Below are 72,089 nucleotides of genomic sequence, written 5' to 3'. Positions count from 1 at the left end.
AAACTTGAACTAACCAAGGCTTAACACTTAAAAATCTTGCCAACTAATCCTCATAAGCCTTTTTATTAATGAGGCCTCTAATTTATTTTCCATTATTTTCCTTCATTTTCCTTCTCACATGCAACCTGTGACCTTTCACCTTAATTTTCTCCTAATTTCATTTATTTTAATAAATAAATGTTCCAAAAATGCCTTTTTTCCTTTTAATTCCTTTGCCTTAGCTTTGCCAATTTTCCTTAGCCAAAACACAAATCCAGTGATGCCCACTAGGATATCTTTGCCCAACATTCAGTTTGGAATACGTGTCCCTTACCCATGGTCTTATTTTGCCTTTATAGCTTTTATTGAATGAACTTTTAACCAAGGTTGTTACAGTGTTGGTCACTATGTTCTTAAAGAAATTCAAGGCATCCAATTGTTAGAAATTTTCTGTGAAAATGCTTGATGACATCTCCAAGTTGTCCATTTCATTTGTAGGACCAAAGACAAAAGTGTTAATGCTTGTTAATCATATCTTGATCATGAAATTCATGGGACGTGGCCAAGCTTCAAAACCCTTGAATAATGTAATAAAAAACAATGGAGTCATTGTATAGAGGGAAAAAATAATTCTACATTTGCAATAAGGGGAATTTTGGCTTTAATTTTCAATTTAAGGAATATTGTGATTTAATTTTATGGAGTGAACCCTAATTTCTAACATTTAGTAGGTTTCATTTAAATATAATATCCTTGGAAATTGATCCATATGAGGAGTTTTTCTCAATCATTTTGGTCTTGGTCCTACCCACCCTTGTCCCTAATAATCTCTAGGATAATGAAACTTTCAAAATAATCAATAACAAGCACAATAAAATTCTAGAAAATATGTGACCTAGGTTGGGGGATGTTGTATGCTCACATATATGTAGAGGTAAAACTAGAAGAAGGCTTCGTTGAGGCCTTAGAAATACTAATGGATTATTAGACCCATGTGAGCAGTAGGATTATGAACAACTTCCTTTTAATTACAATTATTTCCATGCATACGATGACTTTAATAAAAACTATCAAAAAAATTCTAAAATATCTTCCTCTCTAAGCTTCCCAACCCTCTTCTTTGCCACAAGATAAAGAAAAATACTAGTTTGAGTAAAATAATTTTTTTTGCTTTGGAATTAGCTCTATATGGGTGTGTTTTGTCCTTAAATAAAAAATTTCAATCTCCCCCACAAAGAATAAAGGAGAGAGTTATTCTCCTAGACAACATTAAGAGGAAGGGAGAAGTGACAATTTTGTCCCAACCAACTTTTGGACAACACAAAACATGAGAAACACTTATAAATGATCCAAGATTATTAGGGAAGCCATGTAATCCTCACCTCCCAAGCTCCAACCTTATTCCTTAAAAGAAAAATTTAGATATCTAAGAAGCTCTAAAATACTTCAATTATATATTCTTTTTAGGATTCTAGGAATCCCCTAAATGAAAGGAGCTATGTGACATCCCCAGGATAATTTCCCTTCATTATAAATAACTAATATACTTTGATTGAGATATGGGACATAGATTTTAGAGCTTAGGGAGGAGGTTGTTGTTGGGAAAAGTATCCAATACGGAATGACCCTATCCCACTCTAAGGGTGATAGTACCTCAGCAACAATCGAAGCAAAGCTATCTAAGATTTCTTCTTTATGAAAGTAAAATAGGAGAGAAAGAGATCCACTAACCGATGCCTTTCACTAATGGTTGATCCAATCTTCTCTCCTTGCTGCTTGCTCCCAGCTCCTTACACTTTTACTGGCCCAGCTACACCAAGATCCTGCAAAATGGCAAGAGAGGAAAACTACAAGAAGCATACATTCATAATTGATTCAAGGATTAAAATAAACCAAATACACAAGTATGAAAATACATCATTGAGACACATGCATATAGAAGAACCTCAAATGCTTTATTAATGGAAGAAGTAAAGTTCAGGAAGTGATACAAACATAAGAGGCCGAATCCAGCATCACCTTCCCAGCAGAAAGAAATCTCCTCTTCACCTCCTTCAAAGCAAATCACCCAATAGCTCTAAACTCAAACCAACAGCACTTCCTTACATCCACAAGATTCCAGCCTCCTTAGACCTCATGAGAGAGCTCTATATATAGGATTTTTGGAGAAAGGATGAGTCAGCTTGAGAGCTGAGTAGTGTCCTCTCTCACTTCAGTTATTCTTCAGTTCTTGAGTCCACTTGGAGGTTCTTGCTTCCACTTGGAGATCTAGACCCTCTTACTCATCACCAGTCGAATTCCTTGATCCAAGTGTCATTTAGGAAGCTTCTTGGGCATTGACACCTTGAGGAATGACTGTGCCACATGTCCCAACTCGCCCAGCGCAGGTAGCCTTCTTTGCAGTTGACATTCAGCGCAGGTAGACAGTGGAGCAGTTGACATTCAGCGCAGATGCTCAGTGGAGCAGTTGACATGATCCAGAATTGCCTTGTTTTTGAGTGTTTTCAGGTGGAGAACTGTTATTCAGTGCTGTGGTTTGCTGACCTTGTTCCTCTAGGGGTAGGAACAACATGTTTAGGGACTTTGGATCCCTTAGATTATCGACATTTCATGCTTCATGCTGTAAGGCACAAAAATGTCTATAACAGTTGCCCCCTAAAGTATGAGGTCGTTTATCGGGTGAAATGCTTTATCAGGAGGATCTGAAGTTCATTCAATCGCTGAGAGATGACCTGTAATAAAATACAATACAATACATTATTTTTCATTCTGCTTTCATGATCTAGCTGAGGCGGGCATTCCCATGCTTAGCTTTATAAATTCATTTTGGTACATAGAACAGACGATCGTTTGATGGTAGACTGATAATTCTCCGCTGAAATTATCATCCTTTGAGTAGGATGATCATCTGCTGCAATGATGTACATGTCAAATGTCTTTATATTTCCTGAATATATATCGCAGCCCGGATGGATGAAACTAGATCCGGGGTCTTCAAACTCGTTCGATCTTCACTCTAAGTACAAGTCGATCCATGTGAGAATTGCGCTGAAGTCGAACATGGAAAGACATCGCTTGATTACTGGTCAATGATGTAAACCGTTAACAAGCGCGAGAGGAATCACCGATAATGATAATGACCCTCAAGGTACTGCAGTACAATTCACGTGGTGTGAATAAAGGACTTAGCGTCGAACACCACGTAAAATCTTTCGGTCGAAGGTCATTGATGTATACCTGTCGTCGGAAGTGAGAAACTTGCCATTGAGGCATGCAAGCTTCAAAGTACTGGGGGTTTTGTTCCTAGATCAACTCCTTGGATAATGAGCTGAAGTCAACAAGAAGCGATCCGTCAAAGGAGGGCCTTAATGAATCCCACATCAGTGACACGGAATGGAGCTAATGATTTTAGTGGAGGTGAAAACAATCTGTGACATATGATTCAGGGAGGCGGTCATGGATGGATGAAGGATAATGTATGGCAGTGGATGGGACACGGTTGACTCTTTCTGAACAACATCTCTTGAACATATAACGACACTGATGCGATGGATCGGTAGCATTACCCCAAATGGATGGTTTGGCGAGACCATGGTGATGAGACCGGTGAATGAAACAACCCAACCCGATGTGGTACGGAGGAAAAGTGTCATGTTCAAGAGCGACTTGCTACCATTAAAGCTTTGAAGTTCTCCCAATTTTTCCCCAGTCATTTCTGACCAGTACCTCTTTATTTTTGTCAAGCTTGAGGAGGATAACATATGCTTGTTCTATATCTTGCCCTTCGGGCAAGCCCATCGCTATGTTTTAACGAGCCTAGCGATAGGGAAACTCGTTCTCGTCTAAAGACAAGTTTGTCGCTATTTAATCATTTTAACGAGTCTAACGACAAGGAAAACTCGGTCCTTTTCATTTTTAGAGAGTCTGAAAAGGTACATAAAGTTAACTCCAAAATTCTTTTTTTGTCATCTAATCCCTTAAGTCCGAAAAAGTGTAAAACAATACAGAAGGGATGAGTTTTCGATAACTTTAACGAGCCGAATAAAACAAGCGCTTGACCTTTTTGTGCAATAATCCCTCAGGTCCAAAAAGATTAAAATCTAGAGGAGGGATAGCTCTTCCGGTCACTTTAATGAGCTGGAAGGCCAAAACTCGGCAAACTTTTCATATTTTACGAGTCAGATGAAAAGAGATCAAAGAAGACTCGTCTTTTGAGGAACGAGTGATAAACAAGAATAACAACTGATTCGAGGTACAGGTTGGAATTTTCCAATCATAGCAGTGTCACAAGGATGGCTAGGTGAAATCACTCTTCGCAGCTGTTCCTCAAAATGGGTAAACAATCATATGGAGGTGAACGATCGGCCAAATGACGGTGGAGGTGGCAGGTGCAAACACGACCAAGGCTTTTTATGGCTGATGAATTTACGATCACAGAGGTTATTTACCGGAATAGGTTCATTTTTTATTTAAAAATGAGCTTAAACTCTGGGGGAAACATTGCTCACTGCTTTTATTTATTTTTTAACGAGCATGAAGACCACGTTAAAACTGCTCGGATCTTGGGTTTATTTTTTAACGAGCATGAACTTTATGCTAAAACTGCTCGATATACCAGTCATAAGATAAGAATGTCTCCTAAAAGATTCCATTTTTTATAGAGCTTGCGCCTTACCAAAGCTATGCTCCCTCTCATCCTTTCTTTATGCAAGTTCGGAAACGGCTAATCCTACGAGTTTAAAGGGTTAGACCTACAGGTTTAAAGGGAAGGACCTAAAAATTTAAAAAATAAATAGTCGTCCCTTGCAAGCACTCCAAAAGATTGCATGCCCCCAGGCATAAAGTACGATTTGAAGGTTACCCCTCAATTTGCAGGTAAAACAATTGTTCTACCAGGAAAGGTCTACCTCTTTCAGGTTACCCAAAGATTGTTTCGTTCGCGGCTACGAATAAAACATTTCTCCGGAAATGTCTACCGAAATAGACAAAGGTGAGCGAAAAGCAGATTATTTCACTCACATAACTTTGACAAAAGAATCTTATTCTAGAACAAACCCTCTTCCATCCATGGACGGGGTACGGACTAGTCATATTCTCCCGCGGAAACCTACCCTATACCCAAAGTTTTCTCTGCCTAAAGCAGACCAGGACGCATGCCCCCTGGGTTCCAGTCCCATCTTTCCGAATCACTCGCACTCATCGGGAAGGAGGACTGGGGGTGGAGACATTTCTTGATTGAATAGACCATTCAGGGTTGCTATGTGACTATTTGCGATGCGTGATCCCGGAAATGAAAGTTGGTCTACGAGCTTGACCATTCTTCCTTCGTGTGGAAAACACATTACTCTAAGGAGTGAGGAGACTATTGCTCTCATGCAATATATATAGTCTCTTCCAAGGAGTAGGTTATAATCCAAGGGTCCTTGAATGACCATCACGTTCATTTGAACGGTCTTCCCTTTCAATGTTATAGGCACATTGGGGAGGATCCCTAATGGTCGACTGGTTCCTTTATCGAAACCCGAGAGATTTCTTATCTCAGGAAAAAGCGTCGGGGAACCCAGTGCTTTCCAAGCAATAGAGGAAAGGATACTCACAGATGCCCCTTCATCAATGATAGTGCCAGCCATTACCATTCTGTATATTTGGACTATGATTCTGAATGGTATACTGGCTGGCAACCGGGGTCTGCCTAGTTGATTCCAATCAAAGGATACAACCAGGTTGCTCGGTGGTGGGACCGAATATACGGCCGGATATGACCCTGACGATGTTCCTTCCTGCGATAAAGGACTGGGCGCATTGCCCTGATGCTCATCAGAGTCTGTGTTTATGAAAATAATCTGGATGGTGTCATCCTTATTCTCTTCAGTGAGGGTGTCATTTGAAGATGAATCTTCAGTGACGGTGTCATTTGAAGATGAAACTTCTGAAGGGAGAACCAGGTCAACTATCGTTTCGACCTTTGGACTTTCGTTCGGTCTGGATTCAGTAGGTTCATTTTCAACGACTGACGCTTCAGCCGACCACTTGAGCGGGCCAGCTATTTTCTCAACCAACGAAGGACTTGGCACGAGTTTTTTGTATCCAGGAGGAAGTTTCAACGGTGAAACCGGACGATCTTCCGAAACTCTCTTCGCTTCGTCTAAGAAGGGACAATGGTGGATGGCGTGATCGCCTTCACACAGTCTGCAGGGGGGTCTTACTCCCCCTCTTTGTCTTGAACCTTCACTTTCGCTGGTTGACGGTAAGCATTCAACATGGCTATCAGAGGTTGATGCTCCCGAATCGTGCAAACGAGGGGACCAGTCCCTTAGTATCCGGGGAATATAGGGACAATCTCTATGGAATTGGTCTCCTCTACATATGACACATGGTGATTTAGGCCCGGTCTGTGTTGTGTGTGGATTTTTGTCAGATGTCTTTTGCTTGCCCCCAGTCGCCTTAGGCTCCTTCTTCTTCTTCTCTCTCTTCTTCTTCTCCTTCTTCTCCATGGGAGCTTGGCTTTTTTCGGCTCTACCTTGCGAAGACGAGGGATTGGAGGAAGAGTTATAGGAAGTAGAAGGCTGGTGGGCAGCTCTAGACTGATCTAACTGTTGACTCGACTGTTCAGGAACCATGGTGTTCTGAACTACATTGGTTGAGAATAGCCAAATTGGCAGGCCAATTGTCAGTCCTGGAAGCGACAATGTGGCCATGTGGGGCGCACCAACTTCTCCCCAAAGGAGAAAGGACTAGGATTTCCATCATGGGGAATTCCTTGGTTGGGGCGTTCCATGTTCTCAACCTACAGATCAACGCAGGAATAGGAGGTGATTATGTTCTGTTTAAAATAAATTTTATAACGACGCTTTAGACATGACTTGCTTTTTCACTTTTTAAGAGTCGAGAAAAAGCTAAAGATGACTCTAGTCTCCTTCGATGTTTTAACGAGCCCGAAGTGACAAATGCTCGGATGGACTTTTTCAGTTATAGAGTTTGAAAAAGGCCAAAAGAAAGGCAGAGGGTGTGCCAAACCTTTCGCAAAACCACAGAATATGTTTTACGGTACGGGTGGTCGATCTTCGTGAATGTTGTGTTCACTGCATTGCGATCAGTAGGGCGGCCGACACGGCTTCCTATGGATAAAGGCTTTGTTCCTATAGGGGTCTCCCAATATATACGCGATGGTACGTGGGAGCACAAGTCCGTATTGATACTTATCGCTTCACCGTGGAGGAATCACCCAACCACTCAACGCTAAGATATCACGTTTAACGACGCCGGAACACGTCTCTAGCTTAGACCTCTATGTGTTTGCGTTATGTTTCAAAGCGTTGTTATGTAAATTCAATTCATTTTAAGTTGATCTTGTTTAGCAGTTTTCCTTTATGGATCACCACGAGATGTATAATACAACTTCCTAAATGAAGTCTAAGATGATAAGCAAGCTTTTCAATCTTTCAAATTTGAAAATCTTAACTACTGAGGGAAAAGAAAGACATCATATTTTCACACAGATCATAGAGCACACACTAATGCACTTTTCCCTAAATCAACATACAAGTTGTCAAAATGCACATGCACAATGCAGGTATTTCTTTTCTCTTTCTTAATGTTGATGTATTACAAAAAGAAAGCTGTTGTATAACTTTGAATTCAATTTCAAGTGAAAGCAAACAAGCTTTGTCCAAAATCAAAAGACACCTTAAGATTTACTTGTTTCGACACTAGAAATACATAAATTCAAACCCTATGACGAAAGCAAAATCTCAATCAGCTATGAACAGCAAACAAACTAACTCTTAAGATCAATACGACACTTATCACAGGTCTAGATCTAAGAGGCCACAGCAAGACTAGTTCACTTTTCGTTATGGGAAACTGCAAATGATGTAAGAAATACACAAAGAACAAACACAGTTTCTTTACACAACCGAGGCAGAATAGTGGCAAGGAAAAGTGGTTTCAGATAGGTACATTGACTGATAACAGGCTGCAAAAACAAGGATGAAAACAGGGCAATAAACAGCAGGGAACCCCAGTTGCACAAGGCAAAACTGGTTCAGCGCAGGTAGTACATTGTCAGTTTGACATTCAACGCAGGTAGCCCCTTCGAGACCTGCGATGAAATGCAGACTGCCTTCAAAGTGCCTGCAATGAAGAGAGAAACTATCGTTTCTCTTGGTTTTCGGGTCACAGATTGCTCAAAAATTCACAGTTTTTGGCCAAATCGAAGGCTATCAATCAAGTACACACTAAAGGGTAATTAGGAGGATGAAAAGCTATCACTAAGAGCTGTTCAGAGTCCTTTTGGATCAGCTCTTCAAATCATAAACATGCCCAGAAACTGAGCTAGAGTAGCTGCCCTCTACTTTGCATTTGAAAGATCCAAATGCAGTTCGATTCGGTACTCCCTGTGTTTAGGAAATGAATAGCAAAAACACAAAAAACCAACAAGATACGATCCCCAGTGGAGTCGCCAATTTGTTGTTGGGAAAAGTATCCAATAAGGAATGACCCTATCCCACTCTAAGGGTGATAGTACCTCAGCAACAATCGAAGCAAAGCTATCTAAGATTTCTTCTTTATGAAAGTAAAATAGGAGAGAAAGAGATCCACTAACCGATGCCTTTCGCTAATCGTTGATCCAATCTTCTCTCCTTGTTGCTTGCTCCTAGCTCCTTACTCTTTTACTGGCCCAGCTACACCAAGATCCTGCAAAATGGCAAGAGAGGAAAACTACAAGAAGCATACATTCATAATTGATTCAAGGATTAGAATAAACCAAATACACAAGTATGACAATACATCATTGAGACACATGCATATAGAAGAACCTCAAATGATTTATTAATGGAAGAAGTAAAGTTCAGGAAGTGATACAACCATAAGAGGCCCAATCCAGCATCACCTTCCCAACAGAAAGAAATCTCCTCTTCACCTCCTTCAAAGCAAATCACCCAATAGCTCTAAACTCAAACCAATAGCACTTCCTTACATCCACAAGATTCCAGCCTCCTTAGACCTCATGAGAGAGCTCTATATATAGGAGTTTTGGAGAAAAGATGAGTCAGCTTGAGAGCTGACTAGTGTCCTCTCTCACTTTAGTTATTCTTCAGTTCTTGAGTCCACTTGGAGGTTCTTGCTTCCACTTGGAGATCTAGACCCTCTTACTCATCACCAGTCGAATTCCTTGATCCAAGTGTCATTTTGGAAGCTTCTTGGGCATTGACACCTTGAGGAATGACTGTGCCACATGTCCCAACTCGCCCAGCGCAGGTAGTCTTCTTTGCAGTTGACATTCAGCGCACGTAGACAGTGGAGCAGTTGACATTCAGCGCAGATGCTCAGTGGAGCAGCTGACATGATCCAGAATTGTCTTGTTTTTGAGTGTTTTCAAGTGGAGAACTGTTATTTAGTGCTGTGGTTTGATGACCTTGTTCCTCTAGGGGTAGGAACAACATGTTTAGGGACTTTGGATCCCTTAGATTATGGACATTTCATGCTTCATGCTGTAAGGCACAAAAATGTCTATAACAGAGGTTACTAGGGAAGTTAGAGATGTGGTTATTAATATCAGTAATGGCCTAATTGGTTGCCTTAATAGATCTAATCGTACTATTAAATGTAGCTAAAAATTAAGAAGATGGCATGTCCGTGCTGGAAAAAAACTACAAGAAAAGAAAAGGACAAAAATTAAATGGAAAAGGAGGGGTTACATCAGCCGAAAGGAGAGAACCACAGTGGCTGAGATTAGGAGGAGGCAATAGGGAATGTACGTCTAGGAAACCATAAAAAATTGCAACAATAGTAGTGGGAGGAATTATGGGAGACTATTATTCGACACAGACGGGGACTCTCGTAGTCAGTTAGAACCATGGGAAGTGGATATCAAGGGAGGTTCTCAATGGTTTGGGAATTATTGGAATAAAATAATTACTCAGGAAAATTAGAGAAGACACTAAATGAAGAGCACATGAAAAGCTGTGACTTGCAACAATGGTTGAGGAGAGAGAGATTTCTCAATATCATCTCCAAGAATAAATAGCAGGAGGAAGTGGAGGGACACAAAAGAGCCCTCGTAGGGTATTGAAGACCTTGGATAAAGAAAGAGGAAGAAGCCAAGTGCAAGAGTTGAGCGCAAGGAAGCCATACTCTTCTAGGGAGATAAGAAGTGAACAATGTAATTTGGTTGAGCATTGGAGGGCACAAAGGACACACCTCTCAGGTGAGGAGTAGTAGTATTTGGATTCCCTAATAGGATGGAGGGTGCAGATAGGTTAATCTATAGATTTCCTTGACAACTGGGTGGAGGCCTGCTTCTTGGGTTCCTAGTGAGAAGTGCTATAAAGTCTCCCTTTTCTTGTTTCTATGTTAATCACAGTGTGATCTGGACTCCTCAGATTAGGTGGAACTACTCTGCACTATCTCTTCGAGGGTGGAGGTGAAAATTCCCGAATTCATTTGTTTTGGTTGAGGGTGGAGGTAGTTTAAACTATGGACTCCCTTATTTGGACTCCAGTGGTGTGAAAGTGTGAGAATTCCCTTGAAGCTCCCTTTCTTAAGCTCTGAAATTTGGCTAGGGGGTGATAGTTGCAAGTAAAAATTAGTTTCAACTTGTCTAAGTGTTATAGGGTATTTCATCACATCTAGTCAATAGGCATTCAATTGGATCAATCAACATCCTTTGGACCCTTTTCATCATCCTAACAAAAATCCCTAAGAATGAATCATTCTAAACCTTGAGCTTATGCCTGAAAACACCTTATTTTAGCCATTTTAAGGACCAACGCACCCTGGCCACTTACTGGCCAGCGTTGACTACCAGGTTGCCTTACTTTGAAGGTTTCTTAGTGTTGGGGGTGTGTTGATTCTAGAAATTCGTGAAAACAAAAAAACATTGATTCAAGAAATTTGAGAAAACATAAAAGAATCCTAAAGCTTTTGCTTCCAGAAGCTTCCAGGATCTGTTGTAACCATTTACCTTGGATAAAAATATTGAATCCTATCCTATTCTAACATGGAGTTTTCATGCCTTATCCCTTGAGATTATCCTCCCATCAAGAGTGGATCACAAGCACAAATTGGTAAAAGGATAAGAATTCATGAACTACCTCCTTCATCTATATATCTACTGACATCCATAGGAAATGGGTTTATTGAAAATGAAATTAACTCAAACAGATTATAGAAAAACACACATAAAAATCAGACACAAAATATTGGCGGAAAAACGCTGAAGCCTCATGCTTCTCTCTCACATTTTCACTCATAAAATAATTGAATATAGTGTTACAAATAAATAGATTAGAGATAGTGTTCTCAAGATAGTGCGTGCTATCTTAGAAACTTTTGGTTGAGATAATTTCTCCTTTGGTTGAGATAATTTCTCACCAGACACAAACCAATATAGGAGTTACCTAAACTAACTCCTATCTTAGAGGAACAACCCAAGAGTTAGGCACAAATTCCTAACTTGGAATATTTAATTATTTAATTTATTTTTGGATTCATTATTGTTTTGTGAGAGAGGCTAACATTCCCCCCATCAATGATTAATCCAAAATAAGAACGAGGAACCATCTTCCAAGTTCTCATGTTGATCCTCAAAAATATTGCCTAAAAAAAACGCCAAATCTGGATGCTGAACAAACTGAAATATGAAGAGACTGAGTCAGCTGCATGACTGATTCATCTCATAAGGACGCTTGACAACTCCATCATGTGCCAAGATGCAAAAGGATCCAACAGTCCTTTTCTTGAAAATAGCATCCGGTGTCCACTGACACAATTTTATGAACGCCCACTGGCGTATTTGCTGATGATGATCGCCCACTGGCTCAAGATGTCGAAAAACAACTCGATGTTGCTTTTGCTATGATGAAAGCTGCTCACTACTGCTTTGGCTATCGATCGCCCACTGGCGAATTTGTTGATGCTCACTGCTGATGACAAATGCCCACTGGCTGATGAAGATGCCCACTGGCTGATGAAGATGCCCACTGGATGCTTCGTTGATGTTGTCGAGACTTTTAGTCTGACAACCACTTGTCAATTTCATTGACATTTTCCCCCCTTTGTCAGCTAAAAGGAGAGACAATCTTCTCCTAAATATATGTGAACTCCCCCCCTTCAGGTGTAGGAGAGTTTCACTGTTGTACTCCCTCGTTAAACTACATGAGAGTACCATCATCGATTCATTGCTGGCTGCACTATGTGTGATTGTAGTCGGTTGTAGAACTGAGACAACTGTTTGACTGTGGATGACCATTCCCAAGGATCGATCCATTCATTATGTATCTTCAATCTGGCTGATTTTTGTTGGTTGCGACATCTTTCTGAGGAATGATTCTGCTTGCCACAATGGTGACAAGGATGGAGATCAAAACACTGATCTTCCATATGACCGATTCTTTGACAATGAGAACACTGCGGTTGGACTTCAACTTCAGGTTGCGTGCAATTCTGTTTGACTGCAGCTTTCTTAGAACCTACTGAGGTGAGTTGTTCAAGAAATCGTGCACTCACAAACTTAATTGGCTTGGAATAATCTGTGATATGTAAGTTGGTGTCATCGGTGACATATCCTAAGCCTCGTCGATTCTTGTTATTTTGAATTTCTTCCCAGAGCTTGATGATTGGTTTGGAAGAAATTTGAATTTGATCATGAACAAATTCGACACTTGAAGTTGTTTGGATGAGTGATTTGGAATCAATATCTTTATCTTCATCTGTATGGGTGAATGACTTGGAAGAAGCACTTTTCTGTTGCAGCTCATATATTTGTAGTTGCGACTCTAGTTGAAGATACTTAATGGTTTCATGTGTTTGTTGTAGATGCCGTGAAAGATTATCAAGAGTTTCTTTGCGGATGTGCACCATGTCTTCATCACTGGAGATTATCAAACTATGAAGAATGTTTAACCACTGAATATGTTGCTCCATCTGAACTTGCTCACTTGAAGTCAGGCTCTCTTGTCGGAGATGTCATGCTTTGAATTGTTTCACTTGATTTTGTTACTTGAATGACATGCTCGCTTGCTATGGGACTTGAATGGCACACTCGCTTGATTTTTTGCTTATTGTACTTGCTGAGAACACTTGCTAGAGTTGTAGAACTTTCTTGCTTAAACTCTGGAATTCATGCTCGCTTGATGACGATTGTGTTTGTGTGAATGCTCACTTGCCTTACTTGATGAATTCACGCTCACTTGAAGGAATAGCTACGCTCACTTGATGTCGATCTCAACTTGCTTGATTGGTGTTAGAGTTGAACTTGTTTGGTTGCTTTGATGGTTGTTGCAATGATCTTCACTCTGGCTCACTTGAAGGTTTGAACCTTGTATAGTTTTGACACAAATTGCTTGAATGAATACTCACGCTCGCTTGCAGGAGATGTGAACTTGTTGCTTGTTTGCGTTAGAGTTAAAATCCGTGCATTCACTTGATTCTGCTTAAAGGAAGGGTGTCGAACACTGTCGAAAATGCACCCAAAAAACACTTAATGATTTTAATGACTCACTACAATGAATTCAATTTGACTCAATTCAAGATTTGGGTGCCGGTTTCAACCGAGAATGCACCCTTACAATTCAATGTAATTTGAGTTTTATTACAAGTTCAATAATGTTGATGTAGACTGTGCGCTGAAACGTTGAAGTTTACAGATTCATTAACTTGATTGTAGTGATGTAGACTTTGCTTTGAAATGCTGAAGTTTGCAGATTCATGAACTTGATTGTATTTGAGAGAATTTGTTTGTTGAGGTAGAATGCCGATGTTGAAAACTTTGAATATTTGTTGTAGTGACGCAAATGCATGTGTTGAGATTAATTATCCTTCCTTCATGCTATTTTGTTACAAATGTTGTGCTTGCTTGCATTGAACTTTATGTGTGTTAAATGAGATCATTTATGTGTCAAACTAGACACAAATCAAAAACAACAACATGAAGCATGCACCATCATCAACACACTCTTCGTGTACCTAAGATCCCCTTATTCAATTTCGGGTGGATCTAGGACACAATCACCACAAATAATATGTCTTTATTAAATTTTGGAGTACATAAGCGCTCAACTTCACAACATCTTCATGGAATCGGAGTTCTAGAATTTTTTGAAAGAAAAAAATGTCTTCAAAAAACTACCTTCACTCACTCACTCTCAAAATCTCTCTCAAAATAAAATATTACTTCGGATTACAAAAAAGAATTTCTCTCAAAGAATTACACTTATCACTTTGAATACAAAATCACTTCTTACTTCAAAAAAAACTTTATCACTCCAAAGTATTATTATCACATACCACTCTTATTCCTCCAAGAACTTTACTTCAATATCACTTTATAAAAAAGTGAAAACATCACTTCAAACATTGTGTTCAAACATGCACCATACGGCTCGTTTTATTGTAATGGAATAATAAAATATTCCATAAAGTGTTATGCATGTGAAGACAACCATATACCTTTCATAAAAATCCACATGACTCAGTTTAAGAAGTTACTTTTTTACTTTCTTGAAATTATCGACGTGAGCCTTATTCCTGAAAAGAATGAGTGGAAAACTCGTATGGAAAATTATTTGCATGTGAAAATAAAATACTTGCAAGCACAACATAAGCTCAAACTTACCTTTGAACAAAGTAGAGCCTTGCAGATTCGAATCAATGATTTTTGGTTGGAATAACTAGTATCAATGGGAAAATCACACCTTTCACTCCAATTTCTTCTTGATGTTCATGTGGCAGAAACTCCTTCAGCGCAGCAATGTGAAGAGCCACGCAGGGATCATTCAACTGAAATATTCATGCTGTCACGATTTTCACCTTCAATCACAAGAAACCAGAATCTGTAGCCTTGGTCTCTACCAGATCCATCCAGTCTCTGCTTTCATTTTCAATCAAATGCGCAAAGCTATATATCAGATACGAGGAAGGAAATTCAATGTGGAATTTAAATATGGGTAGTGAAATTTATTGCACAACAGTCTGCCACCCTTCGAATCTCGTTGCTAGACAAATTCAGTGGTGGTGATGAAGAAATCAATTTATTGGACCGTATTTCAGGTGACACAATGATTTTTTTATCTCGCAATCGCAGAATTGGGGCATCTGAAATTTTATAATTGACACGCTGATAGTTCACTCCGGCCCTTGAAACAACTTGCCCTTGAGGTCTTTCTAAACTTGGAGCTGGAAGCAAAGCTGGCTTTTTTTTCTCACTCTAAAATTTCAAATCTAAAAATTTAACTTTGGAAATTATCTCTGAATTTCGTCATCTGTGTGAAAATACCAATTTAAGTTTTTACTCTGTCAAGGGCTCTCCATTTGCTTCCAAATATGCGCCTTCAACAATGGATCCATCAGTATTCAACTAACCCCAATGCAGATTATGTTTTGAATCATTCCAAGTGCAACACCTCAGAAGGAAAACCATCAACTACCATCCAACTGGCGATCTCACTTCTTTATTTATTATGGTGGGCACAATTCTCTACCGAATGCATCTTCAAAGCTCTTCTTTCAAGCGATTTACCTTCACATGCAGATCATGTGGCCCTAATTTGATTTGGAAATGATGGAATCTTAGGCATGTTACCGATGTTCTATTACAGCTATAAACAAACTGTAACCCAGCAGCAAATCTTTAACTGTCATAAATCTCGAACGCAGTATCAAACCAGGCCGAAAAGAGAGAAAAATTCACCATCCCGCGGCTTTAAAATACTGAACACATATTTAAAGCAATTCAATAAAACAATTCGAGAAGAACTTCAATTGTTGACCTTGTTCTATTTGTGCTATGATCCAAGCTCTAATTCCTTCACGCAGGTTACCATGATTGAAGCTTCTTCGACGCACGCAGCTATTCATGCAATTGACCAATGATGGTGAATCTAGACCAGTGCTCAAGCAATAAGAAAATACACTGATCTAATCTTTGGTGGCTCCGATACCACATATTGAAAATGAAATTAACTCAAACATATTACGGAAAAACACACATAAAAATCAAACACAAAATATTGGTGGAAAAACGCTGAAGCCTCATGCTTCTCTCTCACATTTTCATTCATTAAATAATTGAATATAGTGTTACAAATAAATGGATGAGAGATAGTGTTCTCAAGATAGTTCGTGCTATCATAGATACTTTTGGTTGAGATAATTTCTCACCAGACACGCACCAATATAGGAGTTACCTAAACTAACTCCTATCTTAGAGGAACAACCCAAGAGTTAGGCACAAATTCCTAACTTGGAATATTTAATTTATTTATTTATTTTTGGATTCATTATTGTTTTGTGAGAGAGGCTAACAGGGTTGGATTTTTTAGAATGATTCTACCCTTATGATGCTAATGTGAGAGATATCATTCCACGCATTAGGGTGATTAGAGGTGAACTTTGTGACAAGAAAAGGACAAGTCAACTTGGAGGAGCTCATATACAAGATCAACACCTATTATTGGTTGTAACTCACTCCATTTATATTAATGTAAAAAGTCCTTTGTTTTCCTATATATGATATTATGGTTTCATATATTTCAATACCATGTTTATATATTGAATAAAGGTATTAGATGATGATGCATAGATTTTGTGGATCATTGGCTTGTGTTATCTAACAATGTCAGTTCTAATTATAGCAATCAAATCTAGGATTGGAACATTCAATCCAATCAAGGAGTGAAGCATAGGGTAGATTCCAGTTGGCTTCATCTTGTTTCCTATTTACTTTAAGGAAAACATTAGTCCCTTTTCCTTTCTGTTGTTCTAGGTTAGTCCACTAGGCCTAAGGAATATAGTCATGTCCGCAATCATAGATTCTACATAACAAATTGGTGACCATACTAGGGAGTGGTGTATTCCCTTAGTGGTTTCTTTGTCCATTGTGCTTTTTTTACCTCTTCTTCGTACCTTTACTATCTTATTTAGTCAAGAACATACCTAGGAAGACCTTTCATTGAGTCTCAATTGCAATCCTTCTATCGGAAATTTGCAACCCTAGACCAACGCAACCTCTGGTATTTTGACAGAGTGTTGCACCCTAGCTAAGCCTTCTCTATGCCTGTGTTGCATAGTACTAGTGCCTCATTTTCACCTACGTTGGCCCCTGTTCATGCACAAGTTTGCTTTTGTCTTGATTTTCTCTTTGATCATTCTTGTTCCAGCTGCTCTTGCTTGAGTCTTTGAGTTTCTCGTGGTCTCTTTGAAGCCTCCATTTGGTTTCCTTTCATTCTAGTACCTTTGGTAAGGATTTGTTTAAATATTTTCCTTTGTTCTTATCACTAGGTCATTTGCAAATTGATTTTGTTTGATCATTTAATGCTTAGATGAATTGGTGTTCTAGTCATCATTTTGAAAATCTTGTTTAAATTAGTGATTAGACTTTGCATCTTAAATTTCTTCATTTTCAAAAATTAAGTGACTTGAAAAGAAAAATCTTTGCATTAACATTTAGGGTTTTGTGTGTGCATCAAAATTGGAACAATTGCATATAAAAAGGAATTGCATTTTACACATTCTTTGTTGCATATTGTTTATTGCATACTCTTTGTCTCTTCCCTTACTTAGATAGATTTTCATTGAATAAGTAAGATTTTATTTCCTCGTGCTATTTTTAATTTCAAGATATTTAGGTGACATTCACGGTGAGCCCCAAAATTGAAACTTAATTGAAGATAAACATTAAAAAAATTGAATCAACCTAAGAAGAATTTGTAACATTAACATGAAAATTTACAGGTATAAGCTAGATACGTGATCTAAATTGGATCATTATATTATTTTTCATCCATATCAATGAATTTGAAGTGGAAAAAGTGGAGGAATCATTTCACGGGACTGTTTCTACCAGTGGGACCCAATTTGGTGAAACGGGGTTTGAAACCTTCCAGGAGCATTTTGAGGCATGAAATGATGTTTTTTGGGGGGTAAAACATTGTTTCTCTAGTCCAATACTCATTCATGCTATTCTACACACAAATATCTTTCCAATGGCGCAAGAATCGTGTCAATCAAATTCTGTATGCAAAAGTTATGCCACTCAAAAGTTGATCTTTTTGTTTTCACACCTATAGTTTGGGAGGATGTCACGTCAACCCCCATTATTCATGGAAAAGGAGCTAGGCACGTACTTTTGATGTAAAAGACTCTAGAAGATTCTATTTTGTAACTCTAGTTAAGGGTTGATGTAGTCAAACTTAACCACTAGTAGGTTATTGGGTTGTGTTATAATTTGACCACTAAGAGGAAGAGGTATTCCATTATTTCGATAGTATTTTGTTCCATAGCTGAGAAAAGATAACTAGGAGAGATAGGAGGGCAGAGCACATAGAGTGTTTGTGGACTATAGTAGCCCACGTGCCACAAATATTACTTCTTTGTACTTTCTGCCATATTTTCAGATAAAGAAAGAGAGTGAAGCGACCTCATCTTCCAGATGGGTTTTCTCCCGAAACAATTTACTAGAGAGCATATCTCGTGTCTTGTGTGTGTGTATGTTCTTATTTTATCGTTCTCTACTTTTCTGCATAATTTTCATTGGCATGCATGCACTAATTATAGTTAAATCCATAGGTATTAAATTTTAATAAACTCTAATAGTGTAGAATTTACAGATTCTTAATATAGTATTATTAGATCTGTTGTGACGAATTGTCCAGTGGAATATCGATGACAGTTTATGGATCAAGATGTGTTCCGACATTGTTAAATGTAGGAGTTGTCTTCATTTTCCAACATTTTATCCCAGGGGTGAAATATTATTCCACGTACATGAGTGTATAAGATCATTCTCCATGTACCTTTAGGTATATTGGACAACGCTCCACACATGTAAAGTATATGGGAATGCTCTCATCAAACGGTTACTACTTCTGGTCCACCTCCTGAATTTGATCAACTAGAATCATCTTTCCCTTTGAGTATTGATCCCGAGATCACCTCTACTCTTGCTGGTGAATATGACACAATTGAAATAGAAGTCCCTAAAACCTTATTGCTTGAGGTTACCAAACCTAAATTTCCTAAGTCAAAAACTTTACTTCCTAAGTTTTTTGAACCTGAGGAACCTCATCCATCCTCACCTTTTGCTTCAGGACCTTCCCCTTCTCTTCCTTTGTCTCAAATAGATCCTCCAAGCATATATATTAGACCCGATGATGAACCTCTTCCATACAAACTTGTGATTATTGAAGAGATCCTGTAAGAAGAGCCTCATCCTTCTACTCTCATTCATTGGATTGGACTCAATTTTTTATCAGATTGATCCTCTTCCTCCTCTTTAGACTCCAACACAAACTACTTTACCTCATTCTTTTGACTCACCCGTGGATTTCTAATGGTAATCTTCATTAGGATTGTTAACCATGACTGGATCTGATTTGACCTCCCTACCGGTGTCCGCTACTATGGCTGAGACATCAAATGTTGCTTCCTCATCCATTTTTGAAACATCACTAGAGGCACATATGTATGGTGGCCCATATGTCCCACCTGGATATTAGTATTTATCTGGTACCTTCTCTAGTGTAGCTTCTAGTCCTTAGGCCTCTCCCATGTCATCCATTTTGAGAATTCCATATGGAACTTCTCTTATGAATGCTACTCAGCTTTCTCCTTCTCCTCCGCTTACACCTACAGTTGAACAATAGGTTGCCCCTTATGTTAATGGACAAGGGTATCTTCAACAACCTAACTCTCCTTATGTTGGGTGCCCTCCATCTAGGTTGGAGTTTCCTCCATCATTCCCTCCTCCTATGTTAGGGGGGAAACCTATTGTTGGTATGCCTCAAATTGGTAATCAATGTTATTATAATCATCCTTATCCTAGGATGGCTTCCAATGTTTGGAAACTTGATTTTCCCGTCCAACCTTATTCATTTTGGGACTAATTGTTGAATCCTCAACCTGTGTCGTTTTCATCTCAAATTCCTACCCATCAATTTATACCTCAGCAAGCTCAAATACATGTAAGTAAACATTTACAGGCTATTATTGCATCGCAACCTATTTCATGAGTATCTGGTATCCCTTGGCTTCCACTTACCTAACCTTTACAAGGCACCTTACAGTCTCAATCGCTTGGGCAAGGTATTCCTAAAATTCCAGTAGGATAGACCGTGTATAGCATGGCACAGCCCCAATTGAACCCACCTTATGCCAGGATGATGCAAAATCTTGTGGGGCAACAGTATTAGGGTGTTCCTCAAGTGCCTTTTCAAGGCCAACATATCCAAACCCAACCATTCTAGCCTTTACAGGGTTATCTTGGAGCTAGTCAACAAGGTTATGTGTATGTTGGTCACTAGAATCCTCCTTATTCTATTGTTGAGGTTCCTCTTTATCAAAACCCTCCTTATCCCGGAACGTAAGTACTTGTTGCTCAAGCTATTACTTTGTATCTAGGCTATCCTCCACCAAATTTTAATAGACTATTACCTTTTGTGGCGACTCTCAAATTGCCAGACTTGACTTAGCTCACTAAGGATCCTGTCGCTCATTCCTTGGTGGTTGATAATTCCTACCAAATTTCTTTCTAATATCCTAAAGTTCAATGGGAATCTTGGAGAAGACCTGTCAACCCATATCATGACATATCATCTATGTTATTCTTCGAATTCCATTAATGATGATTCCATACGATTACGTCTTTTCCAACGTACTCTTACAGGTACCATGGTTATATGGTACATTGAGTTACCTAGAGATTAATTTCATGATTTCAACTCCTTGGATACCACCTTCCTCACGCATTTACAGTTACCCATCTGGTATTAAAATGGAATAGAAATCTTGACGAACTTTATACAAACTAAAGCCACTCACATTTCAGATCAGATTCTTGAGTGGCGGCATCACCAGTTGGTTAAGGCTTATGTTCCAAATGAATTTTTAGCGGAATGGTCCATTAAATCCATGTTGCCATCTATCACATAGGATGTAGCTAAAGCCAGGGTCGTGACTGAAGAGAAAGTAATTACTCATGCTCAATATTTTGACCTCATATATACCCAAACTCACACGCTTTATGAAAAAATACTAGATTCTCCAAGACCTTCAAATGTTGTTCCTCCAACTCCTGGTAAAGAATCTCATGCTGTTATTGCATCACTGTTCTCCCAATTCACAGACGGTGACCAAACCATCTAGTGTTTCGCTCATTGCTTCTACCCAAAACTCTTCACCCAATCCTCTCGTGGCTTATTCTTCCGAGATAAATGTCACTTCATCTGATAAAGGAAAATCTCAACAGCAACCATGAATCAAGAAGAAAGGAAAAGGAAAAAAGAAGAAATATTCTTCATCACAGGATAAATGAACAAATCAACCCTCTGATGAGAAACAAAATCCTTGTTACCCATGCTTTATTTGCAATGAGGAGCGCTTTACTCGTTGTTTTCGTCACTGCATGGAAGTGAATTTTTTTTGAAATCCTTCGCTTCTCCCATTGTGTTGACTGACTTGTTTCCTAATTATGAATTTTGTTTCTATTCACAAGTTGATTTTGAAAAGAATATCTAGAATATCCAAGAAACGATACCTCTTGATATCTCTGTTAAACCAGGTATTGTCCAAAATCTACACATTGGTGCATCTTTCTCTCCATCCGAGATTGAGACCTATAAAGCCCTATTTCAGGAGTTTAGTGATGTCTTTGCTTGGACCTATGAGGAAATGTTATGTATTAACCCAAATATAGTGGTGAATGAGATTAAAATGTATTCTGCTACTAAACTAGTCCAAAGAAGGTTGTCGTGGTAAAGAGTGAAGTTGAAAAAATCCTTCATGTTGGTTCCATCTACCTCATTCCTCTAACTGATTGGGTGTCAGATATTATCCCTGTCATGAAGAAAAATGGGATAATCTGTGTATACATCAATTATCGGGATGTGAATCACACTTGTCCAAAAGATAATTACCTAACCCCATTCATCGATCCGATTAATGACGACTATGCCGACTCCAAAATTTATTCATTTATGGATGGTTTCTCCGAGTATAATCAAATCAACATTCTTCCAATGGATCAACCTAAAAATGAATTTATTTGTCCCTGGGGTACTTTTTCCTACAAAAAAACCCATTTGGTCTAAAGAATGTTGGGACCTTTCAACAGGAAATGGATTACGCTTTTTGTGATATTAAACACATCGTGCAACCTTATTTGGAGGATCTCCCTATTCATTATAAGTATCAGTTGACCACCTAATGCATCTTATGGCCATTTTCTAACAGTGTATACATTATAATATTCGACTTAATCCACACAAATGTGTGTTCTTAGTCATTTTTGGTCGAATTCTTGGTTTTTTATTTCAAAACATGGAATTCATATTGATCCTATGAAAGTACAAACAATCATCAACCTACCTCTGCCTTCTTCACTCGTTCATCTTCAACAACTTCAAGGGAAATCTAATTTCCTGCAAAGGTTCGTCCCTAATTTTATTGAGTTGACCAAAGGATTCATTCACCTGCTTAAGAAAGGGGTTCCCTTCCATTGGGACAACATTGCTCATAAAGTGTTTAATGCCCTGAAAGATGTATTGGTTCATGCATCTCTATTATATCCCCCTAATTACTAGTGGGACTATTTCTTGTATCTTGCTTCTGCCATTTCTACTATAGAAATGGTATTGGTATAGTAAGACGATGTAGGGAAAGAACATCCCATATATTATTTGAGTGAGAATCTCAATGATACTGAAATCAGGTATACCCACATAGAAAAGTTGGTTTTGGTGGTCGTTCAAGCCGTTTAAAGGTTCTGACATTACAACTTTCTCTCGAAAACTATGGTTGCTTCAGATTGCAATGATATGACATACATTTTGACACATCAATTATTGGAGGGGAAATACTCTAAATGGTTCATCATTCTATAAGACTTTGACCTATAATTCATCAAATCCAATTCAAAGAAATCCTTGGTTTTCACTGAGCTTATGTGTGACCTTCCTTCCCCTGATTCTGAATCAACATCTAACGATTCTATCCCCGATGAGTCATCATTTTTTATCTCATCATCTGACCATGGTATGGAGACATTATGATATATCTCCAGACCCAGAATTTTTAGTTTGATACCTCTCGCTTTGAGCAACGACGTATTCCATACCAATCCAAGAATTACATCATTATTGCTGACACCCTTTATCGATGTGGTATTGATACGATTTTACGAAGGTGCCTCATGCATGAGGAGGTTGGAAAAGTGCTAATGCCACTCGAGGGAATGTGGTGTTCATTTTTCTGGTTATGCTACTCATATAAAATATTATGTGCTAGTTACTTTTGGCCTACCATTTTTTGAGATTGTATTCTTGTTGTTCGGAAGTGTCATTCATGCAAAATTCATGTCATAAGACCTGTGCTCCGCATGATCCATTGCATCCCATTATCATTGTCAGAAATTTTTCAAAATGGGGTGTCGACTTTATGACATGTAACCCTCACTCAATCGGGGGGCATGGTTATATCATTGTTGCAGTAGATTATTTTACTAAATTGGCTGAGGCAATGTATACATTGAGCAACAATAGTAAAACAACTGCATATTTATTTTTCAATCACTTTATCACATGGTTTTGTGTTCCACAAGACATAATTACATATCACCGAAAGCAATTCCAGAATCATATGATGACAGAACTAACTGCTAAGCTGGGAATTTCCCATGGAAGTTCCACTCCTTACTATACTTAGGCTAATGGACAGGTTGAGGCTATTAATAAAGTTCTCAAAACTATGCTTCAACATATGGTAGGGGTCCATAAATCATACTGGAATTTACTTATTTAAGCTATGTTGTGGGCATACTGAACCTCAATAAGGACTGCTATCAGATTTACACCCTTTCAGTTGGTTTGTGGTCTCAAAGAAATCCTTCCAATCGAATGTAAGATTATGTCACTTAAACTACTTGTAGAACTTTTTCCTACCACTTCTGTAGAAGATGAGTTCCTTTTACATCTGGCTCAATTAGATGAGATACAATGTGATGCTTCTATGGCTAATGAAGCTCATAAAAGATGTATCAAGGTAAAATACGACACAAATTTCAAGCCTCATTTCTTCTTAGAAGGAGACCTTGTTCTTTTATATGTCCAAGAATCTGATAAGTTAGGATCAAGAAAGTTCCAACCTATGTGGTCAGATCAATATATGGTCAAGTGTGTTCTTGCAAAAGGGGCCTACAAGTTAGTCGATTTGATGGAATTCCTCAGGCATAACCTAGAAATGTGTTGTACCTAAATAAATACTATGCTTGATCTCATGTAGTAACACTGTGTATAGGCATGTTCAGTGTGTTCGTGGTGTGTCTCTTTAGAGTTTCCTAAGGTTTCTGTTGATCCTTTTTACTTTTGGTTTGCAGATGTCGATATAGCTTGAGCCATATTTTGGTTATGCTGATGGTTCTTGTTGCAGTACTCGGAACCTATCCTCTGCAGTGTGAACTATCTTTGCTCCAAACAATGAGTTAGTGAGTCTACAAGGAATTTATCTTGGTTTCTCTACCAACAACATCATTGAGTATAACGCAATTTTCGAGCTATTTTCTGATGCTATTAATTTCACACAGTATCTATCATTTAGTCATCAGACTTGACTCACAATTCATGGTACTACAAGTTGGTAATGCTTATTCAATCATAAGTCCTACCATCTTGCATATGTTTTTAAGGGTTCACCTTCTAGAAATACATTTTTATTTCATAGAATATGAACACATTTCTAGAAATCTAAACACATTGACAAATGCGCTTGTTAATCGTGTTTTAGATAGACATTTGCAATGAATGTAAATAAGTTTTAATACACATCACATCTATTGAAAGCATAATAGGATCACAAAAACATTGAATATATATATATATATATATATATATATATATATATATATATATATATATATATATATATATATATATATATATATTATACATTTGTTTTACGAAATTTGCGCCCGAGACACATATGGCCACACGGCACATATAAAAAGATACATGCAAATATCTAAGTACACTAATCAAAGTTCTCATGATAACAAGCCACTACACGAGCCATCTTGCATTGTAGCCAACCAATACGGCTAGGCACTCTGATATTGTGTTGTTGAAGTCGCATCAAAATCTGGCCAATCGCAGTCTCATCTATCCTGTGTGTCAGCCCCTCCATGTGACGCTCTATCTCTATTAGGATCTCAACTACATTAATATCTTGTAGTGCATACCATCCTAATGCAACAACTTGTATTTGTTCTACTACGCTTGTGGATGTTCTCCTACACAATGGAGATATGAAGCACCTATCGGTCGAGCAAGCCCAATGTTTGCATGGAAAAATCAATAGTTTAAGTCTCGGAAAGATAAAAAACACAAAAAATGTAAAACATTCAAAAATTCAAATGGTCAAAATATCTTACATATAACACCCCATCACTCACCCTCAAGAAGCACAAGCTCAGGGTCATCATGGAAATCCATCCCTGTGTATGAATAATAAATGATCATTATGCATTGTGTCTGCAATCATCCAATGAAGACTGGTGATAAATTGATCGTTGATGAACTTGCATGTTAGGACATATGATTTATCCACCTTCTCATCCGTGGAACCCTCAGATCAATGGTCTCAAGTGTAATCTGCTAAGGTTGTATAAATGGAACCCTATCTAGGGAAAAAGAGATGAAGATGGAACTAGATCTAAAAATTTTCAACTTTCCCTCTCTTTCTTTAGACAATTGTTCTTTCATATTGACCAACACTTCCTCACTCGAGTTGAATATTGTTGGCTTCAAACACTCCACACCATACTGCATGTATGATATGCTAGCTACATGAAGTGTTGAGCTACCCTCAAATCTTGCAATGATGAATAATATCATTCTTAACGGAAAATGGATTACAGCTTTGATCCAGGTGGATCTTTAAACACTAGTGGCATGGAAAAGGCTCAAAATTCAAAGTGACGGAAAGATGATGAAATTGAAATCAGATCGAAGTGCTTGTCACCCTGATTCAAATGATGTGAAAGACACTACAATCTGAGTCCGGATAAAGGAGATAGAGGCAGTCAAAGTTGGGTTGATTTTTTTATGACTGGGTAGGATTAATGAAGGCACTACTTGGACTTTTTTGGCAGATGGAATCCAGCCAACTCTGGCCAGATTCTGGGCGAAATTTTCACTTGGTTAAAACGAATCCTTCGGTCAAAATTCAAATTTTTAAAAATGCGTGGTTGGTTTATTTTAAACAGAAAATATTAAAAAAAGGGGCAATCGAAACCCATATATGTAACAATATTATATATTAGGTGGAGGGGCAGGCCATGACCCTTGGCCCCTCCCACGGAACCAACAAAAACAAATGGAGTGGGTGGCCATGACTGTGCCACCCCACAACCCACACCATCGCTCCACATAAAAACAAATGACAATGCGGAGTTTTGGTGGGCCGGCCCTTAGGGCACGAACCCAACCCGAAACAGGCCAACCACCACCATACACTGGACCAGTCAGAGCCGGAGGTGAGTACGGTGGGTGGGCCACCCAAGGCAGGCCCAACCTAACCAATATTTTAACTAAAAGGGATTTTTTATGTAAAAAAGGAGGAGGTGGGGTTTGACCGCCGGACCTTCCCATATTAACTAGATCCTTAACTAACTCATTCAACCGTCAAATTTGGAAAATATTCCAGCGAATTTCTATTTAAATTCAGTTTGCCATTGTGCCCAAAGGGAGGAGGCAATGCATGCAGTTCAAGGTAGAATTTTATAGAAGGGCCGAATTTTCACTTTGTCAGATTTTGACGAATTTTATATGGTTTCAGCATTTCTCGATGCCACAAATGCAATGGCACTATCTATTTCTCCATCATAGTTCTGCATTTTTCAGCCATTTTTTAGTATAGAGGTATAAAACTCCTTTTTTTGTAACTGATGCTTGTACTCTTCTTTCTTATGCCACTTAATGAATGAAGGCCTCCCCATTGATCGAGCAGGGCCCAGAGACGTAGTCCAAGGCAAACGAACTTGATTATCAAGTCTTGTTGTCTTCTTTCATGCTTTATGTGTTTCTCCTCTTCTCTCATGTGCACATTAAGTTTTCTATGTTAAGCTACAATTTATGCATGTCATTACTTAAACATATCTATAAGCAAAAGATCTTGGATCAAGTGGTATCAAAGTAGGTCCTTTTAGATGTGAATTGCATGTTTGTATGCTAACAAGAAACAGGCTCCGAAGAGGCGAAGGGAAACTACAGTATTTCGATCCCAACGTGGGGCGTGCACATCGAAGGAGAAACATGGCAGATAAAGAGGCTTGTTATGAAGAGGAGCTCAATTTCCACAAAACCCTCTTTACAATGGTAGAAAATGTTGGTCAGTTGCTTTCAAGGCTGGAGGAAGCAGAAGGGAAAAAGGCAGAAGAACAAGGTTTAGTGCACGGGAATGGTGAAGAAGAACCCCCTCCTTCTCCTTCCATGAGTGAAATCTCTTCTTCTTCTCATCATCATCATAATATAAATTCAAGGGGTACATCTAAGAAACCTTTCTTTAAATTAGATGTCAAATTTGATCTTCCCATGTATAACGGTTAAAGTAATGCAGAAAAGCTTGATAACTGGATTAGGCAGATTGAGATCTATTGCAGGATTCAGCAGATCGAAGAGGATGAAGCAAAGATTCAATTGGTCTCTCTTCGACTGAGTGGAACCCCTCTCGTCTCGTAGGAGAGAAAATTGCGAAGTAGTAACAGTGTGGGTAATCTTATTTCCTCATGGCCTAGTTCCATTTCTACATTAAAGGAACAACTTTATCCCTTTGGTTATAAGCAAAAAGCTTTAATGGATTGGAAATACTTAAGGCAAGGCAGAGGTTAGGATGTTCAAAGCTTTATCGAGGAGTTTAGAAAACAAGCACTTAATTTGGGCATTGCACTTGATTCAATTGAAGTAATAACTAAGTATATTGGGTCATTACATAGTTACATTAGACATTCATTATTATTGTTTGAACCTACTACTATTGACTCAGCTAGTATAAAGGCCATTCATCTGGAAAACAGGGGAACACCTGAACGGGATGACCACCCTAACAGAGCTGCAGCAGCCAAGAGAAGGGGAGAAAATCCCTCTTGTACATACTGTGAGAAAGAGGGGCATGATGAAGAAAATTGCTGGAAGTTGCACCCTGAGCTGAGACCTAAAAGGAATGATAGAAAGGGGAAGTAGAAGATCTTCACCACCTGTTGTGCTAATCAACAACCCCCCATTTCTTAAAAAATCGTTACATAAAATTTAAAGAAGAAATGGGTCCCTTAATAAGATGTGTGTGTTCATGAATAAAATTGGTATTGACCTATCATAAGAAAAACCCTTATTAAAAGGCTTAAGGTAAATCAATCATTTGGCAAGTTTTTTTTGAATAAAAATAAAAAGCGCGAATTTCAAAAAAATTATGAAACTCTTCGTTATTACAATAAAGCGATCAGATCGCATATAGCAATAACAAAGGAAACATACACAAAGCCACAATAAACATCACCCATTTCCTCTGATTTGAAAAGGCAATCACAATTGGATATCAGAAAAGCCAAATGCCAAGCGCAATATAATGGAGCCCTTTAATTCCTCCTATGCGATAAAACATATCGCAATTGGCGAATCAGCGATGACAACAATAAGCCAACACATAATTGAAGGTAGGCTCAAATCCTCCAATGCGATAAAACATATCGCAATCGGCAATCGGCGAAATCGCATCGACATAACCATAAAGCCCGACTACATTCCCGATTGTGATATATTTATTAGGCGCACATCTCAAGGATATATTTAAATTAGTTTGCATGCATAATATCACTTATTTGGAGATTGGAGATATTCAAACCAAGTGTTAAAGCCTTTCCCTTGATATTTTCGATCACCGATTTGCGATTTATCAATGATCATCCATCAAACAAATCTAAGGCACGCTTCAATTTATCATTCGGCATTTAAGTGACATGATGCGCATTTAAGAATGTCTTCACCATGATTGATAGGTTAAACGACTATTCAATAAAGTAGTTAAGGGTAGATATTTTCTTTAGATTTCATCCGCGCCAACCTTTAACTATATTCCATTACCACCTTCTGATCGACGTAACTCCTTCTTCATTATCATATTGGTCTATTACAGTATTTCTCTATATCACGGTTTTGAAATCACTTGTGCAGAATTCCGTTAAGAACAGAAATATGAAGCAAAATGGGAAGGAAGTCAAAGAAATCCGTAGCAGCAGCTCCTGTAGCAACAGCTCAGCCAGCCAAAGATCCTGAACCAAGTAAAAATGGATTAATATCAGACACTACATGTCTCGGATTAGGAAATACTAGCTGGGAAGGTATCTATAATCTAATTGAAATTGAAGAGCCCGAAGACCTATCAGAAGGCACCGCCGCTGATTCAACTGATAAGTCTGAAGGAACTCTTAAAGAGTTGGCCTGCTCCTTTCTTCACAGAATAGCTGCCTGGGCTAAATTCCTCCCATATACTGATGTTGTGAGATGGGTAGTGGAAAAAATTCCAGTTATAAATAGGACCTTTTGCACAGCTGATGGGAGGATATTCGGCTCATTTCAGCCAAATGTATCACTTACCTGAGCCTAAAAAGTGGTACAAAAAAGCCTTTCTTGAAGAGTTTGCAAAAGAAAGTGAGTCAGAATCAGACCTGATTAAGCAATGGAGACATTTTCCTGAGAAGCACAAGCATGAATCATCGAGTAAGTACTCTGTGGACTCATTGGCTTCCCCTTATTGTTATGCCAGAGCTATGTTGTGTAGAATGTGGGGAATACATGACTCTACTAAGTTCACTATAGAAATGGTCCCTCTAATGGAGGCGGCAATCAATGGCTACGTAATGGATTGGGCCAATATTTTATCTGACAAGTTAGCCACAACAATCCTAGAGTATAGAGCAAATGCATATCAAACTACTAGGACCATTCCCCCATTCTATTACAGTGCTTACATTATGGACATTGTTTGTTTCAATTTTGAATTTCCTTTGCTCGGGTGGAGATGGACCCCCGCAGACCCTAAGCCAATCCATATCTATCATGATCAATTATGGAAGGCTAATTACAAAAACCATTTGTACAAAATCTGCAATGATTTTATTGTGCCTATTTATTACTCTATTTTTGATAAGCCTGCCCCAAAGATATCCCCAAAAGTAGAAACAGATTTGACAGCAGTATGTAGTTGGTTTGGGGAAGAAAAATTCACTTTTATAAGGCTTTTTAGTAGCCTTACAAAACCTCATGTCCTTCCACTATATATGCCTGATAAACTGTTAGCTCGGGAATTAGCCTATCAAATAACAGTAGAAGGGACATCCAAAACCCTTAGAAATTCCAAGAAATAGGCATGGCCTACATTCCCTTTAAGATGTGGTGTTTTCACTCTTCATGATTACAAACATGCAGAAAAGGAGGTAGAAAAAATACAAAGGTTGAATCTTGCAACAATCCCCAATAGGCAATATGATCCAAGAAAAGTTTCCTATAATGTTCTTGAACAAGCTAGGCTTGCAAAGTTTGATCATGAAAAGGATGAATTCGACGATCTATTTTCCTCAGCCCAATCTTTATTTCAAGTTAAATCGTTGGCTAGAATCAAATATCAAGATGAAGGATTAGAAGTGTTTTATAGGCTTAGAGAGAAGAGGTTGCAAACTCTGCCTCTAGACCTCTTAGTCACAGATCCTAAAGCCCAGTCCTCCGATCAGGTTGAACAAATAGTTATTGGAAAGATTTCCAATGTGGAAAAGACCTCCGAACAGGAACAAAAGCATGAACAAGAACATAAACAGGAACAAGAATAGAAATGGAAACAGGGAAAAGATAGCCAACTCATGAATATAGATACTCAAATTGATCCCAAGCTTCTTAAAGAATGGCAACAGTTTGATTCCATTATAAGAAATACTGAGAATTTACAGGGATTCAGCACGCATGGAGTGACAACTGGTCACAAAAAATCAACTAGTACGGTTCCAACTGAAGGAACCAGTGGCCCACCCATCATTCAGAAAGATATGGAGATAATTCCAGAAAATCCATCTGATGAAATCATCCTACATGTAGAAGAAATACCACCTTTAGATGTCTTTTACAGCCCCAAACATAAGGTTGTAGTAAAAAGACAAAGGAAAAAGAGAAAGTTTGATCAATCCTCTCTTTTACCTGCACAAACAGAAATGGCTAATGTGGTATGGAGAGAAGAAATTAATCCTTCCGAAGACCTTACAAAACTCTCTCAATATGTCGGGGCATACTCGGTAGCTACTATGGATAAAGTGTCAGAAGTTAGCAATTTACTCAAAGAAAAATATCAGACAATTGTTTCACTAGAAGCACAGGTATCCGAAAAGCAATAGAGAATAGAGCAGTTGGAATAACAGTTAGCAGCGCAACAACAATCAAATAACCAGCTAAATGAGAAATTTCTCAAGGAGAAGCAGAGGATAGACCAAAGTGCAGTACAAAAAAAGAAAGAATTATCCTTAGCATTGGCCAAGCTAAAGACAACGAATGAGCAATTGAGAAAAACAAAATATGAGCAAATCGCTCAACTGAATCAACAAATAGAAAAGTCCCAAAGTCTTCCTCAACCAGCAGAGTTCAGATCCGAAGCTCTACATATAAATAGGGCATTGATTAAATAGTTAAATTTACTATTTCATAATATTTCTCTTGCTGAGCCCCTTTGTGCGATTTCTTCTTCAATGATTGACAAATCAGTTGATGCAAGGCAGAATTTGGAACAGGCCAATGAGATATTGACAAACTTTCTTGCCTGGCAAGAAACCAATGAAGGGCAAGTTGCAAATCTGCCTAAAATTCTAGAATCACACAAAGAAATTCTTTTCCTAGAATGGCAATCCCAATTGATGAAAGCAGAAAGGGAAACTTCGAGATGTAGATTACTAACTGGTGATTTGATTGAATTAATTAACGATACTCTTTCCTATCTAATTTGATGCCAGGGTGCACTCCAGGTAAATTGCCATCAGCTAAAGCACTAGAGTAGTCATGCAAGCAGGATTTAGAAAAGAAGGAAAGATTAATCACGGGCATCCAAAGTTTAACTTGGGACACCTTTTGGTTCTTCCCGGTTAAACCACATAGTCAAAAAGCAACACTGAAATTTTTAACTGATGCAATCGGTTACATGATTCCCGAAATTCATTGACCAACACTTCCTCACTCGAGTTGAATATTGTTGGCTTCAAACACTCCACACCATACTGCATGTATGATATGCTAGCTACATGAAGTGTTGAGCTACCCTCAAATCTTGCAATGATGAATAATATCATTCTTAACGGAAAATGGATTACATCTTTGATCCAGGTGGATCTTTAAACACTAGAGGCATGGAAAAGGCTCAAAATTCAAAGTGACGGAAAGATGATGAAATTGACATCAGATCGAAGTGCTCGTCACCCTGATTCCAACGATGTGAAAGACACTACAATCTGAGTCTGGATAAAGGAGATAGAGGCAGTCAAAGTTGGGTTGATTTTTTTATGACTGGGTAGGATTAATGAAGGCACTACTTGGACTTTTTCGGCAGATGGAATCCAGCCAACTCTAGCCAGATTCTGGGCGAAATTTTCACTTGGCTAAAACGAATCCTTCGGTCAAAATTCAAATTTTTAAAAATGTGTGGTTGGTTTATTTTAAACAGAAAATATTAAAAAAAGGGGCAATCGAAACCCATATATGTAACAATATTATATATTAGGTGGAGGGGCAGGCCATGACCCTTGGCCCCTCCAACGGAACCAACAAAAACAAATGGGGTGGGTGGCCATGACTGTGCCACCCCACAACCCACACCATGGCTCCACATAAAAACAAATGACAATGCGGAGTTTTGGTGGGCCGACCCTTAGGGCACGAACCCAACCCGAAACGAGCCAACCACCGCCATACACTGGACCAGTCAGAGCCGGAGGTGAGTACGGTGGGTGGGCCACCCAAGGCGGGCCCAACCTAACCAATATTTTAATTAAAAGGGATTTGTTATGTAAAAAAGGAGGAGGCGGGGTTTGACCGCCCGACCTCCCCATATTAACTAGATTCTTAACTAACTCATTCAACCGTCAAATTTGGAAAATATGCCAGCGAATTTCTATTTAAATTCAGTTTTCCATTGTGCCAAGAGGGAGGAGGCATTGCATGTAGTTCAAGGTAGAATTTTATAGAAGGGCCGAATTTTCACTTTGTCAGATTTTGACAAATTTTATATGGTTTCAACATTTCTCGATGCCACAAATGCAATGGCACTATCTATTTCTCCATAATAGTTCTGCATTTTTCAGCCATTTTTTAGTATAGAGGTATAAAAATCCTTTTTTGTAACTGATGCTTGTACTCTTCTTTCTTATGCCACTTAATGAATGAAGGCCTCCCCATTGATCGAGCAGGGCCCAGAGACGTAGTCCAAGGCAGACGAACTTGATTATCAAGTCTTGTTGTCTTCTTTCATGCTTTATGTGTTTCTCCTCTTCTCTCATGTGCACATTAAGTTTTCTATGTTAATCTACAATTTATGCATGTCATTATTTAAATATATCTGTAAGCAAACGATCTTGGATCAAGTGGTATCAAAGTAGGTCCTTTTAGATGTGAATTTCATGTTTGTATGCTAACAAGAAACAGGCTTCGAAGAGGCGAAGGGAAACTACAGTATTTCGATCCCAACGTGGGGCATGCACATTGAAGGAGAAACATGGCAGATAAAGAGGCTTGTTATGAAGAGGAGCTCAATTTCCACAAAACCCTCTATACAATGGTAGAAAATGTTGGTCAGTTGCTTTCAAGGCTGGAGGAAGCAGAAGGGAAAAAGGCAGAAGAACAAGGTTTAGTGCACGGGAATGGTGAAGAAGAACCCCCTCCTTCTCCTTCCACGAGTGAAATATCTTCTTCCTCTCATCATCATCATAATATAAATTCAAGGGGTACATCTAAGAAACCTTTCTTTAAATTAGATGTCAAATTTGATCTTCCCATGTATAACGGTTAAAGTAATGTGGAAAATCTTAATAACTGGATTAGGCAGATTGAGATCTATTGCAGGATTCAGCAGATCGAAGAGGATGAAGCAAAGATTCAATTGGTCTCTCTTCGACTGAGTGGCACCGCTCTCGTCTGGTAGGAGAGCAAATTGCGAAGTAGTAAAAGTGTGGGTAATCTTATTTCCTCATGGCCTAGTTCCATTTCTGCATTAAAGGAACAATTTTATCCCTTCGGTTATAAGAAAAAAGCTTTAATGGATTGGAAATACTTAAGGCAAGGCAGAGGTCAGGATGTTCAAAGCTTTATCGAGGAGTTTAGAAAACAAGCACTTAATTTGGGCATTGCACTTGATTCACTTGAAGTAATAACTAAGTATATTGGATCATTACATAGTTACATTAGACATTCATTATTATTGTTTGAACCTACTACTATTGACTCAGCTAGTGTAAAGGCCATTCATCTGGAAAACAGGGGAACACCTGAACGGGATGACCACCCTAACAGAGCTGCAGCAGCCAAGAGAAGGGGAGAAAATCCCTCTTGTACATACTGTGAGAAAGAGGGGCATGATGAAGAAAATTGCTGGAAGTTGCACCCTGAGCTGAGGCCTAAAAGGAATGATAGAAAGGGGAAGTAGAAGATCTTCACCACCTGTTGTGCTAATCAACAAACCCCAATTTCTTAAAAAATCGTTACATAAAATTTAAAGAAGAAATGGGTCCCTTAATAAGATTTGTGTGTTCATGAATAAAATTGGTATTGACCTATCATAAGAAAAACCCTTATTAAAAGGCTTAAGGTAAATCAATCATTTGGCAAGTTTTTTTGAATAAAAATAAAAAGCGTGACTTTAAAAAAAATTATGAAACTCTTCGTTATTACAATAAAGCGATCGGAAGATCGCATATAGCAATAACAAAGGAAACATACACAAAGCCACAATAAACATTACCCATTTCCTCTGATTTGAAAAGGCAATCACAATCGGATATCAGAAAAGCCAAATGCCAAGCGCAATATAATGGAGCCCTTTAATTCCTCCTATGCGATAAAACATATCGCAATTGGCAAATCAGCGATGACAACAATAAGTCAACACATAATTGAAGGTAGGCTCAAATCCTCCAATGCGATAAAACATATCGCAATTGGCAATCAGTGAAATCGCATCGACATAACCATAAATCCCGACTCCATTCCCAATTGTGATATATTTATTAGGCGCACATCTCAAGGATATATTTAAATTAGTTTGCATGCATCATATCACTTATTTGAAGATCGGAGATATTCAAAGCAAGTGTTAAAGCCTTTCCCTTGATATTTTCGATCGTCGATTTGCGATTTATCAATGATCATCCATCAAACAAATCTAAGGCACGCTTCAATTTATCATTCGGCATTTAAGTGACATGATGTGCATTTAAGAATGTCTTCACCATGATTGATAGGTTAAACGGCTATTCAATAAAGTAGTTAAGGGTAGATATTTTCTTTAGATTTCATCTGCGCCAACCTTTAACTATATTCCATTACCACCTTCTGATCGACGTAACTCCTTTTTCATTATAATATTGGTCTATTACAGTATTTCTCTATATCACGGTTTTGAAATCACTTGTGCAGAATTCCGTTAAGAACATAAATCTGAAGCAAAATTGGAAGGAAGTCAAAGAAATCCGTAGCAGCAGCTCCTGTAGCAACAGCTCAGCCAGCCAAAGATCCTGAACCAAGTAAAAATGGATTAATATCAGACACTACATGTCTTGGATTAGGAAATACTAGCTGGGAAGGTATCTATAATATAATTGAAATTGAAGAGCCTGAAGACCTATCAGAAGGCACCGCCGCTGATTCAACTGATAAGTCTGAAGGAACTCTTAAAGAGTTGGCCTGCTCCTTTCTTCACAGAATAGTTGCCTGGGCTAAAGTCCTCCCATATACTGATGTTGTGAGATGGGTAGTGGAAAAAATTCCAGTTATAAATAGGACCTTTTGCAAAGCTGATGGGAGGATATTCGGCTCATTTTAGCCAAATGATCTAAGGAAAATGTATCACTTACCTGAGCCTAAAAAGTGGTACAAAAAAGCCTTTCTTGAAGAGTTTGCAAAAGAAAGTGAGTCAGAATCAGACCTGATTAAGCAATGGAGAAATTTTCCTGAGAAGCACAAGCACGAATCATAGGGTAAGTACTCTGTGGACTCATTGGCTTCTCCTTATTTTTATGCCAGAGCTATGTTGTGTAGAATGTGGGTAATACATGACTCTACTAAGTTCACTATAGAAATGGTCCCTCTAATGGAGGTGGCAATCAATGGCTACGTAATGGATTGGGCCAATATTTTATCTGACAAGTTAGCCACAACAATCCTAGAGTATAGAGCAAATGCATATCAAACTACTAGGACCATTCCCCCATTCTATTACAATGCTTACATTATGGACACTATTTGTTTCAATTATGAATTTCCTTTTCTTGGGTGGAGATGGACCCTCGCAGACCCTAATCCAATCCATATCTCTCATGATCAATTATGGAAGGCTAATTACAAAAACCATTTGTACAAAATCTGTAATGATTTTATTGTGCCTATTTATTACTCTATTTTTGAAAAGCCTGCTCCAAAGATATCCCCAAAAGTAGAAACAGATTTGACAACAGTAGGTAGTTGGTTTGGGGAAGAAAAATTCACTTTTATAAGGCTTTTCAGTAGCCTTACAAAACCTCATGTCCTTCCACTATATGTGCCTGATAAACTGTTAGCTCGGGAATTAGCCTATCAAATAACAGTAGAAGGGACATCCAAAACCCTTAGAAATTCCAAGAAATAGGCATGGCCTACATTCCCTTTAAGATGTGGTGTTTTCACTCTTCATGATTACAGACATGCAGAAAAGGAGGCAGAAAAAATACAAAGGTTGAATCTTGCAACAATCCCCAATAGGCAGTATGATCCAAGAAAAGTTGCCTATAATGTTCTTGAACAAGCCAGGCTTGCAAAGTTTGATCATGAAAAGGATGACTTCGACGATCTATTTTCCTCAGCCCAATCTTTATTTCAAGTTGAATCGTTGGCTAGAATCAAATATCAAGATGAAGGATTAGAAGTGTTTTATAGTCTTAGAGAGAAGAGGTTGCAAACTCTGCCTCTAGACCTCTTAGTCACAGATCCTAAAGCCCAGTCATCCGATCAGGTTGAACAAATAGTTACTGGAAATATTTCCGATGTGGAAAAGACCTCTGAACAGGAACGGAAGCAGGAACAAGAACATAAACAGGAACAGGAATAGAAATGGAAACGAGGAAAAGATAGCCAACTCATGAATATAGATACTCAGATTGATCCCAAGCTTCTTAAAGAATGGCAACAGTTTGATTCCATTATAAGCAATACTGAGACTTTACAGGGATTCAGCACGCATGGAGTGACAACTGGTCACAAAACATCAACTAGTACGGTTCCAACTGAAGGAACCAGTGGCCCACCCATCATTCAGAAAGATATGGAGATAATTCCAGAAAATCCATCTGATGAAATCATCCTACATGTAGAAGAAATACCACCTTTAGATGTCTTTTACAGCCCCAAACATAAGGTTGTAGTAAAAATACAAAGGAAAAAGAGAAAGTTTGATCAATCCTCTCTTTTACCTGCACAAACAGAAATGGGTAATGTGGTATGGAGAGAAGAAACTAATCCTTCCGAAGAGCTTACAAAATTCTCTCAATATGTCGGGGCATACTCGGTAGCTACTATGGATAAAGTGTCAGAAGTTATCAATTTACTCAAAGAAAAATATCAAACAATTGTTTCACTAGAAGCATAGGTATCCGAAAAGCGATAGAGAATAGAGCAGTTGGAATAACAGTTAGCAGCGCAACAACAATCAAATAACGAGCGAAATGAGAAATTGCTCAAGGAGAAGCAGAGGATAGACCAAAGTGCAGTACAAAAACAGAAAGAATTATCCTTAGCTTTGGCCAAGCTAAAGACAACGAATGAGCAATTGAGCAAAACAAAAGATGAGCAAATCGCTCAACTGACTCAACAAATAGAAAAGTTCCAAAGTCTTCCTCAACCATCAAAGTTCAGATCCAAAGCTCTACAGATAAATAGGGCATTGATTAAATAGTTAAATTTACTATGTCATAATATTTCTCTTGCTGAGCCCCTCTGTGCGATTTCTTCTTCAATGATTGAAAAATCAGTTGACGCAAGGCAGAATTTGGAACAGGCCAATGAGATATTGACAAACTTTCTTGCTTGGCAAGAAACCAATGAAGGGCAAGTTGCAAATCTGCCTAAAATTCTAGAATCACACAAAGAAATTATTTTCCTAGAATGGCAATCCCAATTGATGAAAGCAGAAAGGGAAACTTCGAGATGTATATTAGTAACTAGTGATTTGATTGAATTAATTAACGATACTCTTTCCTATCTAATTTGATGTCAGGGTGCACTCCAGGTAAATTGCCATCAGCTAAAGCACTAGAGTAGTCATGCAAGCAGGATTTAGAAAAGAAGGAAAGATTAATCATGGGCATCCAAAGTTTAACTTGGGACACCTTTTGGTTCTTCCCGGTTAAACCACATAGTCAAAAAGCAGCACTGAAATTTTTAACTGATGCAATCGGTTACATGATTCCCGAAATTCATGATGCCACGTATTCAACCCAACTGCACTCACGTTTGAGTCACCCTCCAGATTGCAACCAATGCTTGCTATATGCCAGCTCAAACCAAAGGATGATCAGCCGAAACAGTGAATCATTCTACCGACTGCAAGCAAGCTTATTTCAAGGAGATTTTCATGATTTGTTTATACCATATCATAGAATTTTTATTTTCATAATTAGTTAGCTTAGATAGTATTTATAGACCCTTTCATGTATTTAGAAAGGGTCCTTAATTTTTGTATAAAACTTGGATCGGGAGTCACACTATTGTGCTTCCGATATATATTTTTTATGAAGACTGGGCCTATATTCTGAATTTTAATGAACTTTGATGAGATATGCACTATTGCTTTTTGTGAGAGTATTTCTAATTTGGAAGACAAGATCTGAATGTGATTGATATTGGAACCGATTCAAATTACATATGGTACTATTATCTATGTCTTTGCTCCATTCTTTTATATGAATCAACGTTTATTCAATCTTGCTATCATTTGATATATGTATGTGTTTTAACAGCAGTCCTTATACTTATCACTATTGAATGTTTAAGGAATGTTATTCTTTCAGTCGTATTTATGTTAATGATATTTGAAGAATAGTGTAATAATGTTTTAATTATTACTTTGTTCAACTATTTGAACAAAGTAATTATCATATGAATGAATGTCTTTATTTTTCAATAGAGTCATCTATATGCCTATTTGTAGATAAAGATCATCAAAAGTTGCACTAAAGTGGAAATTTCCTAGGATAGATTAGTTGTTTATAATTTTACATTTTAGAATAAATCATCCATCATTATCCTTAGATAATAGAAAATCAACCACTCATCCATCCTATTCACAAATCATTGGGAAATTGGTCCCATTATATCCAGTCAGAGCCACCACACCAAATGAAAAAGGAGTTGTCTTTAAGGTCCAAACCGGATGGTTTTCCTCGATGTTGATGTAGCGATTTTCGCATCAACACCACCATGCAACAAAACCAATATTCCGAGTCAGAGGAAGATGAGAAGGTCGCAACTGCAGGATTTGCACAAGGTAGGCCCATTGACTTGGGGTTCGATTTCGGTGATGAAATGAAGTATGCATCCCTTGGGATCGTGGAAAGAGGACCCATAAATTTGGGGTTTGATTCTGGACGTGAATCAAGGATTTCAACAGACATAACAAAAAGGGCACTCCCCGCAGCAGGACTCCAAGAACTTTAGGAGATCAACCATCACATCCAGGCATAAAATGTTGAGCTAACGAGGCTTCTACAGGAGGCAAGGGAAGAAAAAAAAAATATTACTATGCCAATTGCAAGCCAAGGATGAGGCCTTAGAAAAGCTGCAACATCGCTATCTGGAGGTAAAAAGCGATTCCTTCATTTCATATGATTTTCATGATCATGAATTCGTTGCTTTTGAAAAACATACTACAAGGATTGGATCCAAACTATTGAAGAAGATCGGGTATCAGGGAAAGGGCCTCAGCTTCAAAGGCCAAGGCATCGTAAACCCTATTGAAGTCGAGGAATTTCTGCGTTGTGCAGGACTCGGATACACCAGAAAGGAAATGGGAGAAAGCTCCAATACAGCTAGTAACCAGCCAACGACAGACGATTAAATTCCTTCCTCACAGTGCAGTGATAGTGAGGGCCCCATAAAAACTTATTGCAGGAACACCAAGGGAAAGTGCCCCAAGGCAACCCCGAAAGTTTGGAGGAAAAAGAATCATTGTAGCCATTACAACAAAGAGGGAGACCAACAAACCACATGTCCGATGCTCCATGCTCTGGAAACATCGCTGGAGGAGCCGAAAGGTGAACATATTCAGCAAATGAAACCACCCCATTCATGGTGGCCTACTTTGTTAAGTTGGTTTTTATAAGGTAGTATCTTGTTATGGCCACCATTGTAAATCATATGTTGTAAGTAAATGTAAAAGTGATGGTGTGTTTCCTATCACTTCAAGACACAATGATGATATTTTGGCCTTTCTTTACTAGTAGTTGAGGCATTGATTACATTTTATGTAATCCTTGGCCAAGGAGTGTGCGCTATAAACTCTTGGCAAGGAAGCATTGTTAAGTCATGTGTGGTGTGCATGATTGCAAAAAGAAAATGTACTAGTTTTGCATGCAGGTGATCGAAAGTATGGGTTGAAAGGACACAAATAGTGTGCTAAGTGTAAATGCTTTTGGGGTCCAAAAGCTCCTTAGTAGGGAGGATTGATCCAAGTCGATATTTACACACTAGTGGCATGGAAATGGCTCAAAATTCAAAGTGACAGAAATATGATGAACTTGAAATTAGAACGAAGTGCTCGTCGCCCTAACTCCAACGGTGCAAATGACACTCCAATCTGAGTCTAAATGAAGGAGATAGAGGCAGTCAAAGTTGGGTTGACATTTTTATGACTAGGTAGGATTAATGAAGGCACTATTTGGACTTTTCTGGTAGATGGAATCCAACCAAATCTAGCCAGATTCTGGGCGAAATTGTCACATAGTTAAAATGACTCCTTCGGTCAAAATTCAAATTTTTAAAAATGTTTGGTTGGTTTATTTTAAACAGAAAATATTAAAAAAAGGGGCAACGAAACCCGTACATGTAAAAATATAATATATTAGGTGGAGGGGTGGGCCACGACCCTTGGGTCCTCCCACGGAACCAACAACAACAAACAAGGTGGGCGGCCATGACCCTACCACCCCATAACCCACACCATGGCTCCACATAAAAGCAAATGACAATGTGGAGTTTCGGTGGGCTGGCCCTTGGGGCACGGACCCAACCCGAAACGAGCCAACCACTGCCATTCACTAGACTAGTCAGAGGCATAGGTGAGTATGGTGGGTGGGCCGCCCAAGGTGGGCCCGATTATTATCAAGAAAACTAGTGTCCATTCAAAGCTTCTACTCCCACTAAGACGGGTAGCTATCTTAGAAACAAACAAACTAAAGTTACTTGTGTTTTCCTTTATGAGAGATAGATGAGAAAGAAGCAAAGAGTACCAACCTTAGTCTTTCGCTTGGCTCCTTGCTTGTTTCCTCCCTCCTTTGACAGAGCTTCGCCACTCTTTCCTCACTTGTCTCGCTTCAAATAACACTTGTAGAGTCAAAGCAGCATAATACCATCAAAGCATAGAGATATATAACTATAAACAATATAGGATCAAATTTATATTAACCATACAAATTCATATACCAATACAAGATTCAAAAATATACAAGAATATGGAGGAAAACTCAAATAGCTTTATTGATAGAAGTAGTAGAAGAGAGGATTACAACCCAGCGGTCTGACCTAGCACCATCCTCCCAGCATGAAAGCCCTTTTCACCTCATGAAAATCTAGATCACCCAACACTACAATGTTTCACAGAGAAACCAACAACACTTCCTTACAAAATACAAAATTCCAGCCTTTGGATCTCTAGGATGAGGGATCCATATAGATATTTGCAGGGGGGTGAGTCAGCTTCTAGGATTTTGATTAGTGTCATTTCTTTGATAGTTCTTGGTTCCACTTGGAGATTTCATGATATATTACTCATCCCTAGGCGAAGTCAGAGAGGCAAGTGTCAAATGAGCTGTTTCTAGAAGATTCTCTGGGTTTCCACCTAGCAAACTCCCTCTGCCATTTGCCTGCTCTCACTCATCGCACCCTATAGAAGGGCTTTTCAGTATGCATCGCATCCTCTATGTGTAACCGGTGATATGCATCTCACCCTCAGTATATTGTAGTCTGTATGGTCCACTTTTGACCATTTTTGAGTAGTTTTTCAGGGAGAACTTCTGGGAAATGATGTAATTGGCTTACCTTGATCCTTTAGGGTATGAAACAACACTTTTATGGGTTTAGAAGCCCTTGTTTTGTGGACATATGTGATTAGGGTTGCAGTGCCCAAATATGTCTATAAAATTTGCCCCCTAAGCATGAGGTCGTAAATCTTCTAATGTCGGGTGAAATGCTTTATCATGAGGATCCGAGGTTTTTCGAAGCTGGAAGGTGACCTGTAATAAGATACAATACAATACATTATCTTCATAATATTTTCATGATCTAGCTGAGGCGGGCATTCCCATGCTAAGCTTTATAAATTCATTTTCATGTACATAGGATAGACAACTGTCTGTGTGGCAAACTGATTCATGATCTAGCTGAGGCGGGCATTCCCATGCTAAGATTTATAAATTCATTTTCATGTACATAGGATAGACAACCGTCTATGTGGTAGACTAATGATTGTGGTCAAGCCATCATCCCTTGGCTTGGATGATTATCTATGAAGCTATGATGTACATTTGATGTCTTTATTTTTTCTGAATATATCACAGCCCGGATGGATGAAACTAGATCCAGGGTCTTCAAGCTCATTCAATCTTCGCCCGAAGTACAAGTCGATCTATGTGAAAACATGTTCTAATGTTGAACATGGAAAGACATCGCTTGATTACCAGCTGTTGTGGGGAAAAATGCCTATGCAGGACGATCCTATCCACCTAAGGCGTGATAGGGCCTTAGAAACAAACGAATGCAGCTACTTCGGTTTCTTTCCTTTATGAAAATGAAAGAGAGGAGATTGGTAGACTTACCGTTATCTTTCGGTTGTCCCTCGATCTAGATCCTCCCCTTTGTGTGTCCACAGCTACTTGCCTCCTCACTTTTGCTCCCACGAGATCACAAGAGAACATCTACCTGTGACAAGAGAACAGCTACATGCAACAAGAGGAGGACACAATACAAAGGCAAATATACATATTCATAAAAGATTCAGGATTAGAAGTAAATCAAATACACTAATGCAAATCATACAATAAACACCAGCATATAGGAAAGAACCAAGAAGCTTTATTGATTGATAAACAGGGTTCAGGAAGAGATACAACCCATAGGGTTCCAACCCAGCATCTCCTTCCCAGCAGCAAGGAATTCCTTCTTCAGCCCCTTTCAAAAGCATAAACACCCAATGATCCAACCACAATCCAACAACAATTCTTTGCAATACAATCCAGCCTCCTTATACCTCATGAGAGAGCTCTATATATAGGAGTTTTGGAGAAAGGATGAGTCAGCTTGAGGCTGGCATGAAGCTGACTAGTGTCCTCTCTCACTTCAGTTCTTGAGTCCACTTGGAGATTCTAACTTCCACTTGGAGATTTGGAACCTCTTACTCATCACCAGTCGAATTCCCTGATCCAAGTGTTATTTTGGAGGCTTCCTGGGCATTGACACCTTGAGGAATGAGTCTGCCACTTGTCCAAGTATGCTCAGCGCAGGTGGCCTTCTTTGCAGTTGACATTCAGCGCAGGTACAGAGTGGAGCACTTGACATTCAGCGTAGATGCTCAGTGGAGCAGTTGACATGATCCAGAATTTGCTTGTTTTTGAGTGTTTTCAGGTGGAGAACTTTTATAAACTGTTGTGGTTTGCTGGCCTTGTTCCTCTAGGGGTAGGAACAACATGTTTAGGGACTTTGGGATCCCTTAATTATTGACATTTCATGCTCAGCGATGCAAGGCACAAAAATGTCTATAACAGTTGCCCCCTAAAGTATGAGGCCGTTTATCGGGTGAAATGCTTTATCGAGGGGAGTCCGAAGTTCATCCATTTGCTGGGAGGAGACCTGTAATAAGATACAATACAATACATTATGATTCATTCTGCTTTCATGATCTAGCTGAGGCGGGCATTCCCATGCTCAACTTTATAAGTACATTTTGGTACATAGAACAGACGATTGTCTGATGGTAGACTGATAGTTTTGGCGAAACTATCATCCTTTGAGAAGGATGATCATATGCTGCAATGATGTACATATCAAATGTCTTTATTTTCCTGAATATATTATCACAGCCCGGATGGATGAAACTAGATCTGGGGTCTTCAAACTCGTTCGATCTTCACTCTAAGTACAAGTCGATCCATGTGAGAATTTCGCTGAAGTCGAACATGGAAAGACATCGCTTGATTACCGGCCAATGATGTAAATCGTTAACAAGCGCGAGAGGAATCACCGATAATGATAATGACCCTCAAGGTACTGCAGTACAATTCATGTGGTGTGAATAAAGGACTTGGCATCGAACACCACGCAAAATCTTCTGGTCGAAGGTCATTGATGTATACCGGTCGCCGGAAGTAAGAAACTTGCCATTGAGGCATGCAAGCTTCAAAGTACTGAAGGGTTTGTTCCTAGATCAACTTCTTGGATAATGAGCTGATGTCGACAAGAAGCGATCCGTCAAAGGAGGGCCTTAATGTATCCCACATCAGTGACACGGAATGGAGCTAATGATTTTAGTGGAGGTGAAAACAATCTGTGACATATGATTCAGGGTGGCGGTCATGAATGGATGAAGGATAATGTATGGCAGTGGATGGGACCTGGTTGACTCTTTCTGAACGACTTCTCTTGAACATACGGTGACACTGATGCGATGGATCGGTAGCATTACCCCAATTATGGATGGTGTGGCAAGGACCATGGTGATGTGACCGGTGAATGAAACAACCCAACCCGATGTGATACGGAGGAAAAGTGTCATGTTCAAGAGCGACCTGCTACCATCAAAGACTTCTCGATTTTTCCCAATTTTTCCCCAGTCATTGCTGACCAGTACCTCTTTAGTTTTGTCAAGCTTGAGGAGGATAACATATCCTTGTTCTATAACCTGCCCTTCGGGCAAGCCCATCGCTATGTTTTAACAAACCTAGCGATAGGGAAACTCGTTCTCGTCTAAAGACAAGTTTGTCGCTATTTAATAATTTTAACGAGTCTAACGACAAGGAAAACTCGGCCCTTTTCATTTTTAGAGAGTCTGAAAAGGTACATAAAGTTAACTCCAAAATTCCTTTTTCATCATCTAATCCCTTAAGTCCGAAAAAGTATAAAACAATACAGAAGGGATGAGTTTTTGGTACTTTTAACAAGCCAAACAAAACAAGCGCTCGATCTTTTTGTGCAATAATCCCTCAGGTCCAAAAAGATTAAAATCTAGAGGAGGGATAGCTCTTCCTGTCCTTTAACGAGCTGGAAGGCCAAAACTCGGCAATCTTTTCATATTTTACGAGTCAATTGAAAAGAGCTTAAAGAAGAATCGTCTTTTGAGGAACGAGTGATAAACAGGGATAGCAACTGATTCCAGGTGCAGGTTGGAATTTTCCGATCACGGCAGTTTCACAAGGATGGCTAGGTGAAATCACTCTTCGCAGTTGTTCCTCAAAATGGGTAAACAATCATATGGAGGTAAACAATCGGCCAAATGAACGGTGGAGGTGACGGTGCACAAACACGACCAAGGTCTTTCTACGGTTGATCAGGTTACATACTTAATGGTTATTTACCGGGAAGTTCATTTTTTAACGAGCTTAAACTTGCTCGAAAGCTTATGTTTATTTTTTAACGAGCATGAACTATGCTGCTAAAACTGCTCGAAGCTTATGTTTATTTTTTAACGAGCATGAACTATGCTGCTAAAACTGCTCGAAGCTTATGTTTATTTTTTAACGAGCATGAACTATGCTGCTAAAACTGCTCGAAATACCAGTCATATGATAAGATTGTCTCATTGTGAGATCCCTATTTTTTATGGAGCTTCATCTCACTACGCTTTGCTCCGCACCGTTCCTTTATGCAAGTTCAAAAACGGCCAACCCCAAAAAACAAATAAATAACGGGTTCCGACACAGCTAACCCAAAAAACAGGTAAATAGCCGCTCTTTTCTTACACTCCAAAAGGGTTTGCATGCCCCCTGGTATAAAATATGATTTCAAGGCTGCCCCTCCTCCTTCTCACTTCTGTTTTTCTTTGGGTGTTCACAGCTACTTGTCGTCTTGCTAGTTCAGTTTAACGATACTTGTCTTCTCGTTAATTTTAACGGGTCTATACGATACTTTTCTTCTCGTTAGCCCGACTTTTCATAGATTTTTCGCAAGATCGCAAGAGAAGAACACTTCCTAAAGACAAAACATTGGTGTTATTGAGGGAGGCTTACCTTTTTCTGGTTACCCAAAGATTGTCTCGTTAGATCAAACACTTCCTTGGCCTACCTTTTTCAGGTTACCTAAAGATTGTTTTGTTAAACAAGACACTTCCTTGGCAGTGCCTACCGAAATAGACAAAGATGGGAGACGGGCCCCGCCTCTTCCAAGTACCTTAACAAAAGAATCCTATTCTAGAACAACCCTCTTTCCTTCACGGACGGGGTACGGACTAGTCATATTCTTTCGCGGAAATCCTACCTTATACCCAGAGTTCTCCACCGAAGCAGACCAGGGTGCATGCCCCCTGGGTTCCAGTCATGTCTTCCCGAATTACTCGCGCTTATCAGGAGGACGGACCGTGGGTTGAGACATTTCTTTCGTGAATAGACCATTTAGGGATGGTAAGCGACTATTTGCGATGTGTGATCCGGGAAACGAAAGTTGGTCCACGAGCTTGACCACTCTTCCTCCATCTGGAAAACACATTACTCTAAAGAGTGAGGAGACTATCGCTCCCATGCAATATATATAGTCTCGTCCAAGGAGTAGGTTATAATCCAAGGGTCCTTGAACGACCATCACGTTCACTTGAACGGTCTTCCCCTTCAGTGTTATTGGCACATTGGGGAGGATTCCTAAAGGGCGACTAGTTCCTTTATCAAAGCCTGATAGATTTCTCATCTCAGGCAAAAGCGCAGGCGAACCAAGCGCTTTCCAAGCAATAGAGGAAAGGATACTCACAGATGCCTCCTCATCAATGATAGTGCCAGTCATCACCATTCTGTATATTTGACAAATAATTCTGAATGGTATACTAGCCAGCAACCGGGGTCTACCTAGTTGGTTCCAATCAAAGGACACAACCAGGTTGCTTGGTAGTGGGACCGAGTAAACGGCCGGATAGCGCTCTGATGAACTTCCTTCCTGCGATAAAGGAATGGTGGCATTGCCCACTTGATCATCAGAGTCAGTGCTGATGAAGAGAATCTGGGCAGTGTCGTCTCGATTCTCCTCTGTGATGGTGTCATTCGAAGATGGAGCCTTTGAAGACAAAACCGGGTCAACTGTCGTATCAACCTTTTTACTTTCGTCAGGCATGGATCCAGACGGTTCATCTTCAATGACAGGTGCTTCGGCTGACCACCTGGGTGGGACAACCGGATTCTCAACTAGCGAGGGACTTGGCAAGATTTTTTGATATCCAGGAGGAAGATTCGCTCGTAATATCGGGCGATCTTCCAGAACTCTTTTCGCCTCGTCTAAGAAGGGACAACGGTGGATGGCGTGATTGCCTTCACACAGTCTGCAGGGAAATTTAGCTTTCCCGCTTTGTCCTGGAGCTTCACTCCCACCAGTTGATGGTGAACAATTGACATGGCTATCTGTCACACAGAATCAGTCAAGGGTGCGGACACAACTGACCTTCCTAGAAGTCTAAGACATTATAATGACAAACAAAACAAACTGGAGCTATCCTTCTCTAAACATACATTATGATATGAGAAATCAAGTGTTTCGTTCTTACCTTTGTCCAAACGCTGTTGTAGAAGTCCAAGCTTTGTTGATCTGGATGAGCTCCTCCTTTTCTCCAAAACCTGTAATCACCAACAATCAAACAATTAAATAGCACCTGATTATAACATAAAACAAAGCATATTCAACACATAGACCAAGGAGTACATGAAATAACCCATTAACAACAAGTTATTGAGAAGAATGGACCAATTTGCATTAAAGGTAATCAAAAGGAACCATTACAACCTGAGCCTTGGTGTTGTGCAAGCTCCTTCCAGGGTCCACAAGAGTCTTCCTCTACTTTGACAAATCTCACCCACTTCCAAATAGAACAAGTAAAGATGGAAATCTCTCCTTACAAGCTTCTAAATGGGAGTCCTAATTCCTGCAGCATTTACCCTTAGAAATCTATATCTTTCAACCTCCCTCCTTCTGGCCCAATGCCTGTATTTATAGTGCTCAAGAGGAAGTTAATCAGGTCCACCATCAATGGGATAGTCCCCTCTTTGGATGGGATCACTCCCTTATTGATGGGATAAGTTCCTCTTTGGTAGGAGTGCATGAACCATCTGGAGGCACTCAATACACGTCGAACAACCTTCTAGAATGCTCTAGAAATGACCACAAGTAAGTTTTTGAAGATAAAACTTGCGCATTTTAACCTTTTCAGAGGGACGCACCTGCCCCTTTAGATACAAAGCGTCCTTGGACGCAGACCTCATGAACAATAGGTGCGTACCCGCAGGCAAGGTTTGAGATAACCTGCGTACCCAGAGATAAACATATTTATAAAGACTTTCTCTTTTTCTTGGAGTTTGACATGGATAGCAGAGGCATAAGACTTGCTTAAGAGGGTATTATGACTGTTGATAGAGCCATACCAAGTGTAAATAGCCATGGTGACATTTTTTAGTGTAACACTATCATAGGTCGATGCTACCGAATTGTGCAAACGGGGGGACCAGTCACTTAGTATCTGAGGGATACATGGACAATCTCTATGGAAGTGGTCTCCCCTGCATATGACGCATGGTGATTTAGGCCTTACAAGTGCGGTGTGTGGATTTTTGTTAGATGACGATTGTTTGCCCCCAGCCGCCTTAGGCTCTTTCTTCTTCTTCTCCTTTTTCTCCTTAGGAACTCGGTTCTTTGACCGACCAGTTCCTTCAAGCGAAGAGGAAGGAGGAGAGGAAGATGAAGTAGAAGGCTGGGAGGCAACTCTTGTCTGATCTAATTGTTGACTCAACTGCTCAGGAATGGTGGCATTCTGAATGACATTGGTTGAAAAGAGCCAAACAGGTAGGCCAATTGTCAATCTTGGAAGCGACAATGTGGCCATGTGGGGTGCACCAACATCTCCCCAAGAGGAGAATGGACTAGGATTCCCTCCAAGGGGAACTCCTTGGTTGGTGTGCTCCATCTTTTAATCCTAAAGATCAACGCAGGAATAAGGGTGATTGTTCTATTTAAAATAAATTGTTAACGACGCTTTAGACACAACCTGCTTTTTCAGTTTTAAAGAGTCGAGAAAAAGATAAAGATGACTCTAGTCTCCTTCGATGTTTTAACGAGCCCGAAGTGACAAATGCTCGGTTGGAATTTTTCTGTTATAGAGTCTGAAAAAGGCCAAAAGAAACTGTTCTGGAGATCTAGGCAGAGGGTGTGCCAAACCTTTCGCGAAACCACAGAATACGTTTTATGGTACGGGTGGTCGATCTTCGTGAATGCTGTGTTCACTGCATCGCGATCAGTAGGGCAGCCAACACGGCTTCCTAAGGATAAAGGATAAATGCCTATAGGGGTCTCCCAATATATACGCGATGGTACGTGGGAGCACAAGTCCGTATTAGTGCTATCGTCTCTCAAGAGGAATCACCCACCTTCGTAGAGATCGACAGTCACTACGTTTAACGACACCGGAACACATCTCTACCTAGACCTCTACTGCGAGCGTTATGTTGCAAAGCGTTGTTAGGTTCATTCAATATATTTTAAGTTTATCTTTTTAAAGTTTTTCTTTCAGGATCACCACGAGATGTATTGGTACAAATTCCTAAATGCAGTCTAAGATGATAAGCAAGCTTTATAATCTTTCAACTTTGAAAATCCTAGCTACTAAGGGAAAAGAGAGCAACTATCTTTTCTCAAAGAGAAATCAGCACACTCTAATGCACTCTTCCTAAATCCAACATGCAATCTTATCAAAATGCAAATGCACAATGCAGGTGTTTGTTTTCACTTTCTTAGTATAAATGCCTACAAAGAAAGCTTTTTTCACAACTTCGAATTTGCTTTTAAATGACTGAAAATAAACAAGTTTACTTTTTCCCAAATCAGCAAGGGTAGAAGAGATTACAATCACTTTGCTATTTTTCGAAAGAAATACTTGTTTTGACACTTAAAAGTAACAAATTCAAACCAATAAGAAAAAGCAAATGATAAACCAAACTGCAAACAGCCAATGAACTCTCTTCTAAGATCACAATCAATCACTCAATCAGATCTGAATCAAGGCTACAGGATGACTATCTCGCTCATGCAAAGGAAAACTGTAAATGACGCCACAAACACATAAAAAAACTTACAGTCTTTTTGTACAAAAATGAGGCGGAATACAAGCAAAGAAAAGGGATTACAGATGTGGTACCTATGATGGTTAAAGGCAGCAAAAACAGAGATCAAAACAGGCAAAAGACAGCAAGGAACCCCAGCTGCACAAGGCCAAACTGGTTCAGCGCAGGTGCAACACTGTCAGTTTGACATTCAGCGTAGGTATCCTTCATGGGACCTGCATTGAAATGCAGACTGCCTTCACAGTGCCTGCGCTGAAAGGAGAAACTCTCGTTTCTCTTGGTTTCCAGGTCATAAAATGCTCAAAAATCCACTGTTTCAGGCCAAATCAGAAACACAAGCAAGGTATAAACAGAGGGATACTTTGAAAGGGTACTAAAGACTATCACAAAGGATCATCAAGTCATTCATGAGTCCATTGTTGAGATCATAGACAAAAACCCAGTAAAGGATCAAAGCAGCAACATTCTACTTTGCAAAGCAGTTCGATTGTTGTTGTTGAGTCTATGAGGTAAACAATGATGCAAGCTCAAACAAAATGACTAAAAGCAAAGTTCTTTCCCCAGCGGAGTTGCCAATTGGTTGTGGGGAAAAATGCCTATTCAGGACGATCCTATCCACCTAAGGCATGATAGGGCCTTAGCAACAAATGAATGCAGCTACTTCGGTTTATTTCCTTTATGAAAATGAAAGGGAGGAGATTGGTAGACTTACCGTTATCTTTCGGTTGTCCCTCGATCTAGATCCTCTCCTTTGTGTGTCCACAGCTACTTGCCTCCTCGCTTTTGCTCCCACGAGATCACAAGAGAACAGCTGCCTGTGACAAGAGAATAGCTACATGCAACAAGAGAAGGACACAATACAAAGGCAAATATACATATTCATAAAAGATTCAGGATTAGAAGTAAATCAAATACACTAATGCAAATCATACAATAAACACCAGCATATAGGAAAGAACCAAGAAGCTTTATTGATTGATAAACAGGGTTCAGGAAGAGATACAACCCATAGGGTTCCAACCCAGCATCTCCTTCCCAGCAGCAAGGAATTCCTTCTTCAGCCCCTTTCAAAAGCATAAACACCCAATGATCCAACCACAATCCAACAACAATTCTTTGCAATATAATCCAGCCTCCTTAGACCTCATGAGAGAGCTCTATATATAGGAGTTTTGGAGAAAGGATGAGTCAGCTTGAGGCTGGCATGAAGCTGACTAGTGTCCTCTCTCACTTCAGTTCTTGAGTCCACTTGGAGATTCTAACTTCCACTTGGAGATTTGGAACCTCTTACTCATCACCAGTCGAATTCCCTGATCCAAGTGTTATTTTGGAGGCTTCCTGGGCATTGACACCTTGAGGAATGAGTCTGCCACTTGTCCAAGTACGCTCAGTGCAGGTGGCCTTCTTTGCAGTTGACATTCAGTGCAGGTACAGAGTGGAGCACTTGACATTTAGCGCAGATGCTCAGTGGAGCAGTTGACATGATCTAGAATTTGCTTGATTTTGAGTGTTTTCAGGTGGAGAACTTTTATAAACTACTGTGGTTTGCTGGCCTTGTTCCTCTAGGGGTAGGAACAACATGTTTAGGGACTTTGGGATCCCTTAATTATTGACATTTCATGCTCAGTGATGCAAGGCACAAAAATGTCTATAACACCAGCCAATGATGTAAGCTATGAACAGGCGTGAGAGGAATCACCGATAATGATGATGACCCTCAAGGTATTGCAGTACAATTCACGTGGTGTGAATACATGAGTCAATTTCGAGCACCACGTAAAATCTTTCGGTCGAAGGCCATCGATGTAAGCCTGTCACCAGAAGTGAAAAACTTTCCATTGAGGCATGCAAGCTTCAAAGTACTGAAAGGGTTGTTCCTAAGTTGACTTCTTGGGTAATGAGCTAATGTCGACAAGAAGTGACTCGTCGTAGGAGGGCCTTAATGAATCCCACATATATGACACAGAACGGAGCAAATGATTTTGTGGAGGTGAAAACAATTTGATGATACAAGGTTTAGGGTGGCGGTCATGAGAGAATGGAGCGTGAAGGTATTGCAGCGGATGAGGCGTAAGCTGGGTTGCTAAATTGTCTAAGCGACTTCTCTTGAACATATCGGCGACACTGAAATGGATTGGTAGCATTAACCCTAAAAATGGATGGTACAAAGGACCAATGGTGATATGACTGGTGAAAGGAATAACCCAACCTGACAAAATCATGGTGATGGAGTGAAAGTGTCATGTTCAAGAGCGACTTGCTACCAATAAAGTTCTTCAAGTTTTCTTCCCAATTTTTCCCCAGTCATTGCTGACCAGTACCTCTTTATTTTTGTCAAGATTGAGGAGGATAACATATGCTTGTTCTATAATTTTCCCTTCAGGCAAACCTGTTGCTATGTTTTAGCGAGCCTAGTGACAGTGAAACTCAATCTTGTTTGTAATGGACAAGTTTTTCGCTATTGTTTTAACGAGTTTAAAGACAAAGATAACTCGATCCTTTTCAGTTTTAGAGAGTCTAAAAAGAGACGAAAAGGAAACTCCAGTAATCCTTTTTCATAGTATAATCCCTTAAGTCTGAAAAGGTTTAAAATAATACGAAAGGGATGACTTTTCCACTCACTTTAACGAGCCGAAAAATATGAGCGCTCGATATTTTTGTGTAATGATCCCTCAGGTCCAAAAATATTAAAATATAGAGGAGGGATGGCACTTCCAATCACATTAACGAGCTGGAAAGGCCAATTTCTCATCAATCTTTTTATATTTTACGAGTCTAAAAAGAGCTTAAAAGAGACTCGTCTTTGAGGAATGAGTGATATTTTCAGGTAGCAGCTGGTTCCAGGCAAGGTTTGGAACTTTTCAATCATGGCAGTGTAAAGAAGATGGCTAATAGAATCACTCATCGCAGTTGTTCATCGAAAGGGTAAACAATCAAGTGGAGGTGATGGTAAGAACATGACCAAGGCTCAAAAACTGATAGTAATTGATGAGCCCCAATTTTGGTACAATTTGGGCTCATTTTGGCCTATTTTGCTTGCTCAAACCATTCATTTTTATTGTTTATGCATACACTTCTTAGTTTATTCATGTTGTTTGTAGGAGAAAGGATAGGCACTTTATCTACGTAGCTAATGCATTGTGATTCTAGGTTTTGGCATTAAAAGGGAGAAAAAGACAACGAAAAGGTGGCAAGGAGACAACGAGTTGGCATTGCTGACATAAGGAGAGGTTGTCCACGGTCTTGGGGGACATTCCTCGTGATCCTCACCAAGAACTCCGAGCCCCACTCCATCCTCCCTCCGAGCTTAATACACGGCCAGCTGTTCTACAGGAACAGCAATTCAAAACTGCTCTACAGGAAACAGCATTTATGATCATCCTACAGGATCATCAGTTAAACTATAGATTGAACAGCCGAGCTCCTAGAATCATGGATACTTGTTGGAGCATCGTTTTGTATAAGTATAGAGGCCTTAGCCTTGGTTAGGTTGTTGAAACTCTCGTGTTACTATTGTAATTTTGGAGCATAGCTCAAGTTTCGTTCTCTTTTGTAAGCCAATTTGGCATGATATCAGATTATGAATAAAGAAGACAGTTTGTGATCTAGTTCTGAGTTTCTTAAGGAGACTATAGCTCTCAGGTTAGGGCCCAACCTGAGAGCCATAGATCCCCTCTGCTGTAGTGTTGTTCCCATTTCATTTCCAGCACTTTGAGCTTTTCATTTGTACATGCAATTCGAATTATAGGTTGTTGAGTTGGTCTTTTTCATGAGTAGATAGGATTTGCTTATGGTGAGTTTGTTTACAGTCGTTTAGTGTAGCAGAGGATAGATAGAGTCCATTGGAGCTCCAACAAAAAGGCTGTTAGGACTCACTGCCATCTTTCTTGAAGATTGGGGTGCAGCCCATAGCTAGCCACCAAAAACACGCATTTCTTCACTTGATGATTGCTGCAATACAGTCACTGTTACGTTAGATTCTTCCTTGTCATCCACTCATGCACTACACTCCTTTACCACAGCTTCATGCATATTCTCCTTCGCGTTTTTGATTGTTGATCATTGAATTATGAGCACAGGTAGCTAGGTTGATGCACTTTCGGTTTGATAACAGTCATAAGCATTTGTTACATTTACACTTCTCCCTCTCGGCCCATTACCTTCTCCTCCACCTTGATCACACATGCACACACATCTTCTCGACCTTCACTCCGCTCTGCTATCTCTCCAAAGACTTTCACTCCTCGCATAGCTCCATTCTCTAGCCCTCGTTGTTGACCTAGTCCTCCATCTTCCAACCTACTCCCTTCATTCACTCCCTATCCCATTCCTTCACTTCTACATCCATCACCAGCCTCATCCCCACCTTGCACATCTCCCCCTACCATTCCATTACTCCTCCATCACTCCAACCACTCACGGTAGGTCATCCTGTAGCCATTTGTAGACATCCTGTAGAAAACAGAGTATCCTGTAGGATCCTCCACAGCCATCCTGTAGGAGGCCACACTCTCGGTTGCTGAGCATCTGAATGCGAGGAACCTCTGTGGATGGATGCTAAGGATCCTTAGGGACCTCCCCTAGCCTTCCCAACCTGTCCCACGCTTTCCTTCCTTCTCCATCCCATCTGCACAACCAAACCCTAATTAGCACACAATCACAATCATTCCACACATTTAAAGGGAAAATACAAAAACATGTCTTTCATGATGCAAACAGCTTAGATCCATGCATTTCCACTTATTAGAGGTAACAACAGAATTGGTAGAAGTTTCCTTCACATTCCTTGCAGTATAGAGGTTAGACTAGCTAAATTAGGGTTTCCTAGGTTTACATGCTTTGATTTGCTTTCAGATCATTTTCGCCAAGTAGAGTAGTTTTCTCTGAGTTAGCTTTCGTCCATCATTGATAAAGCTTCTTCTGTGAGCCTATAGAAGTTGGCTTGAGCCCTAGCGGACTTGTGCCAGCTGACCAAGTGACAGCTGCGACAAGAGCTAGTACTTGTGCATACAGCACCGTCGCTTCCAAGTTTGTACGAACTACCGGGTTGATAAAATGAGAGACAGGAAGCCCCAGGAGTTGTAGCATTATTGCTACAATACTGGAGCTCACCATCTTTTTGGCGCCGTTGTTGGGGAAGCGTCAGAGTATTAGTAATTGTTGCTTTTCTTCTACTTTCGTACTCTTACTTCTGCCTAGTAGTTTATTTCATTTCCCTTCTGCAAAACTAGCTTAGCATTTCCTGCTTTCATAGCTTAGCATTTCCTGCTTTCATAGATTAGCATTTCCTGCTTTCATAGATTAGTATTTCCTGCTTTCATAGCTTAGTATTTCCTGCTTTCATAGATTAGACTTTCGATTCTGCAAGTGTAGATTAGAATTTCAAATTTTGCAATCAATCTGTTTCATTTTTGCAGGTGCACAGAGAAAAACAAAAGCAATCAAAAAAGAGAATTCGTTTCCATTTCATGCCTCGTAGGAACCGAGATAGATCAGGCAAATTCCTACCAAACACCCCCACCACATCACTTAGTCACCCTTCACTCTTCGGTGGTGACAGTGATTCAAAGGAAACTATAGGTGAACATCCCAAGACATACCGAAATCCTATAGAAGAAGAAGAGTTAGAGACCACTCCACCTAAAGCTATGGCTGACAATAGAGAGGATGAGAGGATAGAAGGAGCTTTCCCCATCCGAGAGACCAATGGTGAGATGAAAATGAAAAACATTAGCCCCTTTGCTTTGCCTCACTTCCATGGAATGACCACTGAGGATCCTGATACCTTCCTATTTGAGTTTGCTGTCCTCTGTAGAACCTATGACTATACTGAGGATGAACAAAAGCTAAAACTTTTCCCTTCTACTCTCAAGGATGCAGCACTATGCCGGTTCATGGGTTTGCCTGGGAATAGTATCACCACATGGGCTCAGATGCAGCTAGCCTTCAACACCAAGTACCGGGATTATTGTAGGTCCAAGGAAACAAAGGGGGAAATCTTTCGGATGACCATGGGAAACGATGAATCTTTAGAGGACTATGAGGAAAGGTTCCAACTTAGTTACAAGCGGGCCAGGTGCACACTTGACCCTGAATCCCTTAAGTTGGTTCTGCTCTGAGGAGTACCTGAAGATCTCTTAGATACCCTTCACATGTTAGCTGGGGGGGACATTTACCAACTGCCTTATGAGGACATCAAGACTGTGTTTCGAAATCATTCCAGGGCAGCTAGAAAACGAGGTAGAGGAAACCTCCTCTCCACCGGTGTCCCTTTCTCCAAACATGAGCTTACAAACCAATTAGAAGATCTTAAGAGTGAGGTGAGACATACCATTGCCATGCAGCTGGACACATTCAGGATCCAGCAAAAGAAAGAGGAAGCTGAGAGAGCCTTGGCTGTCTTCTGTCCTAGGTGCACCAGAAGACACCCTAAGAACGAATGTCCATTGCATTCGGTTGAAGTGTGTTTCGTTTGTGAGGAGGACCACCCAACAAATCAGTGTCCAACCTTGCCTGGGTTTAAAGCCATGTACCAAGGAACTGAAGCCCCCACTGAACCTCTCTACTTCATCAACCAAAGGAGGCCTCAAGGATCTAGACCTTATCAGCAGGGGATGCAAGGGGCATCTCAAGCTTATTACAACCCCAACCACTTGACTCCCATGCCTTCCTAGGGTCCCCCTGCTCATCCTTCCTGGTCCATGCCTCCTCCATGGTCTTATCCACCTCAGTACCCTACTCAACCTACTTCTCATCCATATCACTCACATACCCAGTCGCAGCCTCAATGGAGTGCACCTCAGTCGGGGTGGAGGCCTTAATACAATAATCCTCCCGCCATTCTGCCTCCACCTCCAGTTCAGCCACAACCATTACCTCTTGCTCCTCCAAGGCAACCTCAAATGCCTGCTCAACCGAACCCGAACCCCAACAATAGACAGGCTCAGTAGGTATATATTGGGTAGACCTCATGCCCTACCTATGCTGTGGAGATCCAGGAGATCAATCTTAGATCTGGAAAGACTCTTCCAGATCGCCAGCCTCCTCCCCCAGAGGAGGAGGAAGACCATCAGGAAAGTGAACCAAAGCCTATTCCACCCTTTCCTGAGAGACTTACAGCCACCACACAACCCAACCCGGAGGAAGATGAGCTTCTGGGAGAGCTCAAGCAGTTGTGTGTGAAGATACCCCTTCTCCAGGCCATCAAGGATGTGCCAATCTATAACAAGCTGGTTAAGGAGAAGTGTTTCAAACATCCAGGCAGACGGAAGAAAGATGCTTCAACTATCAATGTCATAGGACAACTGTCTGACCTTATGCTAGGACAAGTCATCTGCCTAAAGTACTTAGATCCTGGAAGTCCTGTAGTAGATGTCCACATCAATGGCACCATCATACCCCACACCCTGATTGATCTGGGGGTTTCCATTAATGTAATGACCAGGGATACCATGTGCAAGCTCAATCTTCAAGGTTCCTTGAGGAAGACCTCGACAGTACTGCAATTAGCAGATCGCTCCACTGTGACTCCCGAAGGAATTGTGGAGGATGTCTTGGTCTCTATTGACTCTTAGGAGTATCCTGCAGACTTCCTGGTTCTGCAACCAAAGGCAAAGCTTACTGGATATCCCCTCATTTTGGGAAGGCCTTGGTTAGCCACTGCAGATGCCTATATCAGTTGTCGTGCCGGAAATATGACCATCAAAAATGGTCCTATGTCCAAGCAACTTGTCCTATACCCTCCTGCCCAACCCTCTTTAGAGCATGACTTACCACTCTGGTTGGAAGAAGGAGAAGAAGACGAGGTGTATTCAGCACCTCTATGTACCATAGAAACCAATAGAAGAAATCCCCCAACCGAGGATGATTTGATCGAGAACTTGATCCAAAACCCACCTACCAGTGCACTACCTTTAGAAAAATTGGTGAAGGATGCCCAAGCCAGCACCTTAGTGGATCTTTGTACAACCAACCCTGTCACTCCCAGAGTTAAGAATGTGGAGTTCGGCCCTGAGAGAGCATTGAAAATCAGCTCCTCCCTATCTCCTTCTCAGGAAAAGGAGCTGTGCAACCTGTTGGCCAGCCACTTAGATGCTTTTGCTTGGAGCTATAAGGAGATGAAAGGAGTCCATCCCTCGGTCTGTACTCATCATATATACATCAAAGAGGACTGTAAACCGGTTAGGCAACCGCAGAGGAGAATGAATCCAGCCCTTAAAGACATTGTCAAGGAAGAATTGCAAAAACTGTTAGATGTCGGATTCATCTACCCCATCTCAGATAGTGAATGGGTGTCCCCTCTAGTGTTGGTTCCCAAGAAGAATGGGAAGTGGAGGATCTGTGTAGATTACCGGGAGCTGAATAAAGCTACCAAGAAAGACCATTTCCCTCTACCTTTCATAGATCAAGTGTTGGATGGACTGGCAGGAAAGAAGTTCTTCTCATTCCTGGATGGGTTCAGCGGGTACAATCAAATCCAAATCAGCCCGGAAGACCAAGATAAGACCACCTTCACTTGTCCTTGGGGTACCTTTGCCTACCGAGTCCTTCCCTTTGGGCTATGCAATGCTCCTGCTACTTTTCAGAGAGCTGTCTTGAGAATCTTCTCGGAGTTGGTCCATGATGCAGTGGAAATCTACATGGATGACTTTACCCCTTATGGGGCCAACTTCCAGGAAGCATTGTCCAACTTGGGAAAGGTCCTAACAAAGTGCATCGAGATGAACTTGTCCCTTAGCCCTGAGAAATGTGAATTCCTAATGACTGAAGGGACAGTGTTAGGCCATACCATTTCTTCCCAAGGATTGCAGGTGGATCCTAACAAAATTGCTCTCATCAAGAGGGTTCCACCTCCTCAAAAAGTAAGGGATGTTAGGAGTTTTTTGGGATTAGCGGGATACTACAGGAGATTCATTAAGGACTTCAGCAAGCTCGCCTCGCCATTGTTTGGCTTGTTGGCAAAAGATGTGGAGTTTAAGTGGACTGACGCTTGTCAGAAGAGTTTGAATGAGTTAAAGGACAAGTTGGTGTCAGCACCAATCTTGAGAGGTCCAAACTGGGCCCTACCTTTCCACATCCACACTGATGCCTCAAACAAAGCCATAGGGGTAGCTTTAGGACAAATTGAGGAAAAACTTCCATATGCCATTTACTTCGTTAGTAAGAACTTGTCCAAAGCTGAGCTGAATTACACTGTAACCGAGAAAGAGTTCTTAGCTGTAGTCCATGCACTAAACAAGTTCCGTCATTACATTACCGGATATCAAACATTTGTACATACTGACCATGCTGCTATTAGATATTTGATGAATAAACCAGATGTGAATGCTCGTATTATTAGATGGTTACTTTTATTGCAGCAATTTGATCTAACCATTGTTGATAAACCAGGAAGAGAAAATGTTGTTGCTGATTTTTTATCTAGATTGGATTTGTCTGCAGGTGAAGATGAGACGGTGGATGACCAGATGCCTGATGAGCATCTAGTTGCTATTTTAGTACTCTCTCCATGGTTTGCTGATATAGCAAACTATCTTGTTTCAACTCAGTTTCCTCCGCACCTCTCTTCAAAGGAGAAGAGCAAAATCATCAGAAAAAGTGCCTCATTCACTTGGATCGGGGGCAACCTGTTCAAGCTTGGCCCTGATCAGATCTTAAGGCGTTGTGTAAGGGAGGAGGAAGTCTTTGACATTCTCCTCACCTGTCATGATGGGCCTTGTGGAGGACATTTTGCAGCAAAGAGAACTGCCTTCAAGATCCTGCAGGCAGGCTACTATTGGCCCACACTTCATCAAGATGTCAGAAGATATGTCAGCCAGTGTGACCAATGCCAAAGAATGGGGAAACCTACCCAAAGGGATGAGATGCCTCTCCAACCTCAAGTGACTCTTGAGCCATTTGAGAAGTGGGGCATGGACTTTGTGGGTCCAATCAATCCCTCTTCGAGGCAGAGATCCTACATCATTGTGTGTACTGACTACTTGACCAAGTGGGCAGAGACTAAAGCAATCAAAGCGGCAACAGAAGAGAGGGTGGTCGAGTTCTTAAGAGAGAACATTTTCTACAAGTTTGGCTACCCAAGAGAGCTGGTGACCGATCAAGGGAGCCAGTTCACATCCAACTTGGTTGAAGATCTACTAGCTCATCACAAGATCAAGCATAGGACTTCCACCCCCTATCATCCTCAAGCAAATGGGCAGGTGGAAGTCACCAATAGAGCATTAGAAGGGATCTTGACCAAAGTGGTGAGCAGCAGCAGAAAAGACTGGGCAGATCGCCTAGTTGAGGCCACATGGGCTTACAACACCACTTGGAAGACCACCACCGGCTTCACACCTTATGAGCTGGTCTATGGGAAGAAAGATTTGTTGTCCATTGAGTTTGAGTATAACACTTTGAGGATGGCAGCTCAGCTGGACCTAGATCTCAGCCATGCACAGCAAGAAAGGTTATTGCAGCTGAATGGACTGGATGAGCACCGCATGCAGGCCCTCCTTCACTCAGAAGTGGTTCAACTTCAGAGGAAGGTGTGGCATGACCAACATCTCCATGAAAAGCAATTTCAATCGGGAGATTGGGCCTTGTTGTATGACTCCAGATTCAAAGATTTCAAGGGGAAGTTGAGGACCAGATGGCTAGGACCATATGTGGTGGAACAATGCCATGACAACGGATCAGTCCTCATTCGAACCATTGATGAGGAAGCCATTCCCATGCTTGTCAATGGGCACCGATTGAAGATCTACAAAAGACCTCTCTCAAGACAAGAGTTTATCAGCACTATGGAGAAATCTGTTTTGGTCATAGAGAAGGGTTCTGCCTCCACTTTGGGCATACCCTGAAGGATCTAAAACACCAAAAAAAAAAAAAAAAAAAAAAAAAAAAGAGAAAAATAAAGATCCTTGGGTGAAAACCTCTCTGAGGCGCCCAAGGCAGGCAGTAGGGGTGAAAACCTCATTGAGGCTCTCCTATTGTCTTTCGAAAAGAAAAGAGAAAAATAAAGATCCTTGGTCGAAAACCTCTCTGAGGCGCCCAAGGTAGGCAGTAGGGGTGAAAACCTCATTGAGGCGCTCCTATTGTCTTTCTAAAAAAAAAAAAAAAAAGAAAAAAGAAAGAAAAAAGGAAAAAGAAATCAGTACCATAAAAGGTTTGCATGCAGATGTTCTATGGAGAAGAAGAAGCCTCTCCACTCCAAGCCAGGGGCCTTCATCATGCTAGCAAAGGATGTCATCAGCACCTCCTCCAAGAACAGCAATGTTTTTTAAGGTATGTGCAATTATTATCATGCTTTGGATCTTCTACAGGAGGATACAGTTTTTCTACAGGAACAGACAGTCTTCCTACAGGAAGACGCGGATCTTCTACAGGAGAGTGCCAATTTTCTACAGGAAGCTCTGTGTTCTACAGGAAACTTCCTGTAGAAGGTTACGATGGCTGAAATGTGTTTCAAATGAAGATCTAGTGACTGAGGAGTGGATTGAATGCATGCATGCCAATGATGGCACCCCTGAACATTGCCATTATCGTCCTCCACCATCCTCGTCGCCATGCAACCAAGATCCCTGCAGCAGCACAACAAAGTAATCAGTTCTCGTGAGAAAGCATCTGTCAAAGAAAAACTAGGCACCGAGAACCATACCACATCCACGTTGATACATCAGAAGCGCTGGGATCGTGATCGAGAAGCCAGAACCGCCAGCATGCAGCATACACCGGAGGAGAAAGAACGGTGACAAGACCCCTCGCGGGGATCCTGTAACAGTTCAACCTGCTCAAGTGAAGATCGTTCACAGCACCGCCATCTGAGATCAAACACGGGCACATGAACGCAGAACCATTCACTCCATCGCCAGCATCCTGTAACCACAAGCCTACAGGAATGTGCAGCCACATGCGGCAGGTAGATCCATCGCTCAAAAAACTGGAAATCATGTGCAGCCGCGCGCAGGTAAGTGTTCTAATCCTTCTCTCCATCAAACTGCATGATTATTACTTCGATTTGTTTTGCATGGAATAAAGGTGAATGGTTGAGCGGCCTAAAGGCCAGTGATTGGCCACGTCGGTTAGTAAAGGGATAGTCAGAGGACGAGGTGGCAGCCACGACGAAAGAAACACGCAGCAAGCACGTGAAGATCAGTCCCGTCAACCGAGAAGTGAAGTTTAACCTAAAAGGGCGGCGGCAGATCTGTGGGAATGAATGCGCCAACAAACGAATGTGCAGGCGGATGATGGGTGACGTCACCCAATGGTCCGGCGGGGACAGCTCACCCCCGCGCCATGAGCTGCACCGATTCAAAATCTAATCGGCTCGATTAAGCGTGTATCTCCATCAACCTCACTTCAAAACTCGAGTCGATCCTCTGCTTACCTCTGCATGTTGATACGCCGAGCTCTCGGCTACCTGAACGCTGGTAAAGCACCTCTCGACCGCCAGCCAACTAAAGCTCTTCCCGAAGGCTGCGCACTGCTCCTACAGGAACAGTTTCTACAGGAACGCCGTCCTACAGGAAGCAGTTTCTACAGGAACGCGGCTCTACAGGAAGGTGAAGTCTTCACGTAAAAAAAGGTGGCAGAAAAGAGGTAACCCTGCAACTCCTTCCGCAATTGTTTTCCAAAGGTGGCAAAGTCATTTTTTCACCAGCTAGTCATAAAAAGATTGGATTGTCGTGCCTATACTATCGCTCCTACAGGATAGCTGTATAATCAACTGTGGTCTGAAAATTCATTGCATGTTCTGTCTTTAAGACTGAATTTCCTGTGTATCCACCACCTCTGGTATAAACCATTGTGTTCATCATGCCTGGCGGGTTTATCAGGCGAGAGCCCACTAATTCAAATGCATTAAGGAGAAACCCGGCAGTGGTTGAGCTCTTCACTAGAGCGCAATGGATGCCTTTCTGTGATAAACTACAGGGCTACGATGATGAAGTAGCCGAGGAATTTTTGCAGGCTCTGTAGCCTAAATCACAGACATTGGCCACGGTAACCTTCAGAGGTCTCAGCCTCGAACTCACCCCAGAGCATATCAGTCAGATTACAGAGCTGCCCATGGGTCTGCCGTGGGACAAAGAAGAGCAGAAGATGAGCCAGCAAGCAAAGAAGGAGTTCTTCCCACCTGAGGAAGAATTCTCAGAGGATAAAAATGGGGTAAGAAGGACGAGCCTAACACCACCGTGGAATGAAGTCAGTTTGCAAATAATGAAGTATATTACGTGTGAAGGCCGGTTCAGTATAGTATATGCATATCATTTCCGGCTCCTCACTGAGTTAAGGCACGGAATTGACGATCCTGTAGACCAAAAACTAAGCATCCCTTATTATCTTCTACAGTCCCTCATGGAGTGTGCTACCAAACTAAGACAGGGCATCCCTGATCAGATAGCCCATCATGGGTTAATAAAATTGCTTGTGGAAGATGCCTTGCACTCATATAAAGTTCCCCTCTCCTGGGAGTCGTTTAGGAATCTGACACGAGATGGAGACATTAAAATGCTGATCGAAGAGAGTGGCTCCTCCAGCACTGAAGACAAGGAAAATGTGGCTGAGGAAGAAGAGGCTAAAGAAAAAGCTGACTCCCCCATCTTGTCAACAAGAGAAATAAGGTCAAAAAGCAGAAGAGACAGAGTCAGGGAAAGCCACGTCAGCCCAATTACCTCTCCAGCACTCGCAAGCAAACAAAAGGATCAAACCGTAGAAAAAAAAGAAAAAGGGAAGACACCTACTGCTACAGGAAAGAAAAAGCAGGCTTCTACAGGAAGCCCAAAAGCAAAGACCAAGGCTTCTACAGGAAGCCCGACACCAGCGTCTATAGGAAGCACAAGGGTGCAAGAACAGGCTTCTACAGGAAACCATGCACAACCAAAATCTGAGAAGCAGAAGGTGGATGTTTTAGCCAGAGAGGCAGCGGCCGTATTAGCTGGCCTCAGTACGCCACATAAGCCAAAGAGAAAAAGGAAGAGGGACCCTCCTCTCTACTTCAAAGCACGGAGGAGTGTTCAGATAAAAACAGGGAAACCACAGCAGCAGTCCAGCAGCCCAATTGTCATTGAGGACACCCCTGTTTCTCCCAAAGACAAATCTCCCTCAAAGGTCACAGTTACTTATGAAAAGGGCAGCCCGAAGAAGAGCACATGGCAAGACCGAGTGGACCTGTTGGACGAGAAAACCAGGCTACAGGAAGCTGAGAACGTCCTACAGGATACCTTAGCTCGACTACAGGAAACCGAACAGAAAGAAGAAGGAGGACCTTCATCACCGAGGGTGGATGAGGCAGAACCCCCTCAAGAAACAGCAAGAGAGCATATACCTGAACCTAGTCCTTCACCCAATCTGAATTCATATTACACTTTCTTGGAGGCAGGCAAGATCATCCCACAAAAATTCACCGTACCTCTATTCTTCGAATTGGAGAAAGAAAGAGTCCGCTCCCATACCTGGATGCAAATTGCCAAATCAAAGGGGGTGGGGGACATAGGCCCTCTACAAGATCAGCTCAGGGAGGTCAGAAATGAGTTCACTATGGCTAAACATGTGGCTAGCTGCCAGCAGGCACTTCTACAGGAAGAAAACCAAAAGCTACGGTTGCAGCTGCAAGAACTCCAGGCAAAGGCAGGACTATCCTCCAAGGACATCACATCTGAACAAGAAGGCAAGAAGGAGCTGACCATCAATATTGAAGGACCAAAAACAGTTCTACAGGAAGAAGAACAGCAGTTAAGAATTGAGGTGCAAGCCTTAGAGGAGCAGCTGCAACAAAAGGGGACGCAATTGGCTTGCATGGCTAGTTGGGCCATGGAAGCCTTGCAGTGCATACATCCTGCAAAGTCCTATGGGCTGTACTTAAAGGATCAGTGGCTACAATTCCATATCAGCACCCTAGAACAAAGAGGTATTGAGCAAATTCATGACCCACAACAGTTTACTGAAGTATGCAACACTAGCTCAGTAGAGGATAAAGCTAAGCTAGCAAAATTTTATATCCACAATCTAATTCTGCCCAATGAGGTCTCTTGGGATCCCAATATCGCCTTGGGAGATATGCAACTAATGGCTTTTGAATCATGGCTGAATCATGAGGATCAGAGAGCCACTGAAGAGAAATCGGTCATGAACCGGGAAGTGAGTGAACCACTGTATATTCGGGCAGAACTAGAAGATCCAGTTGCCCTCACCTCAGCCCGCCAACAGTTATCCAATGATCCTGCAGCTTCCTTGAGATTTATAGACTAGCAAGCCCAAGCAATAGCCCATTTTGAAGACATGGACAGACTCTTGGGAGAAACTGCTGGCCATGCTTGTGCACGGAGATGGCATGCTTTGGCACATAGCTTGAAAATCAAGGAATACCATACCCCGACCAGAATGAGGGAAGCATTTGCAAGGGCGGACCTGTACAAGAAATCAGTGCAAAGACTTCAGGCCAGCTGGATTGGCCTCAAACTCAGCCCTCCATTGTTGATAGGATTGGCTGAAGGAGGTACAGGAAAGGAAGAAAGGGCACAATGGGAAAAAGTGGAAAATACAGTAGGGTTTCATATCAACCATGAAGACATCACCACAGAAGCTTGGGATGTAAGGGGAGCAGTAAAGGCCATGAAGGATGAGGATCTTGACTAAGTTGCTCAAGGATGAGCAAATGGTTCAGCTGGGGGGTGATGATGAGCCCCAATTTTGGTACAATTTGGGCTCATTTTGACCTATTTTGCTTGCTCAAACCATTCATTTTTATTGTTTATGCATGCACTTCTTAGTTTATTCATGTTGTTTGTAGGAGAAAGGATAGGCACTTTATCTACGTAGCTAATGCATTTTGATTCCAGGTTTTGGCATTAAAAGGGAGCAAAAGACAACGAAAAGGTGGCAAGGAGACAACGAGTTGGCATTGCTGACATAAGGAGAGGTTTTCCACGGTCTTGGGGGACATTCCTCGTGATCCTCACCAAGAACTCCGAGCCCCACTCCATCCTCCCTCCGAGCTTAATACACGGCCAGCTGTTCTATAGGAACAGCAGTTCAAAACTGCTCTACAGGAAACAGCATTTATGATCATCCTACAGGATCAGCAGTTAAACTATAGATTGAACAGCCGAGCTCCTAGAATCATGGATACTTGTTGGAGCATCGTTTTGTATAAGTATAGAGGCCTTAGCCTTGGTTAGGTTGTTGAAACTCTCGTGTTACTATTGTAATTTTGGAGCACAGCTCAAGTTTCGTTCTCTTTTGTAAGCCAATTTGGCATGATATCAGATTATGAATAAAGAAGACAATTTGTGATCTAGTTCTGAGTTTCTTAAGGAGACTATAGCTCTCAGGTTAGGGCCCAACCTGAGAGCCATAGATCCCCTCTGCTGTAGTGTTGTTCCCATTTCATTTCCAGCACTTTGAGCTTTTCATTTGTACATGCAATTCGAATTACAGGTTGTTGAGTTGGTATTTTTCATGAGTAGATAGGATTTGCTTATGGTGAGTTTGTTTACAGTCGTTTAGTGTAGCAGAGGATAGATAGAGTCCATTGGAGCTCCAACAAAAAGGCTGTTAGGACTCACTGCCATCTTTCTTGAAGATTGGGGTGCAACCCATAGCTAGCCACCAAAAACACGCATTTCTTCACTTGATGATTGCTGCAATACAGTCACTGTTACGTTAGATGCTTCCTTGTCATCCAATCATGCACTGCACTCCTTTACCACAGCTTCATGCATATTCTCCTTCGCGTTTTTGATTGTTGATCATTGAATTATGAGCACAGGTAGTTAGGTTGATGCACTTTCGGTTTGATAACAGTCATAAGCATTTGTTACATTGACACTTCTCCCTCTCGGCCCATTACCTTCTCCTCCACCTTGATCACACATGCACACACATCTTCTCGACCGTCACTCCGCTCTGCTATCTCTCCAAATACTTTCACTCCTCGCATAGCTCCATTCTCTAGCCCTCGTTGTTGACCTAGTCCTCCATCTTCCAACCTCTCCCTTCATTCACTTCCTATCCCATTCCTTCACTTCTACATCCATCACCAGCCTCATCCCCACCTTGCACATCTCCCCCTACCATTCCATTACTCCTCCATCACTCCAACCACTCACGGTAGGTCATCCTGTAGCCATTTGTAGACATCCTGTAGAAAATAGAGTATCCTGTAGGATCCTCCACAGCCATCCTGTAGGAGGCCACTCTCTCGGTTGCTGAGCATCTGAATGCGAGGAACCTCTGTGGATGGATGCTAAGGATCCTTAGGGACCTCCCCTAGCCTTCCCAACCTGTCCCACGCTTTCCTTCCTTCTCCATCCCATTTGCACAACCAAACCCTAATTAGCACACAATCACAATCATTCCACACATTTAAAGGGAAAATACAAAAACATGTCTTTCATGATGCAAACAGCTTAGATCCATGCATTTCCACTTATTAGAGGTAACAGCAGCATTGGTAGAAGTTTCCTTCACATTCCTTGCAGTATAGAGGTTAGACTAGTTAAATTAGCGTTTCCTAGGTTTACATGCTTTGATTTGCTTTCAGATCATTTTCGCCAAGTAGAGTAGTTTTCTTTGAGTTAGCTTTCGTCCATCATTGATAAAGCTTCTTCTGTGAGCCTATAGAAGTTGGCTTGAGCCCTAGCGGACTTGTGCCAGCTGACCAAGTGACAGCTGCGACAAGAGCTAGTACTTGTGCATACAGCACCGTCGCTTCCAAGTTTGTACGAACTACCGGGTTGATAAAATGAGAGACAGGAAGCCCCAGGAGTTGTAGCATTATTGCTACAATACTGGAGCTCACCAGTAATGCGCTCACAAAGGTTATTTACTGAAAGTGGGTTCATTTTTTAATGAGTTTGAACTCTGGGGGAACATATGCTCATAACTAGGTTTATTTTTTAATGAGCTTGAACTTTGGAAACATTGCTCGTGCCAGTCATATAATAAGGATGTCTCTCATTAGTAGGTTCATTTTTTAGGGAGCTTGCCCCATGCGCAACTTTGCTCCGGAGCCTTTTGTATGCAAGCTAGGAATGACCAACCTATGAGGTTAAAGGGTTGACAGCCTACAAACTAAGAAAATAAAAGGTTGTTTTCACTCACATGCAAAAGGTTTGCATGCCCCCAGGTATAAAGAGAAGTAGTGTTTCCAGGTTACCATATGGAAGTTCTTGCATTAAAGCAAGGTTGTTCCATCCGCATCTGCGGACAAAACACTTCCTTGGCTCTATCCATCGAAATAGACAAAGGTGAATGGTACGAGCTTCCACTCACATAACCTTTGATGAGGGAATCCTTTTCCAATCTAATCCCATTTACCTAAATGGACGGGTGTGTCAGACTAGTCATATATCCTATGTGGAAACCTACCTTATATATGGGGTTTTCCTACCGAAGCAGACCAGGCCACATGCCCCCTGGGTTTAGTCACATTCACCGAATCACTCGTGCTCATTAAGTGGATGGACTGGAGGTTGATGAGACATTCCTTGTGCAAAAAGACCAGTTAGGTATGGTATTTGACTAGTAGCCGTGTTTGAACCAGGGAATGAAATCTGGTCTACGAGCTGGACCATTTTTCCTTCATATGTGAAACACATCACCCTAAAGAGTGAGGAAACAATAGCTCCCATGCTATAAATGTAGTCACGCCCAAGGAGTAGATTTTAATCTAGAGGTCCTTGGACCACCATGACGTTTAAATGAATGGTTTTCCTTCTCAAAGTTATAGGAAAATTTGGAAGGATCCCTAACGGTCGACTGGTTCCTTTGTTGAAGCCTGGCAGATTTCGAATCTCAAGCAGAAGCGATGGCGAACCAAGCGCTTTCCGAGCAGTTGAGGAAAGGATACTCATGGAAGCCCCTTCATCTATGATAATACCAACCATGATCATTCTGTAAGCTTCTACTATGATTCAGAATGGTACATTAGATGGTAGGCGGGGTCTCCCTAGTAGATTCAAATCGAAGGAAACGACCGGATTACTTGGAGGAGGGACTGAATAAATGGTCGGATGAATTTCTAACGAACTTCCTTCTTGCGGTAAAGGAATGGGTAGATTGCCCCCATGTTCATCAGATTTTGTGTTAACAAAAATAATTTGAACAGTGTCATCCTCATTCTCTTTGGTGACTGTATCATCGGAAGGTGGACCTTCTGAAGACAAGATTGGGTCGACTGCCATCTCGAACTTCTGACTTTGGTGTGATGTGGACTTAGAGGGTTTATCTTCAATGATAGGTGCTTTGAACAACAACAAAGGTGTGTCAGTTGGATTTTCAACTAGCGATGGACTCGACAAGAGTTTCTTGTATCCAAGAGGAAGTCACTGCGGTGAAGCAGGACAGTTATCCAAGACTCTTTTAGCTTCGTCCAGGAAAGGACAACAGTGGGGGGCATGATCGCCTTCACACTGTCTATAAGGAAATTTAGATCTTCCTTTCTATCCATTGACTTCATTTTCACTAATCGATGGTGTACTCTCAACATGATTGTCAGAGGTTGAAGACACTAGATTGTGCAAGCGGGGAGACTAGTCCCTTAAGGTTCACGGGATGTAAGGACAATCTCGATGGTAGTGGTCTCCTTTGCAAATGACACATGGAGATTTAGGTTTGGATGGTGCAGCGTGTGGATTTTCGCCAGACAATGAATGGTTGCCCCTTTTCACCATTGGCTTCTTCTTCTTCTTCTCCTTCCCTTTCTTCTTCTTCTTAGTTACTTAGTTTTTAGCATTACTAGCTTCACCAAGCAAAGAGGAGGAAGGAGAGGGAGAAAAAAACGAAGTAGAAGGTTGGGGAACAATTATAATATCATTCGGTTGCTGATTTGATTGCTCAAGAATTACAATGTTTTGAATGACAGAGGTCGAGAAAAGCCATACTGGCAGGCCAATTGTGAGTCTTGGAAGGGACAATGTAGCCATATGTGGAGCACCAACATCTCCCCAAGAAGAGAAAGACTAGGATTCCCCACAAGGGGAAGTCCTTGATTGGCGGACTCCATTTTCTCAACCTAAGACCAACGAGGGAACAGTGACGTTATTCCGATTAGAATAAATTTTATGACGCTTTGACACAACTTGCTTTTTCAATTTTTAAGAGTCAAGAAAAAGGTAAAGATGACTCTAGTCGCCTTCGATTTTTAATGAGCCTGAAGTGACAAGTGCTCAAATGGACCTTTTCTTTTAAGGAGTCTGAAAAGGAATGAAAGTGACTACTCTGGAAATCTAGACAGAGGGATTACCAAACCAATCACAAAACTACAGAATACTTTTTATGTACGACAATCAATCTTCCTGAATGCTGTGTTCAGTGCATTGCGATCGAAAGGGCGGTAGACACGGCTTCCTAAGGATAAAGGATATAGCCTATTGTGGTATCCCAATATATACTCGACGGTACGGGGGAGCACAAGTCTGTACTGGCACTTGTCGTATCAAAGAGGATGAATCACCCAACCTACGATGAAGACGATACTTACCAGGCTTTACGACGCCAGAATACGTCTCTAGTCTAGAATTCTAGATGTTGTGCGTTAGGTTCCAAAACATTTTTATGTTCATTGAGGTTTATTTTACAGTTGATCTTTCTTAAGAAGTTTTCCTTTAAGGTTCATTGCGTGATGTAGATATACAATTCCTAAATATGCAATCTAAGATGATAAACAGTCGTTTACTTTCTTTTTGTAATGAAAATCCTAGCTACTAAGGAAAGAGAAGTAAAATTCTTTCAACATAGAGAAGAAAGCACACACTAAGATGCATTGTCCAAATCAGTTTCCGCATGTAGTCTAAATGCAAATGCACATGCATGTATTTGTTTTTTCAGTTTCCTTAATGTGAGAATGACAAAAAGAAAACTAAGTACAAATCTGAAGCTATCTTTTCTCAAAGCGACACTTTAACAATCTCTTTTCAAAAATGAAAGGAACATTTAGACGACACTTTCAATTTTGACTTGAAAACTTCTTTCGACCCTTCAAGGAATTGATGATTCAAATCAAATACAATAGCCAAAGTGTAATCGACTATATAAAAGAGGAATATTTTACAACACTCTTTTTCTTGACTGAAAACGACACTTGCGGCACTTTCAAATCAAAAGATGACAGTTTGATTAAGCTATTGTTTGAAAAGGAGAATTGTAAATGATGAAAAATACATAAAAAAACATTCACAATTCTTTATCAATGGAGGCTGAATAATGCAAAGGAAGAGAGTTTCAACAGTGGTGTACTGATCATAGACAACAAAACTACTGAATAAAGCTGAAGACAATGAAGAAAAAACCAAAATGTGAAGGCAGAAACAGT

This window comes from Pinus tabuliformis, chromosome 2_1, assembly GCF_031772625.1.
Source record: "Pinus tabuliformis cultivar Carrire ecotype Pingquan chromosome 2_1, CPIR1, whole genome shotgun sequence".
Taxonomy (NCBI): domain Eukaryota; kingdom Viridiplantae; phylum Streptophyta; class Pinopsida; order Pinales; family Pinaceae; genus Pinus; species Pinus tabuliformis.
Note: the sequence above shows the minus strand (reverse complement) of the source record.